The sequence below is a fragment of the Lissotriton vulgaris genome, chromosome 4_1, assembly GCF_964263255.1.
Source record: "Lissotriton vulgaris chromosome 4_1, aLisVul1.2, whole genome shotgun sequence".
NCBI lineage: Eukaryota > Metazoa > Chordata > Amphibia > Caudata > Salamandridae > Lissotriton > Lissotriton vulgaris.
The window spans coordinates 1,280,824,417-1,280,896,505 of NC_141691.1; positions in this window are offsets into that span (position 1 = coordinate 1,280,824,417).

A 72,089-nucleotide genomic window follows, 5' to 3' on the forward strand; every position below is an offset into this window, starting at 1 on the left:
AGGCTCAAAGCTAAAGCAACAGATATGTGTCGTGTGCAGAAGCAGCAGAAAGGTAAAATGGCATTTAAACTCCTAATAAGCTCAGGCTAACTTAACATAGCGTATAGGCAAAGCATATCTATATGACACCCTCCCATGATCCGAGCACGGATAAGATAAGATAAGATAAAATAAGATAAGATAAGATAAGATAAGATAAGATAAGATAAGATAAGATAAGATAAGAGACTCAATTTTGAAATGCAGAGTTCAATGAAGTAGCCAGTTCAAATTTGAGCAGTTGAGGAAAAATATTTTTGTCATCCAAAAAAACAAAATCTCACGAGCATGACAATTTAGTGTTCACTCTAATTAAAGTCAATAGGTCAGAAACTAAAAATGTCCATCATAATTTAAAAAAAAATCGAAAAAGTTTCATGATATCAAAGGCCTCGATAGGACTCAGCCTAACACTGAGTATGCAAAATAAGCAGCAACAGCTTCCAAAAGGAAGTCACTGTTATCATCCAAAAATAACTCAGCCATCCAATTCAATAGCGAGAAAGAACATACATGCTTTTCAATTACCGGAGCCTCTAGTACCATCAGAGGACAACTCGGCGGGTTCTCAATGAAGCTGTGTGCCAAAAAATCTTGCGCCGCTGCGAATATATTCCATCGACCCAGTATTCTATGCATCGCTGCAAAGGCCATAATCCCTCCGTCAGAACAAAGCAATTCATGAGCAACTAAGGGGTTCATGAGCCGATTAAAATCCACTTCAGGAGACACCATATTGCAGAGACACAAATCCAGGGCCAAGTTGAAATCGCAGCTCAGGCAATGAAAGACAGGCTGGACATATGTGAAATAGGAAAATCGAAATGATAATTCATATGCTGCACTTAAGGTGGCGAGCGGCAGCGTTCCATAGTATCCAAGCATCCTGTTGCGAAACAGTGACATTCGCAACAGCTTGTCTTGTAACACAGGACGTGCATCCATTTTTAATAAAACAAAATAGCACTAGAAAGCCTGCAGCCAGCGCCAGTAAAACGGGAAATCCACCAAATAGGCTGGAAAAGATTGAATGGAAGAAAGCAGGAATGACTCCAAATATCTTTTGGAAAGAATTCACAAGACTACTGCTTACTACTTTAGAAAAGTGCGCCAGCCCCGATGTGGAGGATGCGTTAAAGATTGTATGAATCAGTTCACCGAAATGCAATTGGAGGTCAGTATTTAATAAAGCATGCACCTCTGTGCGGGTGTTAGCTAAGTGAAGGACAAATGTTTCACGAGCAGATGTCAGGGCACCTTCTTTTTGTGACAATAGGGCTCTTATTCGGCTCATCTTATTGAACTCTTCTTTCAAGGTCGGAATCCTCGGCCAGATGGAAACATCCAAGTTCCCATGCGTGGGTGGATACAACACATTTTTACAGCAAACCACACGCTCACTGACTGTAACTACATACGCTATGCCTTTTAATAACCTACAGCAATCTTTATTATTTAAAAGTACATGTTAGACCCGGCCTCGTGGCGTGGTCCTCCCTGAACCGTAGCAACTCCCGTCCGAGCTTCCACCACAACAGACCCCTGAGTCCCCCGACCTAACCAACCCTTCCCTCCACATTAAGTCCTGACCCTTCCCGGACTTCCCAGCCCGTACCTCCATCTTCCCGGCCCGTAGGCCGTGTGTGCCCACTTTTCGGCACCTAAGATGGCCGCCCGAGCCAGCGCGGCCTAGGCCAAGAGGCGCCACCCTGGCGGGAGGACAGATCGCTCCCAGCGAGTGAGAAAGGCATGAGCAGTATCCTTCACACCTACAATCTCCCCTCGAGAAGTGGGTTTCGATCGCCCCTCCGGCCGCCCGGAGGGCTGGCTCCACGCCTGCTGTGTGTCCGGGACTCCTCCCGAAACCAACTGAATGAATCAAAGGGGCCGCGTGGCAGGAAACTCCAACAAGCGGCCCCCAGGTGCCAAGTCCCCTGCCGACCAGACTCCGGAGATAAAAGAGGAGCAGTCCTATAACTGGGGTTGCTCCAGGACTATTGGCAGATTCGACTCTGGAACATTGAGAGCCCTGCTGATGTAGTCGCGGCTCGTTTAGCAGAGAAGGACTTCTGCTGGAACCACCTGAGCCTGCTGAGTGACTCGCGGCTCTCTTGCAACTTCGAACCACCTGAGCCCTGCTGAGTGACTCGCGGCTCCCCTGAAGATCGTAAGACTCTGGCATCGCGCTTGAGCCCTGCTGAGTGACTTGCGGCTCCCCTGCAACCTTGAACTGCCTGAGCCCTGCTGAGTGACTTGCGGCTCCCCCGAAGATCATAAGACCTCCGACATCTTGCTTGAGCCCTGCTGAGTGACTCGCGGCTCCCTGACTCTCCTGGTCTGGCTGGACCCTGAAAGATCGCCCCGTATCCCCCGGCTTGAGGATTGAGAGCTGTGCGCCGGATACGCAATGACATTGATTCTGATCCTAAAGACTGTCCCGCTACCCCTACCCTGACCAAGACTCTTGAAGCTCTGCTACACTTGTAATTACCAGCTTTTCTGATCATAAAGATCCCCTTGAACCATGAGATAAAGAAACGTTCTTAAGAAGTTACGGTGTGGTGTCTCTTTGTCGTGTGGTGCTTGTGCAGTGTGTACGATCCTAGAATCGAGACTCTCCCCCTGAGGAGTCTCTCCCTCCAGTGCTTGTCTTCGTACCTAGGGAGGTGGGTCCCAGTGTGGTCAGGTACACTTCCTGCCCTCCCCTGAGGTCGCCTTCCAACAGTACATAACTACCGTCTGCCAGTAAAGTGAATGTGGGGACTATAGCGGGCACGAGTGTACCTTTTAAAACAAATGCTAAATTAGGCCGTTTCTGATTACAAGAGCCGTGCAATTGAATATGTCTATACATTAATGAGTGATCTGGTGTTTCTGTGCACTCTTCACCTTTCAGATAAACCTCTTTTCCGTCCCTAAGGCATCTGTAAGTGAAAGGTAGCGTCCAGGCTTCATGTAAATAGGAGCTACCAAGAGGCTTGTACCTACCAATGGCAAAATATTTCATACAATTCGTAAACTGGAAAAGTGCAAACGGTAAAGTTATTAACCCGTGGATAAGCCACGTTGCAGTAGTGGCCTCTGCCACTGAGAAAGGCAAAGACTCTAATCGTTCAATGTGTAACATGGAAAAAGACACATCTCTAATTGAAAGCAAACGTTGCTTATCAGTCAAATTAAATAGGGCAAAAAGAGACGAGACATTCATGTAATTCCAAAGGTCTTTCCCGACCTTCAGCGTCTGCAGGGTCCACGCAAACTGCATAATAGAACACAATTGATTTTGACCATGGTACAATACAGACACATCATCTTGTACAATATCAACAACAGATGACACAATATTATCCAATGTGTAGATGCGGGAGGAAAGCATGTTGATGCTGTTATCCACTACTGCAAGCACTTTCTCTAAATTAGCTTGATCAATAGCCCTAAGGCGGGTAGCCACCTCAATCTGTGATGTTTTCCAGAGTTCATTATAAACGGCATAAATCCATCTTCTAGATCTGCCTCTAGCCGGGCCTTTTATGAAATCATTCAAATCAACATCGTCAGTCAGTTTAGACAAATGCAGTTTGACTAACGCCAATGTAGAATGTTTGAGCCAATTCTGACATAATTTGCCTACTCAATAAGTGGTAACAGAATGGTCACTCTCAAAACGGGGATCGACTCTGACCTGTGTAAAGCCATCAGCTAGACCCGGAAAACGATGCTGGCATGAATCAGCACTTCTGTGCCACATCAACCAACCCTTGGGATCCAAACTGGATATGTTAAAGGACGAATTTTGCAATAGAGTTTGCAACTCTCTAATCGATGATTTTGGAGTATTATCCCAACCTGAATATTCTTCCAAATCAGGGAAGGAAGGAGTATTTAATGTTTTAGAAGTAGCCAGTCCAAAGCATGTTGTGTCTGTGAGATGGTAGAATTAAAAAACAACATATAATTTGGGATGAGACATGCACGGTGCAAAGCCTCAGTGCCTTGTATCTGCCAACTTTTAGAACCCCCAAACAGATTTAAGGTCAATGGTTTCCTTCCACAACTCGTAGCCTCCAACAGCTAACTGGTCTAGAAAGGACTTCGAGTACAATAACTTAGTATCGGTAAGTCTAACTTTGGACATGTATTTTTATGTCATTCTAAAATAAAATGAAGCGGGATTGGACTGATTGAAATCAGCAAAATAAGTGTACTTTTTTAGAAATGTACTTGAGCTGCCTCGCAAAGGAGCTGGGCAATGCTCCCACTGTGTATAATTTACAGTATTCCTCCTGGAGTTAGTTTTATGCAGGTAGTGATTGCCAAATTGTTGGAAACAAAATAAATCACCATAATTTGCAAATTCTAAATATAAATCTTCAGCATCAAAGGCAGCATAATATTTCAAATCAGCAAACAACGCCTCTGCGGCCTGAACATCTCAATCATCAGAACGTATGTTTTGTTTAACCACATCCCCCATGTTAACTCTAAGCACATTATGGACAATTATAACTTCAGTGGGCCCATGGATTTGAAATTTAACAGCATCCCATACTATCCCATCCAGGACAGGCCACGCGGTGATGTTAACAAAAGCCAAGTCTCTCTTCAATCTGTGGCCAGAATGTGACAAGGTATGGGGGGCCAATGTTCCATTCAGATGTCGAATGCATGTTCTCACCTCGACATAGTGTCCATTAATATATCTGAAAAAATAAAACACAAAACTAATTGACATAAAAGTTCAAGTGAAAAAAGTCCCAACCAAATGTAAGTCCAAGGGGGAATCAACATTTTTTTTTAAACAATGTTGCATAGACTCTAATCCTTGTGGGCTTCCCTGAAGTGTGTGAAACAGTGTCAAATGAAAATCTGGATTCTGTGGCCAAACGAGTTTGCAAATCAGGCATCGAAAAGTCAGTTGGGTATGTGAAGTCAGCTACATCAAATTGAGTACCAGGCAATGCACTCAATAAAGGACTTGAAACTGTAGGCATCTCGAGGGCTACCTCTGGCTCAGGATTCGAAGCTGTGGCCAATACAGAATTTCTCACCATCGAAGGACATGAGACTGCCGGTGTCATACTAATAAGAATCTTCCACTCTGTGTATCTTGACATTGTCAATGGAGATATACCTGTTTTCTTTACGACCTGGAAGTGATGGTAAAAGGACTGTTCTTGTGCCCTTCACACCAAGTACAGGAACTGGAGCACGGTATGAGGGACCAAATTCTTTCTTGTTATCGATCTTCTCCCGAACCAATTCTCCAACTTGGGGTAGCCAGACAACTACCGTGATCTGCAACGCATCCTCCGAAGTGGAGGGCAAATGTTCCTTTGCAAGACTGCCTCTTGTCTTTTTTAGAGTCTGTAAAACATTACAATGTTCATCTACGTCAAAGGAGGCAGCAGCAGCCACCGAGTCTAGACCGTCAAGGTCCGGTACATACATCTTGATACCAAATAGCATTTCGTATGGGGTCCGCCCACCCACAGACCTTCTAGGATGATTATTAAGAGTACGCTGCACGCCATTGAGATGGGCCAGCCAGTTCCTGCCGGTGCCTTATAACTCGAGCTGTCAATGATTGCTTTAAGTCACGGCCCATTCGTTCCACTACACTATTACCCTCAGGTCTGTATGGAGATGAAAACTTGACTTGGACCCCCATCGAAGCCATGGCATCCTTATACGCCTTAGAGGCGAAAGCAGGACCCTGATCCAAATGGAAGGTAAACAAGGGCAAAAATCCCTACAAAGACACGCAAATCCCTTATGACAGTCCGTGAATCAGCGCTGCGGTGAGGCCATACCCATACAAAGCGTGTGCATGAATCAACTGCGACTAAGATGTACTTATATGCAGTATCAGAAGAAAAAGGACCGCAGTGATCTAAATAAACACAACCCAGTGGTTTATTAGAAATAAACAACTGTGTTTGTGGTGGACACGCAGCAGTTGAAGGCTTAATCTGCTGGCAAATGTCACATTGAAGGACATAATCATGCGTCTGTTTGTACAGTCCCCGCCACCAAAAACGTTGTTGTAATTGAGACACAGTGGCAGAAACGCCCGCATGCGCAGAAGCAACTCCTTCATGGGCCGCTGTGATCAATGTATTTCTGCGATCCGAGTTGGGAATCAATTTCTCCCCAACACCAGGAATTTTCACATAAGGAAGCTTATCGGGACTAAAGTGGTATGAGTACTTCGAAGGGAACCCCGTCGAATATTTACCTCCCTTCTCAGTGGCAGGAACAGCCGCCAAGATATCATCATCAATCTTACTTTTGGACCGTGTGACTGCTGCAACTAAATATGTCGATTCTGATGATTTTGCCGCTTCATCAGCAAGCGAGTTGCCAACAGCGTGGACTCCCACGCGCTGATGACCAAGAGTATGAATTACAAACACGAGTGGCAACTGCTGTTTAAGCTCAGCCACTCGGACCCAGATCATTTTATGTTTTATTGTGCTACCCTTGGAATCACGAAAATCATTCTGAATCCAAAAGAACAAGTTTTCATTGTAAGACTGGACACAGTAGTAAGAATCACTTACGATTAGTGTCGTCACACCAGGATCTGCGTACTCCAATGCAAGCATCAGAGCACGGAGCTCTGCTAATTGTGTGGTGCAGTCCCCTAGAGTCTGCGTGTGCACAACTCTGGACTTGAACTCATCATTCACCATGGCACCTACCACAATGGCGCATGCGGAAACGTAGGCGTGTTTAGAACCATGCGCAACCTGCGCCGAGCCATCAGTGTATATGATGCAATGGAAATCGTCCAAAGGCCGCATAGCCAAAGGTGCAGGATGAACAAATTCATATTGCAAAAACTCCTGCGACCGTAAGGAGGCATCAAAAATAAACGTGACATCCGGAGACGTCAATGATGCTGCTCATTTTATCCACCGAGGGTGCAAAGCTTTAGAATTAGGTACACTGGCTTTCATAACTGCTTCCAAAGCAGGACACGGGGTAACAACCAACATGCGTTTTCCCGGTGACAGAGCGCGTTCCTTAAGAATCGCCATCTGTACAGCCGTCAAAACTTTCTCCACGGTGGAAAATCGCATTTCAGCCGAAGTGTACAAGTGCGACTTGTAGGCAATAGGTACTGTGTCTCCTTCGTTAAAAGTAAGGTATGTGAAACCCACCGTCCCAGGGATGATTCTTATCACCGGGTTGATGTAGTTGTCACGAGTCACTAAGTAATTAGAAGCGAGCAGATCAGCCTGCAAAGATTGCAGTACAGCTGAGTGCTCAGGCAGCCAGTTTGATTTGGTAAAAGTTGGTTGTATCCAAGCATACAAAGGCTTGATACGCTGGGCATATTCAGGAATGTATGTCCTTCCGAAATTCAAAAATCCCAGCAAAGACTGTAATTTTTTCAGAGTTGTCGGAACGCACAATTGTGCGCATTTCTCCAAGAAGTGAGGAGCTAATCCTCGACCTTCGTTGTTGAGCTCCTAGCCCAGAAACAACACTGTGAAATCCGCATTGTGCGATTTTGCAAAGTTGAATTTGTAACCGAAGTCTGCAAAGCTACAAATCAAGCGGTCAACTCGACATAGATGCTCCCAAAGTTCGACATCCGTGAGATAAATGTCATCCACATACGAACAAGCATCTGGGTCAACTCTCTCCAAGAGAGAGACTATGCGGGCAGCAAACACCCCAGGACTATTCTTATAGCCCATCGGTAAACGTTTGAAATGCTTTTTGCCACCGCCGCAAGTAAAGGAGGTCTATTGGGAACTCAGACCATCCAGGTGATGGGCATAAAAACCGTTGGAAATGTCAAGCTTGGTTTTAAACCGCTTACGCACAAGACTATCCACTAATGCAGAGCCGTGAATATTCTGTACTGCACAGGTAAGGCAATGCGAGTTTAAATGCCGGTAATCCAATACCAAACTATATGAACCGTCAGGCTTGGTCACAGTAAAAAGAGGGTTATTCATTGGTGACACAAAAGTTTCAATTACTCCCTGATATTCCAATTGTTCAAGAATTTCCGCAACGGAAGCCTTAGCTTCGCATCTTATGGGATATTGGGGTTGAAGCTTTGGCATAGACCGCAAAGGAATCTCGTGGTGTGGGGAAAATTTATCCCAACCACAGTGTGTACGGTACAGAGCCAGCGCAAGGGCTTTAGCCCACTCTTCTGCAAAATTCAGCGCATGCTCCTTCGAGACAGTGTGCGCGAAACTAGGGAGGATCACCTCCTCCCTTCTTGGAGCTGCGAGAACAAAAGGTTGGGGCCAGTCAGCCTCCGCTAACAAAATGTCATAGGTAGTTGTAAGATTCTCCCAAAACACCCCTTTTATGGTACGTTGAATGTCACCTTCAATGAACAGGACTATTTCATAAAGTCTGTCAGGGGGAGCTACTCTAGTGTCAGCTGTTTCCACAACAACATAGCAGTCAGTCGCTGTCACCTTCAGTAGTGGACGCAGGGCCTTTGGCACTATGGTAATCTCCGCCGCGCTGTACAGCAAGGTCAGAGCCCATGTCTGATTCCGAAGCTGCGTTCTCACTATCTGTGGCATATCTCGCTGTTAAAGCGGCGACTTTCTTTTTTTGAAACTGGGGTCTCTTCGATGTGGATTCGTCCTGCTTGCCTTTGACGTCCTTTGGGCGGGGCTGGTCGCGTCCTTGCTGGCCACCCCGACCCCTGCCGCCTCCTCCACCACCGGTCGAAAAGGCCGATGACTCCTGAAAAGAACGAGGAGAGAGTTGATCAGAAACCTTAAAACGATCAGGTGATTTTATCATTGCGCGATCGCGCAAGTCATTAACACGTTCTGGGGGCGCAGGCAATGGAGACGCAGGACGAGACTCCTGTTTCTGTTGTTGTTGCTTTCCCTTTTTTGTTTTTTTGGCCAATTTAGTTTTTTGGTCTTGGGCTGATCGTCAGTTTCTGACTTCTGCCCTTGGGGTTGTTTTTTCTCTTTAGTAGAAAAGGGCTTGAGACACCTACTATTGCGGCCCACGGTTTTATAAGCCGCCACAATAATCCTAACCAACTGTCAGGGTTTTTCGGCATCGGGAACTGCCTGCAAAGCATTGGCAACCTGAAAGTTCACCCCATCCCCCTTGACATTAGCAAGTATGAGATCGGAAACCACATCAAAGGAGCCACAGAGGTGCATACCCAATTCAACCGCAGCCTCAGGTCCGTGTTCATCCTAAACACATTTAAGGACTGTCGGCAAGACAGTCATAGGCAGAGTGCCGTAACACCTCGTATAGACCGCTGCTAATGTTTTACCCCAGGTCTCACAGTCACCGATTTCTGGGGTCAAGTCATTCGGTAAGCTAATTGTCAGAATCCTGTGTTTTTCACCAGGAGTCATGTTAGGAAATGCTGCTTCCAGCTGGTCAAACTTCTCGGCAAGCCAGAAAGGAAAATCATCCTTTTCTTGGGGGCGCTTGCCCATCAAAGCGTTGACCATAACGGGACTGAGTTTCATACCACCCTGTCCGGCAGAAAGCGCTGCACCACCCGGGCCCCCGCCCGGGAGATTACGGGTTATGTATTGCACTAACGACCTAATCACGCTAATTGCGACTACATGTAGTCGTCTTAACTCAACCACGGTACATGCCCCGTGTTGAGGATGAGGAGTAAATCCAGCCAAAACAGGCCAATTTGCGCCAGGAATGGACAAAGGACCTAACCTCGGAGCTGCCAAAGAATGGGGTAGGGCGCCATCAAACCAAACGCGGTGCTGCCAAGTATCTATAAGAATTTCCTGTGCCCTATATGGAGCGTATTCCTGTGGCACAGCTGTGGGAGTGTACGTGTAGAACACATTAGTATTTGCGTTCACAGCCGGGAAGGTCACTCACGAGTAAAACATTTCGTACGGGTAAGCCACCTCTGCACTCACCACCATTATCACTGCCATGCCATCCATGGGAACATTATAATTTTGCAGATGATTGCGTACCGCAATGCGACTATGCTGCGGAATGTCCACCACAGCCATAGCGACACAAAAAAGAAAAGGAACAAAGAAAACTTTGTAGCACAACTGGGTAGTAATTCAAGGAAACCGTTTTGAAAGATTCAAGCTTGAAAAGACCTATATAATTATAGGTAGGTTTGTCCTACACCTCCACTAACCGGAAACAATAGTGAAGGTGTTAAGGACTGAATATTGTACTACTCAAGTGCCATGTAATAAGGCCAGCAACGTTGGGTGCCATGTCGCAGGGATTCCGTTCTCATAAAGAACTGTGCATAGAGACTTGGAACCTCAGTGAATTAGGGTGTACCAAAACTCACCTTAGTACCCAAAATCCCCTACCAGACTAGCTACAGTGTCTCATTGGTTATCACAGACTCCCAATGCTTAGACAAACCAGAACATGGACTTAGTACACCTCAGATTACGTGGAACACATGAACAGTCTTTCGTTATACAATCATTTCAATCCAGAACAAGGAGTAAATGAGGACGCGTGCATATTTGAAATGTTTATTCACTAATGCAGGGTTCTCAAACGCAGTATCTTAGCTAATACAAGCTAACATATTATAAGAAACAAAGTAATCAGCATAGTCACTAGTCCATAGAACACAAAAGGTGAAAGCATGGTAAAATGCTAAAACAAATAGGGTTCAGTAACACCTAGTTCTCACCCTCCCTAGCTAGTATATTAGATTATATCTAAGAAGGTCTCTTTGGGTTTTTAGCAGGGCGGCCCCATACCTCAGGATTCTAGTGGTAAGGGATCACATCATCTTCCACCAGCTCTCTGCATGCGAAGCACCATGAAGTGTGTTTTTATGCTCTTGTGCAAAGCAATATAAAATGTGCCTAAAGCCAAAATTTGGCCGCAGTTGCATGTATGTTATGTCTAGGAACGTGCAAAGATCAGACCTCACAACAACCACTGTGTTCAGATATCCTTGAAGGTTTCAGCACTCACTGTACAGACAGAGCTCACCAAGCAAGGCTGATATCAGAGTAACAACATATTATTCTCGTGTGAAGCAAAACATACTACTAGGTTCAAAGCTAAAGCAACACATATGTGTCGTGTGCAGAAGCAGCAGAAAGGTAAAATGGCATTTAAACTCCTAATAAGCTCATGCTAACTTAACACAGCATATAGGCAAAGCATATCTATTTGACACTTTAATGGATTGGAAATATTTGAAACAGCCACAAAGAAGTGACCTTCACAATTTCATCCGAGACTAGGCAGATTGGAAAGAGAAGTAATGCCCCTGAACTGGACTTGTTGTTCTACCAAAATGTCATGTCCCCTGTAGGCTGCAGGCCCTGAGACTTGTTTCAGTGCACACTAAATTGCCACGACTCAACCATACCTCAGGCCACAATTGCAGTTGTGGCCTTCTGCACTGCTGGCTTGGTTTGAGCGTTTTTGCAGCCCCCAGTTTTGTTGAAAATCATGAGAGTCACAACTGATGTAGAACCTTCAGTATACGTGAGATCGTCGAAAATATATAACATGACAATATAACTCCTTGCCTGCTACCCTTTATCTTATGATTCTAGGTCTCCTTTTATTGCCTTTAATATGAATATGCAGGATATGGTTCAACAATTGGAATCTACAGCAAGAAAACGTTTATACTGCACTTAGTTTGTAGTCAATTTCTATCAAAAGGAACAATTAATACAAATAAGCCTGTTCTTGTGAAAACTCACCAGGGGCCCGAGGGCAGCACATTCTTCCTGATAGGGCGCATTTTCCATGTTTTCACCTGTCACACCTGATTTAAGGTGCATTGTGGAGCAAACATGGAAAGTGCACCCTATCCGTAATACGGGCCTTGGTCTACTATTCTCATTGTTTCCAGGAGGCGAATCATGAACAGAAGGAAATTGCTGTTATTGTTAAGAAATTAACATACCCCATGACTGCAAAAGCAACTCTTATGCAGACTTACCCTTTCTGTGACTGTTTTTTATGTTAAAATTACCAATGTCAAGAAGTCTTTCGAGAATACTAACTTTAGCTTAGTAATTCTGATATGGCTTCTTCTGGCAACTCACTAGTTTAACTTTGAGACTATGGAAAGCAGTAGTCTACTATACAGCTTGACGGCTCTAAAATCACATTTCCATTAACCTCTTGCCTTGCTAAAGTGTTGGATGAGCTCAGTGAAATAATTGTCACACTTTTGCTATCCATTATTAAATCTTATTTAGGTTTGGCATATATACTGATTGCTTTTAAGCAATCAAACGTTTGGTACAAAAAAATGTAGGATACACTTACATTTTATAAATGTTCAGGTGGAAAGAATATGTCCTTGGGGCAGTTATATGTGACCTCTTCTTGGTCTTAAATGGAGGTGATGTCAGTGCCAAGATTACATTCTTGCTTTCAGTGGAATTTGAGATGTAACCATGCAGGTAATGAACTGTCCAGGTGCAGTTAGTTTTCCCTGGCTGGATGCAATAAATATGTGTGCCCCTTTATAAATCTGGAGCAAGCGGTCTGCCATGAACTATTCCAGTACTGTATAACGATAAAGGGTGTGGCTCTAAGCAGTAAGGCTGAGCCCCAATACATGAACAACCAAAAACAATTGCCAAAACTGCTATTTGTTTGTGAGTTAGTCCTGTAAGAAAAATGTGCGGGTTTACCGTCAAACCATTTCAAGCTTATTAATTGCTTTTATTTAAATTGATTTCAAAAAAGGTTTTTTGACACATTAGAACAAATGACTAATACTAATTTGTATCTCTATACACCATCAATATATACACTTTTCATGAAACACACTGAATTTACACGCCACACAACATTCGAATCAACAACTTTACAAAGACAGAAAAAAACTTTAGCACCTTTCATTCACACACATACTCATCATACCAAACCAAATTGCATTGAATGACACACTTAATTACATTCTATATACATTTCTTTTTTTGTTTACCTATTTTACTCATTTGCTTTTTGTCAATAACATCAATTTAGTTCTATCAGACCCAGTTGTTGTGAACAATTTGTTTGGTATTCCACGGTCTACGTGTTTCGAACCCTTTGACTCCAGGTTCTCATCAGGACCAACCTCACTGAAAAAATAAATAAAAGGATATCGTCACAACCTCATTTCTTGGTGCCTAATTATCACTCTCAAAGCATCCACCTTTTGCTCTACCTCCTTACCTTTCTGACAAGTAAGCCTTGCATCAAATATTTTCTGTCCTATTGGTAACAAGACCGATCTGTTCGTCATCCACATGAAAAATCAATAAAAATGACTGAATCAAAAAATTATATATAAAAAATTATATATAAAAATTAGCCCAAATTGTCATCTCTCTTGCTAGTTTGAGTTGTTTTTGTTGGCGCTTGAAAACTTACATTCAAAAAGCTTGTCACAGCTTTAGGCTAGTGGCATCCTTCATTTGTATCCTGCTGATACGTTATATCGATTGGTGTCCTAAAAAACGAGGTTGCATTTTAATAAGCCATCTATCTCTATTTGTAATTGTTTGTACGGCAACGTTTGCATGATGGCACTCTTACCTCCCACTTTATTTGTTCGGTCCGCGTGGGGGCCAGACTTCGCGTTACAAATCCGCCAGACACTGAAACAGAAAGGGTGTTCATGAGCCACCTGCTTTGAAGCACGACTTTCGAGGGCGGTTTCACAAGAAGTACAAGACCTTGAACTACGGTTGAACAAAGACTAGCTTGGACTACAGTTGCACAAAAACTAACACGGTTCTGAGTTAGTGTTTTTTATTGTCAAGCCGTCTGTCTATGTGTGTCATAATTACTGGTAAAACGTTTTAATGGAGACTCTCTTACCTCCCACTTTAGTTGCTCAGTCCGCGTGGGGGTCAGGCTTCGCGTATTACATCGGCCGACAGCTACAACATAAAGGGTTCTCGTGAGATTCATAATTGAGAGGTTTTTCAGAAAAGTACTTCAACAGCTCAACCTACGATTAAACAAGGACTAACACGGTCCTGGACCCGGCCTCGCTTACCCTGTTGCGGGGATTCTGGAGTGTAGAACGACCGTCTCTGTGCTCCGGAACGCCTCGTAGCGTTTCCGGGGCACTTCCTGATTTGTAGATGCGTGATTCATGATTCCGTCTAGGGAGTCTGGGAAATGTAGTTTAGGTATGCTTTCTGGCTAAGGGAGGGCATAATGCTGACCTTACTCAAATTTTTAAAGGGAAGCGGGCTGGCTGCATAACATGGCAATAGCTTATTACGATACTGGGTGGACAAGAGCCAAGCTACTACAAGAATGTTAAAACATTACTATGCTATAGTGCGCTTACCCTTCTGGTTGCGCAGTTGACACGTAGACCCTGTACCACAACTGTGGGTCCCGTATTGCTTCCTCAATGCTTCAGCTGGTATGGGCATTGCCTGGTTGTAAGCTGTTGTTCTAGCCAAATGCCAAAGGTGGGAAGCACCACCATGCCTGGATGCTGCATTCGTAGAAGTTGACTCTTTCTATATTTGACATCGTGGATTCAGTCTAGATTTGACTTTGTTGGATGTAGATGGCTAATTGATGGCACAACTTTTTAACTATTGTACAGTACATGAATTGGTAAACGTGAATTTTTAGTTTATATAGTTCATAAATCTCGTTTAGTCCTGACACTGCGATATTGGATTTCACAATTAGCAAAGCTTCACATTTTGATAATTTTATCTCATGATCACCACCACGGGGGTCTCTCTCAATTTTTGAGATTATTGTCCAACGGAGGTCTTGCTCTGTATGCGCATGTTTTGACCAATGATTGACTAAAGACGCATTTTTCACCTTTTTTCTAATTCGTGATTTGTGCTGGCAAATTCTTTGTCTAATTTCCTGGCAGGTTTTACCGATGTATAGTAAGCCACATGGGCAAGGTATTCCATATACAATCGATTTGGTTTTACAGTTTGAGAAGGAATCGTGTTTCCATTGTATGCCTCCCTGTGAGAAGAGCGATCCTTCTATCGTGGAGTCGCAGCATATACACAGACCACATTTGTGGTGCCCTGTGACTGGTGGCATGCCCATTAGTTGTCTTAATGTGGGTTTAGGATCTTGTTTTATTGCTGCCCTGACGATATGGTTGGAAATGCTGCTTTCCTTTTTGAATGCAAACAGGGGATTGTTGGAAAATTCCTCATTTGGATTTTTTAATAGGTGCCAGTTCTGGTTTATCACCTTCGTAAGTTGGTTCATATTTTGGCAGAACGTTGTGATGCATATTTGGCGTAACAGTGGTATATTTTTCTTTCTCTCCAGTAAACTGTCCCTAGGGGTCCACCAAGCCCCTTTCATGGCGTTTTTTACTATTTTCCTTGGATAACCATGGTCCCGTAATTTCCAGGCCAAATTATTTGCATGTCGTGTGAATTTATCTCTATGCAGGCAGGTATGCCGAATTCGTAAAAATTGGCCATTCGGTAGATTTTCCCGTAGGCTTCGTGGATGGTTACTTGAGAACAATAATGCTTTTTTCCTGTCTGTTGGTTTTTGGAACAAAGTGGTTGCCAGGCCATCTGTTTCTGAGTATACTTCCATATCCAGGAAAGGAAAATCTATGTGCTGAATGTGATATGCCGAATTGTATGTCTATTGTTCTGGTATTCAACCAATTAAAGAATACTAGAAGTTGTTCTTGTCCTCCAGTCCACACTAAAAAAATATCGTCAATAAATTGCATCCAGGTGGAGATGTATTGTGAAAATGGATTGTTGTTGTATACATAAGTCTCCTCGTACATCGACATAAAGAGTACAGCCAGCTCTGGGGCAAAGGGACAGCCCATGGCCACCCCTTTAATTTGAAATTCGTTGTTAAATGAAAAATAATTATTTTTTAGAGCAAAAGATGCCAAATCAATGATGAATTTTGTTGGTAGTCTGTGTGGTCTCTCTCTCTTATCCAAAAAGTAGGTCAGCACTGCCACTGCTTCTCCCTGAGGAATTTGTGTGTATAATGAAGTGGCGTCTAGCATCACTAGCAGGTCATTATCCTTTTTGAATTGAACAGTCTCTAATTTGTTGATGAAATCAGTGGTATCTTGTAGATATGACTTGACTAGAGGCAAAAATTCTTTATGGAAGAAATCCACATACTTTGAAATTTGTTTGAGTAGGGAATCGCACCCAGAGACAATTGGTCTTCTGGGCGGTTGCTTTTCATTTTTATGTATTTTAGGGAGTACGTCAAAAACAGGAATACGTGGGTGTTTATTCTGTAGAAAGTCATACTCCTTCGGGCCTACGAAACCTTCCTCATATCCTTCATTTACAATGGCAAACAATTGTCCTTGCAGTTCTTTAGTTGGGTCCTTTCCAATTTTTCTATAGCATTGGGGATCATTCAGTTGTTTCAAGACTTCGTTTGTATATTCTGCCGTGTCCAAGACCACAATTGATCTGCCTATGTTGGCTTGATTTATGACCACTCTGTTGTCATTTTTAAGGCTATTCAATGCGTTTCTTTGATCTTTTGTGATATTATGTTTGATATACCTAGATCTTTTTTCCATTTCAGATATAGCCGAAAGGACTGTTTTTTCGAAAACGTTAACTTCTTTGGGTATCTGAATGCCAGGAGGGCAGAAATTTGATTTTTTCCAAAGTCCTGTTTGCTCCTCCACTAGTTGTTTTTCCTTGTCCGGAAAGAACACTCTTAATTGAATCTTTCGGCAGAATTCAATTGATTCAGATTGTAATTTGACAAAGTCTGTTCTTTTGGTTGGTACGAACGAGAGACCTTTTGTCATCACACTCTCTTCGGCTTCTGTCAAAATCTTCTCTGATAAGTTGAAGATAGATGATGTTTTTAATTTTTGTAGTGCTGTCTTCTCGTCGTCATTTCCCACGGTTGATTGTACCTGACCCATCCTTTTGGTTTCGCTTGGCCACTTCCTAAAAAAGGAACCTGTTGTTGTGGTTGATTCCATTTTTTATTTCTTTTAGGGCAATTACCACCTTCCTCTTCTCCTTCAGGGGAGGATGATGTATCAAAAAAAGTTATGAACTTATTTCTTGACCTGCCCTGATTATGAGTTAGATATCTCCTTGATTCTGCCTTGGTGTAAAGGTCAGCCTGTAGGTAAGGATACACACTGTCAAGTGAGAAATTATTTTTATCTTTATCAAATTGGCTGCTTTTTTGGTTAATGGTGTAGTCTTTGAATTCCAATATTTCCTTTTCCACCTTATCCAAAAGCGCCTTTGAATCCGTTATTGATTGATTGTTTTTTATTTCTGTTTCCAATAATTCAATCTCCTCGAGTTCTTTTTCAGATATCCTTAAAGCTGATCACAACAACTGGGTCTGAAAGAACTAAATTGATGTTATTGAAAAAAGCAAATGTGTAAAATAGGATAAACAGAAAAAGAAATGTATATAGAATGTAATTAAGTGTTTCATTCAATGCAATTTTGTTTGGTATGATGATTATGTGTGTGAATGAAAGGTGCTAAAGTTTTTTTCTGTCTTTGTAAAGTTGTCGATTCGAATGTTGTGTGGCGTGTAAATTCAGTGTGTTTCATGAAAAGTGTATATATTGATGGTGTATAGAGATACAAATTTGTATTAGTCATTTGTTCTAATAAATAACAACCTTTTTTCAAATCAATTTAAATAAAAGCATGTAATAAGCTTAAAATGGTTTGACGGTATACCCGCACATTTTTCTTACAGGACTAAGTCACAAACAAATAGCAGTATTGGCAATTTTTTTTGGTTGTTCATGAACTATTTCAGAGCAACTCTTGTTCACATTGTTCACTGTAGATGTACAACCACTTGTATGCCTCATTTAGTCTTATATTTGTCAATTTTGCAAGAGTGCATTCAATGCCCTTTTTATTTTCTATATGGGAAATGATCTGAATGTAACACCTGCCTGATTCCCGAAGTGCATGCTGGAGTTCAGAGCCTGGATGAGAAGCACACTGGCTCATGTGGAAGTTGAAAAACTTGGTTGCAGGCATATACTCCGGAACTTAGCTTTGCGGCCTGGCAGAGCTGAGACTTTTCCTAAACCAGTTATAGTAGTTAGGGATTTCAGGTTCAAATTTGCCTCCAGCCTTTCTTATTCTATGCAGATTCACCCTCCTATTGGTACTTGTTTTTTCCAGCTTTGGCAGCATTGAAAAATACTTCCCTGCCTTACTCTGCGCAAGCAGACAATGCAGTTCGCAGCATTTGTGGGTTAGTGTTTTGAATATGATAATTCTCTACTGCTAGGCTCTGTCTAAAAAAGATGGCCATTGTGAAATTGAAATTGATCCAAAATTCATTGTATTAAAGTACCAAGTGTGTTTATATTTCTGTGCCATACTGTTTTTTAGAAGGGGCCTTGTTGCATGGCAATATGATACTTAAAAAGAATACTGAGTAAATTAAGAAAACACAGCTATTTTAATTCTTCTATTTATCAATCATACGAGTCGGAAATTGAGGTATGAATGCGCTAACCTTCAGAAAAATTATTCTTAATTTACAATTTGTTCAGAGTTGCAAATTGAGAATAGCTATTCTATATGTATTATATTGATATTGAAATATTTACCAATTTGGTAGGATTTTCATTCACAATTTGCAGAATTGCATTTTGTGATTCATTATATTGCAAATGGAGTTGCATTTAGCTAATGTCGCTCTCAGCAGTGTCCTCGCAAACCGGAAGAACTGCCCCACATGCTCTGTAGAGGCCTGAAGAGCACTCAGCTTGTAAAGGCACTGCACAATCAAAACAAATTTCACAATTTTGTTGACCATCCACCCTTCCAACCTGGGAAATTTTGTGACAGGATCCTAAAAAGTATGGAATTCCATTGGCTCCCGTTTCCAGGCCGCAACGTTTTCAAAACTAGCTGCATCATATACAAGTCATCACCACTAGCATGCTCGGTTATCTTGCAGTCAATCTCATCATCTCTGGTGACAGTTTCTTGATTCCAAAGTTGCCAATTTCAAGAAGTCTTCTGAGAATATTCACTTTACCTTAGTAATCATTATATGCCTTATCTTGGCAACTCACTGGTTTACCTTTGTGACTTTGGATAGTGAAAGTCTTCTGTACAGTTTAAAGGCTCTAAAATCAATTCTCCATTAACCACTTGTCTTGCTAAAGTGTTAGAAGAGCTCAGTGGAATATTTGTCACACTGTTGCTATCCATTATTAAATCTACTTAGATTTGGCATGAGCACAGATTGCTTTTATGCAGTCAAATGTTTGGTACAGAATTTTTCTAGGATACACAAAAAATCTTAAAATCTTTCAGATGGGATTCGCTCCTGTCCATCCCTTGCTGGTAAGAATGTGTCCTTTTCTGTACACTCTTGCCAAGACACCATCAAGCGGCAGATTAAGAAGTGAAAAAAGGAAAATACAAGACAACAGACCCTTGTCACATACACACCCAGTGTCACATGGCCCATGGTGACCTTGTTGTCTTCTTTAGGTTAGCATGAGCACGCTGCAGCTTGCCCACTGCTTTGCACATGTTACTACACAACTTTATTTTTGCAATAATTTCTATGGCTGTTTTTACATAAAACTCATTGCTGTGTTCACTCTCTGTAGGTTCCTGGAATTTCGACTTAAGATTGTGAGCAAGGTCGAACAACAATTCCCCTTGTTATTTTGTTCTCGCCAAAACATACAGATGCAGCTGTTGTTTGGGGAACATGCTTTGGTTTTATTGGAATACACTAACAGTTAGCACACACTTGGAGAGGGACCTTTCTAGAGAGAAGAGTAAGAAAGCACCTATGATGTAGATCTACCATCTATAGGCTACGGTGCGGGGTCTGCTGGCAAAGCCCAGAGTTCTTCTAAAATATAATAATACTGCTTCTTAGCAAGGGGAGGGAGGTTGAACTCTATTTTATTTAATACATTTATTTAATAATAATGTCATCTCCCTTCATGATTTATGGACTAGCTGCTATGCTGATCGTATTTGTACTATGCAGTTTCCTGCTTGTTGTGGCACTTATACTGCACGTTAGAGGATGTTATTTAAAAAAATATATGTTTATTAAATTTTTCAACTAAACATCATTTAAGACTGATATTAATGAGTCACAGTGGCTTCATAAACATCAATTACCACTAAGCAGTGCTCCGTCTACTTTCTACACTTCCAATAAAAGGAACATTAATATACATTTTATATATAATACATCAATACATGGGCTATACGACTGATACAATTGGCTTCTTAGAAATAAAGCAGTCTGTTAGGCTGTTTTTGCAGTCTTTTGGAACACTATTGAGAAGCGCTTCTAGTAAATATGACTTACAACTAGTATTTACAAATGGTTTGATTTAAGTACAGTCTGTGGGCTGTCCTTTGTTTCTGTCTTAAGTGTTGATCTGTGGGTTAAATGTGTGTTTAAATGTCTATGTGGTTTGTGGTTTTACATTGCAACTTCTGGGAGTAAATAGCGATTGCGTTCTTTGTGTAAGGATTGCTAGCCTTGAGCGCGCTGTATTATGTGAGTCTGAGTGTAAGACCCCTTCTGTATTTGTCTGGAATGAGCTCAACCTGTGTGTTTGTTTTTTTTTAGCTGTCATCAGTCTGGTATGCAAAATGTCATTTAATTAATATTAAATACAAATTAAATAAAAATCCAGAAACGAACCATATGATATGGTAAATAACTGTATGTTATTATTAAATTGATAAGAGTAAGCAAATTATGCACTTGTACAAACTGCCAATGCTTAAAAGATAAAAATAGAATTCACATTCAATAGAAATAAAATAGGCCTCAAAAACGAAATTGTGTGTTTTGCAATAAATAAACTTACAGCATTTTTCTTAGATACATTGTATTAGATATTAACAGGCAAACACTTCATCTGAGTAAATGTTTGCTGAACTAAACACATATTATAGAACATGCATTAAAATGCCTCAGTTTTAAATAGACAGTCACCGTGCTTACATTTCAACACTGAAAAAAGCTTTCCACCAGCTGTGTTTTAACTGCCACTTAGCAGCACCTGTTGTTTTGATTGTAGGCCACGGAGAGACAGGAATGTTGCTTCAGTCAGGATTTTGTCAGTTAAACACTGGGTTAAATCCTGCATTTCAGACTGCTGTTTTAAAAAGTTACAAAAATCAGATTCATTATTTTGGATAACAGGAAAATGTTTAACGTAAGGATTTTCTTTCTTAAAGCCTTTTTTTATAAGCATATTTGTGGTTCTGATGTTAAATAATGACTGTCCTTTTAAAAAAGTGGCGGAAAACATTTCATGTTTCATGTTAGGCTTCTGTGCTTAGGCTTGTGAATGAATGCGTCTAAATATGATAGGCAAGAGATGCAGCTTGCTTTTCATGTGGAATTATCAAAAATGATTGGTTTCATTAAAGTGTTTTTTATTAATTATGAAACATTATTAAAAAAATAAGTGCTTTTAAATTCGTTTTTTAATATTTATAAAGCTTAATACTCATACTGTGATCTCCTAGCATTAAAAATAAATTCAAGTTGTGTTGTACCGCATAATGAGTATATTTGCATATGGAATTTCACTCTGCGCAGGCGTAATAAACTCATTTTTATAACGGTATATATGATTATTTTTGATTTCTCACTCCTGGGCAATCTAGAGAACATTTTGAGGGTGAATATTTTACAAAAAAACTATAGGATATTCATTTTTAAGTGCCCCAAATATCAAAGTCGAAATTGGGCAAATTAACTATTTAAACAGCATTTTTTCTATTTAAAACAGTTTTTTAAAGTGATTTAGGCTTCAGTAAATGCATACATTTAGGTATAATACAAATTGCTGACTACTATATTGTTAGACAAGTATATTACACACTGCTAACAATTGAAAATATGTATAAAAAAACAGCAGAAGTTATTAAACTGACAAACAGGGTAATGGGTCAGCTTTTTTTTCAGGGTGACTTTGAATAGGGAAAGCTGCATGGAAAATTTGCACACAGAATAGGACAGCTGGGAAGAGTTAAATGTCAGTTCTATATTTAGAAGCATATCATGGCTACCAGAGTAAAGTTTGCTTTGACATTTTGACACCTGAAACTTTTTGAAAGACAAGATGGCAGCGCAGGGAAAGAAGGAGGAGTTGTGCTTATTTTTTTTGTTGGCAAAAGCAGGTTTTATGCACTCATATGAATATACCACAATACAATTGTATATGTGAGTTTGGCCATATATACAGCACTAATGCTTTTAATTTGGTGCTTACTAGGGCTGAGCTAATGGGATTTAGTTTGAATTCATTCGCCCTCATGTTACACTTGTACATTTGCTAAAAGGATTGGGGTTTGGGTATTCATATTCTTTACCTCCTCAAAAGTGCTATGTACCTCTTATAACTTTGTTTATGGCCAGTTGCTACAAATAGGGGTTGATAATGTTGACTGAAGTGAAACCTGTTTCAGGTTTCTTGCTGTCAAAATGGGGGAAGGAGGCTAGCTCCTCTACAAATTAGGGCTAGGTAATATGTATGTTGCTCTCTCCTTTTCTCAATTTTATTTTAGCCTGTCTAAATTGTCTGTGAAATAGCAATGGGACACCTATTTGGCTATTCAGTAATACTGTTTTAAACATTGTTAGCATTAATAAAATAAATAAAATATATATGTTATGTTACTACCCATCTTGTTTGATGAAATTATGACAGGATAAGTAGTCTAGATTGTTGTTCCCTTATTTTACCTTTAAGGGGAGCTAGATGTGGGTAGTTTTTGTTCTAAAATTCTTAGGTGATAACACAATTATTGTATGTTATTCCATACTACATAGTTTTGCAAAGGCATTGCTAGTTTTTTTATTAGCTAGTCTGTGTAAAAAAACTGACAGTCCTTATTAGAGCTGATGTTGCATAGTTTGGATCATGAAAAGTAGAACGTATGGAAGATGCCCAAGTGATCCTTAGCAAAAAATGTTTTGAAGAACATGTTGTTCTATAGATAGAAACCCTGTTATATTAGCAGTTTTAGATTTTCCTGATGCTCCTATAACATGAGAGCATGGTTCTAAAACGTGCAATGTAGTTGCCTTTTATTAAGAAGAATCATTTTAGAAGTGTCTGCAGTTCTGTACAAGTAATGTAAAGTTTATGAGCAAAAGTGTAGAACATTTCCTTTTTAAGAGGGTTTTCAGATTAGCACACATGAATCCACCAATGTAAGGATTTAGAGTATGTCTGTGTTGTTTTTCTCTTTTCCTCACAATTTAGAAAATGAATACAGACTTCCTTGGCTGCTTGGGATTGGGTGATGTATTAATCTTGTTAGTTCACCAAAGAGTTCCTTTTATACTTGCTAATAGGTCCCGGCTGTTGTTTTTTTTACTCTCTCATAGATAAGATGAAAGTGGTTCTTGGGTGCCTTGCTGATATATATGGGGCGTCCCAAGACCAGGAAGTATTCTAAAACTATCCTCTCTATTGATAGACTGTTTCTGTGCCTTGTCTAAAGACCTTTTGTTCTCAGCACTATGTCAATGGGCTGTGTATTATTGGGATTGAATTTTTCTACCCTTTCTTGCTAGCTGCTATTACGATTTATAAATGTTTATTTATTAATTCATGGTATGTTCCCCATAGTGTTTTTTCCCTATTTTGATGCAAATTTCCAAATAACATTTTATTGTACATAGCAATTATGCGATATTTTGCACAGTACTTTGTCTATATCTATGGCCCTCTTTGTCATTGTATTTGAAATATCAATTTCCATTTGTGCACTGTCACTTTAAAAGCCTGTCTGCAACGTATGTAGTATGTCATGTGATCAAGCTTTGTGAAGATGCGAAACGCGTCATGGCGGACGCGCTGGGCACAATAAATCCACTTTAACTTTGCACCAGCAAATTAGGGTCTACTCCTCATCATTCCAGCCTGTCAAAGGCCTGTGTGTGTTGGTGACACTTTTTTCCTGTATCCTGGTACCATACGCTTCAAACGGTACAAGTAGGACCCCTCCCCGCATTGGGCAATGGGGCAGGAAGCAGTTGGCTCGGATTTTCCGGAGCCCACAGTGACGTTACTCCAGTGTGGAGCAAGCCACAAGAAGCCCTTGAAAGCCGCCAACTGATCGCCTGGGTGTGCAAAGTCAGCACGTCATTTACCGGTTGTCCGAAGCGGTGTTCTGGAATTCTGTCCCAGGTAGGATTCCTGCTGAACTTTCAGTGGGGAGTTTGCACGGCGCTGGGAAGGACTTTGTGCTGAGTCCCAGCGGCTGTTGTTTTAGAGTGCAACTTGATATTGCCCTATAATACAGCGCCTCAAAATATGTCCGCCGACGTACTACGTAGCCGAGCGGAGGCTGCAGATACCTTGTTTACCGATTCCCCGGCCGGGGGATCAACCACCTCGACACAAGCCAGCCTCAATACCGGTAGCCTCACCACGAGAGACTTGTTCAGAAAACTAGAGCGACTCATGCGCTCTGAACAGTCTAAGTGGTGGGAGCACCGGTCTCTGTCAAGATATCTGCAAGTTGGACGAGTGCCAAGAGGGTTTACTTTTCACCCTAGCCCCGAGTTATGATAACCCGGACCCTGCTATGTTGGCGCAGTGGGCGGAGTCCAACTTAGAGTATTCGACCAAACTCATGACTATATTGGTAAAATATGCTGAAAGCGATCGTGCCAAACTGCAAGTAGATATTGATGCATTGGAATATGAAATTTCAAAATTGGAAATAACTGACCAAATAAAGAAAATGAGGGACAAATGAGGGACAAAATGATGTTCAGATTGAACAAGGATGAAGAAGCTATCAAGAAAAGGAAGGCATTTAAATGTGAAAGAGATCGAGCTGATTATCAGAATGGGCAAGTGTTCACGTTGATGTATGATGTATGATGCAGTCAAAGCGAGAGCAAGAGTGAACAGACCAGCTCTGCAGCCATCTAGTGAAACTACGGTTACTTTGATATCAGCTTCTGACTTGAGTTCAGGATCCGAGAGTGATCGCGAGGGGGACGCGATTAGAGATCCAAGTTTGGGGTTTATCAAGCTCTCACTGGCCCAAGAAGTCAACTGTTTGTTCCAGGACCGCGGAGAGACACTGAGGCCACGAAAACCTATTGGCACAAAAGGCAAAGAGCAAGCTTCAAGCGGACCAGCGACGTAAATGCCACACCCGCAAACAAGAACGGAGGCAGGCAGGGAAAGCGGGGCCGCTGGAACCGATTCCAGAAACAGAATGGGGAACAACAGACACCTCAAAATCAGTGATCAACCTAACTGATCTAAAACGAACGGCGGGGGAAATATCGGTCTTAGGCTTAGGACTGTCTTATTGTCCACCCTGCAATTTAAACTATGCAGATACTAGAATGGACATTTACAGATTTACCCGCAAATTGAAGCTCAGCAAGTTTTTTCGGCTGCAACCAAGAAAGAGAATTCAAACAGAGACCATCCAAAGTCCCTCAATATTATCAGTTGAAGACTGTGCATCATTTGAGGAAATTTGGGAACTTCAAAATGAGCAGGGGGAGCCCAACACAGCAGTTGTATCTACTGCAGCTGAGTCTCTTGGCCAATGCAACACTCCTTTTAAACCAAAATCCATTTTCCAACCGATAGTGAGGCATGATAATTTGGATATATATCAGGAGAATGTTGAACCGCTACTAACAAGAAAACGTTTGGCATTGGTAAACAAAATTGGTGCTATAACCAACTTATCAGCAAACTGGAGTCCAACCACGATATTATAGTCAGGCAAGCTGATAAGGGCGGAAATATTGTCCTGTGGCCTCGTCAAATGTATCTAAATGAGGCTGATTGAATTTTTCTACCCTTTCTCGCTAGCTGCTATTATGATTTATAAATTTTTATTTATTAATACATGGTATGTGCCCCATAGTGTTTTTCCCTATTTTGCTGCAAATTCCCAAAGAACATTTTATTGTAAATAGCAATTATGCGATATTTTCCACAGTACTTTGTCTATATCTATGGCCCTCTTTGTCATTGTATTTGAAACATCAATTTCCATGTGTGCACTGTCACTTTAAAAGCCTGTCTGCAACGTACGTAGTATGTCATGTGATCAAGCTTTGTAAAGAAGCGAAACGCTTCATGGCGGACGCGCTGGGCACAATAAATCAACTTTAACTTTGCACCAGCAAATTTGGGTCTACTTCTTGTCATTTCAGCCTGTCAAAGGTCTGTGTGTGTTGGGGACAATTATTTCCTGAGACCTTTTGTTTTGTCCTCCAATAGATATTTGCTGCCTTACAACCATTGCCAGAGGGGCCCGGACATCAAATTCAGCCTGGGGAGTCAGCGTCAGCATCAGTCCAGCTTGAAGCCAAAGTGAAGATAACCAGCACAGGCATTGCTGGCAACTAGGACCTCAGTGAAGGCGGAAGCCCTGTGATCAAATGTTTACCTCTGCCACTGTCTTGGGCGAAAGACGGGGTCACAAATCAGAAAGGAGAAATCGTGGATCATGCCCAGCTGAGAGTCACAGACCGACCAGAATGGCGAGGAAGCTTTGCTTGAGGTGATCCCTTTTGAAACAAGGGTTGCTTCAGAGATCCTAGCATCAGGCCTCTGAATCCTGGTCCTAAAGTGAATAAAAGTTTTCATCTTTGTTTGTTGGTCAAGAGGTGCCTGAGCACACCGAATGCAATGTTTTGCCCCAACGAATGAGCATGCGCCATCAGAGTAATACAGGAGTTAGGGAAGGACTTGAGATTAGGGTATAGGTGCTGTGTCTCTGATGCCTGTTAGATTGAAGTGAAGAACACTCGTGCACTGCCTGAGACACTGGACGGGATTGCTAAGAGCATTTGCCTGGTGGGTGACTGCCCTATCCTGAAAGAAGAGACTTTTTCCTTGAAACTGGGTTGTGATTCTTGAGTTGCAAGTTGTGCAGCTCCACCGAGGAAACAGCAAGAGCCTGCCTGTGAGGCTCAAACGGACACAGGGAGAAGACTCCCCTCTGGTTAGTTGAACAGCAGCTTCAACTTCCCCAAGGACTCCTTCTTTTTGTCAATAATGTACCCCTTCAGTCGTCCCATTTTTGAGGAGGAGCAGCCCTTAGCAGCTCTTCGTTCTAATTCCTATGGCCCTGTATGGTCCTCCTGGTCCCAGATATGATTGATGTTCTAGCCCTCATAAAAGAAAAATGTAACAGTCAATTGGAAAAAGTTTTTATTAGAGATGTCCTATTAGTTATTTTAAAATGGATGGTCACTGCAATGCATAGGAGCCCTGAAAATGTTTACTAGATGATTTTAGGATTTGCTTTTGTTTAGGACTAGAAAGATGACAATTCAGTTTGTAATAGTGGTCATTACTCTCTCCTGCAATCTGTATGTTAATTATGACCTGATGCTCTGTTCCCTTTGTATTTCTGCTTATACCCGCTTAATGAAATGTTTAGAATGGAAAATACCCACCTAGCAATAAATTAGGATATTGATATATTTATGAAAATTAATATGCAAATATTTTCTATTTCCCTACTGGATCATAGGAATGTCTTTAGCTCATGCTAAAAGGATCATCTGTTAAATATTGGACTGATTTGTTAGCATGAGCTGAAAGCCATTTTGTATTTCTGGCAGCCATTTTAGTTTGCCATGTGCTGCCATGTGCTCACCACGTGCTCTGTCCTCCCTCAGTGACTGCTCTTGTAATCTGCCTAGAAACGAACTATATTCAGCATCTTCCACCTTCGCACATGCTCAGTTGAGCTTGTAGCTGTCCTTGCAGTAGTCCTTGTAGTAGTCTAGATTGTTGTTCCCTTATTTTACCTTTAAGGGGAGCTAGATGTGGGTAGTTTTTGTTCTAAAATTCTTAGGTGATAACACCATTATTGTATGTTATTCCATACTACATAGTTTTGCAAAGGCATTGCTAGTTTTTTTATTAGCTAGTCCGTGTAAATAAACTGACAGTCCTTATTAGAGCTGATGTTGCATAGTTTGGATCATGAAAAGTAGAACGTATGGAAGATGCCCAAGTGATCCTTAGCAAAAAATGTTTTGAAGAATATGTTGTTCTATAGATAAGAAACCCTGTTATATTAGCAGTTTTAGATTTTCCTGATGCTCCTATAACATGAGAGCATGGTCCTAAAACGTACAATGTAGTTGCCTTTTATTAAGAAGAATCATTTTAGAAGTGTCTGCAGTTCTGTACATGTAATGTAAAGTTTATGAGCAAAAGGGTAGAACATTTCCTTTTTATGAGGGTTTTCAGATTAGCACACATGAATCCACCAATGTAAGGATTTAGAGTATGTCTGTGTTGTTTTTCTCTTTTCCTCACAATTTAGAAAATGAATACAGACTTCCTTGGCTGCTTGGGATTGGGTGATGTATTAATCTTGTTAGTTCACCAAAGAGTTCCTTTTATACTTGCTAATAGGTCCCAGCTGTTGTTTTTTTTACTCTCTCTTAGATAAGATGAAAGTGGTTCTTGGGTGCCTTGCTGATATATATGGGGCGTCCCAAAACCAGGAAGTATTCTAACACTATCCTCTCTATTGATAGACTGTTTCTGTGCCTTGTCTAAAGACCTTTTGTTCTCAGCACTATGTCAATGGGCTGTGTATTATTGGGATTGAATTTTTCTACCCTTTCTCGCTAGCTGCTATTACGATTTATAAATGTTTATTTATTAATTCATGGTATGTTCCCCATAGTGTTTTTTCCCTATTTTGATGCAAATTTCCAAATAACATTTTATTGTACATAGCAATTATGCGATATTTTGCACAGTACTTTGTCTATATCTATGGCCCTCTTTGTCATTGTATTTGAAATATCAATTTCCATTTGTGCACTGTCACTTTAAAAGCCTGTCTGCAACGTATGTAGTATGTCATGTGATCAAGCTTTGTGAAGATGCGAAACGCGTCATGGCGGACGCGCTGGGCACAATAAATCCACTTTAACTTTGCACCAGCAAATTAGGGTCTACTCCTCATCATTCCAGCCTGTCAAAGGCCTGTGTGTGTTGGTGACACTTTTTTCTTGTATCCTGGTACCATACGCTTCAAACGGTACAAGTAGGACGCCTCCCCGCATTGGGCAATGGGGCAGGAAGCAGTTGGCTCGGATTTTCCAGAGCCCACAGTGACGTTACTCCAGTGTGGAGCAAGCCGCAAGAAGCCCTTGAAAGCCGCCGACTGATCGCCTGGGTGTGCAAAGTCAGCACGTCCTTTACCGGTTGTCCGAAGCGGTGTTCTGGCATTCTGTCCCAGGTAGGATTCCTGCTGAACTTTCAGTGGGGAGTTTGCATGGCGCTGGGAAGGACTTTGTGCTGAGTCCCAGCGGCCGTTGTTTTAGAGTGCAACTTGATATTGCCCTATAATACAGCGCCTCAAAATATGTCCGCCGACGTACTACGTAGCCGAGCGGAGGCTGCAGATACCTTGTTTACCGATTCTCCGGCCGGGGGATCAACCACCTCGACACAAGCCAGCCTCAATACCGGTAGCCTCACCACGAGAGACTTGTTCAGAAAACTAGAGCGACTCATGCGCTCTGAACAGTCTAAGTGGTGGGAGCACCGGTCTCTGTCAAGATATCTGCAAGTTGGACGAGTGCCAAGAGGGTTTACTTTTCACCCTAGCCCCGAGTTATGATAACCCGGACCCTGCTATGTTGGCGGAGTGGGCGGAGTCCAACTTAGAGTATTCGACCAATCTTATGACTATATTGGTAAAATATGCTGAAAGCGATCGTGCCAAACTGCAAGTAGATATTGATGCATTGGAATATGAAATTTCAAAATTGGAAATAACTGACCAAATAAAGAAAATGAGGGACAAATGAGGGACAAAATGATGTTCAGATTGAACAAGGATGAAGAAGCTATCAAAAAAAGGAAGGCATTTAAATGTGAAAGAGATCGAGCTGATTATCAGAATGGGCAAGTGTTCACGTTGATGTATGATGTATGATGCAGTCAAAGCGAGAGCAAGAGTGAACAGACCAGCTCTGCGGCCATCTAGTGAAACTACGGTTACTTTGATATCAGCTTCTGACTTGAGTTCAGGATCCGAGAGTGATCCCGAGGGGGACGCGATTAGAGATCCAAGTTTGGGGTTTATCAAGCTCTCACTGGCCCAAGAAGTCAACTGTTTGTTCCAGGACCGCCGAGAGACACTGAGGCCACGAAAACCTATTGGCACAAAAGGCAAAGAGCAAGCTTCAAGCGGGCCAGCGACGTAAATGCCACACCTGCAAACAAGAACGGAGGCAGGCAGGGAAAGCGGGTCCGCTGGAACCGATTCCAGAAACAGAATGGGGAACAACAGAAACCTCAAAATCAGTGATCAACCTAACTGATCTGAAACTAACGGCGGGGGAAATATCGGTCTTAGGCTTAGGACTGTCTTATTGTCCACCCTGCAATTTAAACTATGCAGATACTAGAATGGACATTTACAGATTTACCCGCAAATTGAAGCTCAGCAAGTTTTTTCGCTGCAACCAAGAAAGAGAATTCAAACAGAGACCATCCAAAGTCCCTCAATATTATCAGTTGAAGACTGTGCATCATTTGAGGAAATTTGGGAACTTCAAAATGAGCAGGGGGAGCCCAACACAGCAGTTGTATCTACTGCAGCTGAGTCTCTTGGCCAATGCAACACTCCTTTTAAACCAAAATCTATTTTCCAACCGATAGTGAGGCATGATAATTTGGATATATATCAGGAGAATGTTGAACCGCTACTAACAAGAAAAAGTTTGGCATTGGTAAACAAAATTGGTGCTATAACCAACTTATCAGCAAACTGGAGTCCAACCACGATATTATAGTCAGGCAAGCTGATAAGGGCGGAAATATTGTCCTGTGGCCTCGTCAAATGTATCTAAATGAGGCTGATTGAATTTCTCTACCCTTTCTCGCTAGCTGCTATTATGATTTATAAAATTTTATTTATTAATACATGGTATGTGCCCCATAGTGTTTTCCCTATTTTGCTGCAAATTCCCAAAGAACATTTTATTGTAAATAGCAATTATGCGATATTTTCCACAGTACTTTGTCTATATCTATGGCCCTTTTTGTCATTGTATTTGAAACATCAATTTCCATTTGTGCACTGTCACTTTAAAAGCCTGTCTGCAACGCACGTAGTATGTCATGTGATCAAGCTTTGTGAAGAAGCGAAACGCTTCATGGCGGACGCGCTGGGCACAATAAATCAACTTTAACTTTGCACCAGAAATTTTGGGTCTACTTCTCGTCATTCCAGCCTGTCAAAGGTCTGTGTGTGTTGGTGACAATTATTTCCTGAGACCTTTTGTTTTGTCCTCCAATAGATATTTGCTGCCTTACAACCATTGCCAGAGGGGCCCGGACATCAAATTCAGCCTGGGGAGTCAGCGTCAGCATCAGTCCAGCTTGAAGCCAAAGTGAAGGTAACCAGCACAGGCATTGCTGGCAACTAGGACCTCAGTGAAGGCGGAAGCCCTGTGATCAAATGTGTACCTCTGCCACTGTCTTGGGCGAAAGACGGGGTCACAAATCAGAAAGGAGAAATCGTGGATCATGCCCAGCTGAGAGTCACAGACCGACCAGAATGGCGAGGAAGCTTTGCTTGAGGGGATCCCTTTTGAAACAAGGGTTGCTTCAGAGATCCTAGCATCAGGCCTCTGAATCCTGGTCCTAAAGTGAATACAAGTTTTCTCCTTTGTTTGTTGGTCAAGAGGTGCCTGAGCACACTGAATGCAATGTTTTGCCCCAACGAATGAGCATGCGCCATCAGAGCAATACAGGAGTTAGGGAAGGACTTGAGATTAGGGTATAGGTGCTGTGTCTCTGATGCCTGTTAGATTGAAGTGAAGAACACTCGTGCACTGCCTGAGACACTGGACGGGATTGCTAAGAGCATTTGCCTGGTGGGTGACTGCCCTATCCTGAAAGAAGAGACTTTTTCCTTGAAACTGGGTTGTGATTCTAGAGTTGCAAGTTGTGCAGCTCCACCGTGGAAACAGCAAGAGCCTGCCTGTGAGGCTCAAACGGACACAGGGAGAAGACTCCCCTCCTCCCCTCTGGTTAGTTGAACAGCAGCTTCAACTTCCCCAAGGACTCCTTCTTTTTGTCAATAATGTACCCCTTCAGTCGTCCCATTTTTGAGGAGGAGCAGCCCTTAGCAGCTCTTCGTTCTAATTCCTATGGCCCTGTGTGGTCCTCCTGGTCCCAGATATGATTGATGTTCTAGCCCTCATAAAAGAAAAATGTAACAGTCAATTGGAAAATGTTTTTATTAGAGCTGTCCTATTAGTTATTTTAAAATGGATGGTCACTGCAATTCATAGGAGCCCTGAAAATGTTTACTAGATGATTTTAGGATTTGCTTTTGCTTAGGACTAGAAAGATGATAATTCAGTTTGTAATAGTGGTCATTACTCTCTCCTGCAATCTGTATGTTAATTATGACCTGATGCTCTGTTCCCTTTGTATTTCTGCTTATACCCGCTTAATGAAATGTTTAGAATGGAAAATACCCACCTAGCAATAAATTAGGATATTGATATATTTATGAAAATTAATATGCAAATATTTTCTATTTTCCTACTGGATCATAGGAATGTCTTTAGCTCATGCTAAAAGGATCATCTGTTAAATATTGGACGGATTTGTTAGCATGAGCTGAAAGCCATTTTGTATTTCTGGCAGCCATTTTAGTTTGCCATGTGCTGCCATGTGCTCACCATGTGCTCTGTCCTCCCTCAGTGACTGCTCTTGTAATCTGCCTAGAAATGAACTATATTCAGCATCTTCCACCTTCGCACATGCTCAGTTGAGCTTGTAGCTGTCCTTGCAACTGTTCTTAGTATGTAAATGTCAGGATGTGTTTGCCAAAAACAGCCACTGTTAGCTCCTCCCACTTTGTTGAGCAAGCAGATCTTGCATGTCCATATTAGTCATTTTGCATGCTTACATGAGCCAGGACTGCCCCTTGGTCTTATGCTGACTATGTAACCCTAAGCATATATAAGGCCCCAGTTTTCTGTACTCCTTAGACTGCCTCATTCAGTTGCTAAGGCTTCTGTGTGACGTAGTCTGACTCATTTGAGGTAATAAAGATGTAAGTTTTATATTTTAGCTTCTGTGCCAATTTCTTCTTTGTTGGTTTTAAAGGACCAAGTATCAGTGGGACTCCTAGGAAGGTTTCTTGATTTCTTTAGTATCTCCAGTATGCACCAGGGAGCTGCTGCAGAGAGATGTTGAGAGTCCATGCACCTTTTTACACCTCTCTGCAACGCAGCTCTGTGGCGCTTACTGGAGGTAGCTGGTGAGCTAGTTGGCCCCCAGGGACCCTCACGACTCAAGGGGACTTAATCCTCCAATTTACAATGCACCAGGGGGTGCGTTTGCACAGTGGTGCAGGGAGGAAGCGTGGCCTGATGTGACAAGTGTGCAAACGCGCCCTGTGGCACATTTCAAGTTGGGGTTTAAGGCCCCTTCAATACTGAGGGTCCCTGGGGGCCAACTAGACCACCAGGTACCTCCAGTAAGTGCCAGGGAGCTGCGTTGCAGAGGTGGTCCAAGGCCACGCCCCCTTTTTATACCACTCTGTTACACAGCTCTGTGGCGCTTACTGGAGGTAGCTGGTGGGCTAATTGGCCCCCAGGGACCCTCAGGAGTCAAGGGGACTTAATGCCCCAATTTGCAACGCACCAGGGGCTGCATTTGCACAGTGGTGTAGGGAGGGGGAGTGGCCTGATGTGACAAGTGTGCAAACGTGCTCTGTGACACATTTTAAGTTGGGGGATTAAGTCCCCTTGTATCCTGAGGGTCCCTGGGGGCTAACTAGCACAGCAGGTACCTCCAGTATGCACCAGGGAGCAGCGTTTAAGAGAGGTGTTCAGAGGACATGCCCCTTTTTACACCTCTCTGTAACACAGCTCTGTGGCGCTTACTGGAGGTACCTGGTGGGCTAGTTGGCCCCCAGGGACCATCAGGACTCAAGGGGAATTCATCCTTCAACTTAAAATGCACCAGGGGCGCGTTTGCACAGTGGTGAATGGATGGGGCGGGGCCTGACATAGCAAGTGTGCAAACACACCCCCTGGTGCATTGTAAATTGGGGGATTAAGACCCCTTCAATCCTGAGGGTCCCTGGGGGCAAACTTGCCCACCAGGTAATTACTTTGTACGCCAGGGAGCTGCGTTGCAGAGAGGTGTTGAGAGGCCATGCCCCTTTTTACACCTCTGTGCATCGCAGCTCTATGGCACTTACTGGAGGTGGCTGGTTGGTTATTTGGCCCCCAGGGACCCTCAGGACTCAGAGGGATTTAACCCCCCAATGTACAATGCTTTATGGGGCACATTTGCACAGTGGTGCAGGGAGGGGTAGTGGCCTGACGTGACAAGTGCGCAAACTCGCCCTGTGGCCCATTTTAAGTTGGGGTATAAGGTCCCCTTGAATCCTGAGGGTCCCTGGCAGCCAACTAGCCCACCAGGTACCTCCAGTATGCGCCAGGGAGGCCATGCCCCTTTTTACACCCCTTTGCTTTGAGCTGCTTTGTGTATATATATACACAAAGCAGCTCAAAGCACTGTTTGCCATGAGAAAAGGGTACCTTTCTGGGGCAAAATAGCCTTGCAAGACTTTGCCTTGCTTTGCTTGACTTTGCTCCAGCATGTGGAGAAGTGTGGCTCACTGGTTAGAAGCGGCAGACCCTAAAGCAGAGGTCGGCCCGGGACCAGGGTTCAATTCCTGACGCGGCAGGGTCTTGAGTCAATGTCCGCTGACTCAATAATTCTCGCCTAGGTGCCTACGCTAACCATGGGTCCCACTCTGCAACTCTGGGCAATAGCTTGCTTAATCTCCACAACGGCCCTATCAGCGCCGTGGATGCCTGGCTTCACCTTGGGGGTGCCCATGAGGGACCATCTCACAGGGAAATCCAGGACAGGTTCCCCAGCGGTATACAGCGCCAGGATGCCCCGAGTGATGGGGTAACAGTGCGCTTTACAAGTATACATACATTTACATAAGTTAAATGTAGTCCTAAGCATTCTCCATTCATCTTCTGACATTGTGGCATGTAGAAAACCTGAACTGTATGGGGATGGTTCGATAGACTGCTCACCCAAGGAAGATAGGAATCCAGTATAGGGTCACAAAGGTAAATGTCTGAAATACTATGGAATAATATTGGAGGAAGTGGGTGCCCATGCAAGATGAGGGTGAAAATAACAACTTTCAAGGTAAATCCCTCATTTGTTATTTACACTTGTTTGAAGATACATGTTGGTGGTGGGACAGTTTGAAACCCATGGTAAAAGTGGTTAATCTGAATCAGTGAAGCAGCCTACAACATCACTTTACAGCATCTATCATGTGATGCGAATGGACATAGTTTGGATACTGATATGCATGTCAGTATACTATGTAAGCCCAACATTGCCAGTGCTCCCGTGGGAGCCTACCATGGATAGTGCCATGATGTGGGACCTAATTCTGGACTAACACAACCATTCCTTGTCTCCTGCAGCGCCATGGTGTTATGATGTGGCAGATTCTGACAGATTTGCATGCAGTTGGAAGATGATGCGTCACTAAATATAAGACGGGGCCCCATGGGATAGATGTAGGGCAGACTGGCAGGGGATAAATAGATTCAAATACAAGAAAGAAGATGCGTCACAAAAAGATAAAGAGAACATTTACCTCAGGCATCAGTTACACCACGCAGCACAGTCAATGAATGATATGCATCTGACCTCTTATGGACACGCCATGGAGCAAACAAGGTGTCTGTCCCAAGACACCTTGATTGAGACTGTACTGCCCTCGTTTATTCCTGGGGATTCCAACTTGCTACATACATTACACAAAAGTGTCAAAGTCTCACCGATAAATGTCTAGTACATGGTGACAGTTTCACAAACATGGCATTTGTCCATCTGCAATGGAACCTGATGTGTGTGTAACGCCACCAAGATTTTATCAGTGGCCTGTGCATGGAATGGAAGCATTAGTCCAACAAACTCCCTCAACAGCTTGTATGGGTATGGCAGGAGGTGTCCTGTATTGGCTCAGTCTGATACAGTTTGTGAATGGTGGTCCTGTGGTGGTGTGGAATGGCTGTAGATGTATTTCACAAATGTGTGTCATGCACTATTTGCTGTTTTTGACTTGAGTATATGCAAACTTATAATTGCTTGAACTGGATTAATCATAATATTCAATTCATATTATCTCCTCAGTGTACAATGATTCTGTTGTTTCTTTTGAGTTGCTATTGCCTCCTGTATAAAGGTGGAGCAAACAAGTTTTTTTAACGGTGTCAGGTTACTCTTTGTTGTCATTGGCACCATCCTTTAACGTTTGTCCTGACTATGGTGATATTGCCTGCTGTGATCGTAGTATTGGAGTGTTCTTAATTGTATCTGTTTACAGAAATGATGCCAGGCATCCAAGTTCCTTTCTTGTCATGGGTACGTGGGTGCCCAGATTGTACAGTTTCTGGTTCATTCTTTCCATGTTTCCTCTGTATGCATGCTTTTATCTTGGTGAAATGAGCTAATGTATGAAGTGTACCTCTGTTCCTGCACTTCAGGGTTCAGGAGCTAAAGTGGTTTTTTTCACATGATTTCATAAAAATGTGTTGCTATTTCTTAAATAATTTATATGTGATGGAAAATTATGGTTATTTTGGCTTACACTTCTCTACTATGTGTGGGATGTAATTCACACCTGCTATTTTACAGGGATGAGTGTTTGGTCCAAGGGTTGTGCTTTATTCCTAGATGAATGTTCGGCTTATGCTAGTGTCACAGAGCTTGAATGTATTATTGTGCTGTAAATTGTTTCAGTGCATGTTGTTCATGGATGTGTGTGAGTCTGCACATGGTGTTTTGCTCTCTTTGCCTCATTATTTGTTGCAGTTCCTTTTTCACCGGATAAGATCCCGTTGGTGAGCCCCCCTCTATATCAAGTGGTGTTTGGAAGGACATGCTGTTCAGTACTGCATTCTTTGGCCACAGGTTTGTCATTGGTCATGGAAATCGCCATTTAGATTTTGGCAAAGGTCATCTTTCAAATGCATATTCTCAGATGCTAATTGAAGGTTTGCCTAATATGGCCCATATTGCCTTCCAGAGAATCCAAAGGGGCAAGGCCCTCAAACAAATATGCAGTAGTAGAGGCTTCAAACCTTAAGGAAAACAATATTCCAGTGCACTAATATTCTGTGTGATTCCATCTTCTCTTTCCTTTAGTGTACCCAACAGATCGTGTTCCTCAAACAGCCCATTTTTGGTTGATAAGAGAATCTCTTAAACATTTTTGCAAAGATGTAGAGGCAGCACCATGTGTCAAATAATTCGCAGACGCAAAGTTTTCTGAAAATATATTCTTCTTTTTATTGATCTTTTTTTAGGGGTGCACAAGACAGCCAACGCGTTTCGCTCCCCACCTTGGGAGCTTCATCAGGGCAAGGTCAAAAGAAAATGCACAGACAGTAATATACTGGTCCAGGTCAGGCAGGCAATATGAAGCTCAGTCAGAGTCCAGGTAAACAGAAGATAAGCTTCCAGCAATGTTCTAGAAAACTACACAGTAATTTGTGCACAACTGAGCGCCGTGGGTACCAAATTGGTGTAGGGTAATCTTTCTTAGGAGGTTGGCAGGCCTTAATAAGCTGCCGAACCGGCTCGTTCTCAAGGAAGTATATCATACACACAGAGTCCCCCGTGCAGAACACTTCAAATTGTTTAGTGGCAGGACCACACCTTTTCAATTCTGTTGGTAAAACACACTCACACCCGATTCCTGGCAGAAGTGAAATACACCTAGTAATATTTTCTATTGTATTATGTCTATCAAGGATTTGGTCCTGTCCTTTACCTGTCCCAGGGCCATTGTGGTTGGTGCCAGCTTCATATGTGTTTTGACCACATTGCGAAGAGGAAATGGTTCAGGGCCTGATTTAGAGCTTGGCAGGACTACTGCAGTCCCACCACAGCAGCAGTACCAAGTACTCCATCAAACTGATGGCACAAAGTAATCGGGATGGTGGGAATGTGAGCTGGAGTCCTTCTGACAGCTGCTTCTTCATTGACGCAGTTGAGAATTCCTTGCAGAGTCGGCAGGACTCTGGCAATCTTTTGTCAATGGAACAGCAAAAATCTAAATACAGCAGGGGGGACACCAAGTCGGCAGGTGGAAAGATCCTCAAAAAAGCGGTGGCTGGACCTGATCCACTAAGATCTAAATCAGGCCCTCAGTGTTTATAATTGTACTTCTGCTGGTTTCCCCAGAGGACCTTTCAGGTTGTTTGTCAAGGTTTTCCTTGTGCCGAGAGGTGAAGGCTCACCACATTTACCCTGTCCTCAGTTGGAGGGCTAATAGGCAAACAGACCCTTAATCTCCAGGGGCTGGTCAGATCCCAGAAACAGCTATTTTGAACAGCTTGACCGGTCCTTAGGACAAATTCAAGGAACAGCAGGCATGTTATGGAAGCAATTTACATCCCTGGTTGAATAAATTCTCTAAGCTAGCCAGTAGGCTAGCTGTTCACTGCATTGGTCAAAGGTTTGACAGCAAATAAAATAAATCCAATGATCTAATAGTGTTGATTTTAACCCAGTCCAGATTATCCTAGATTTGGATAATTTACACTTTCTTGACAGCAGGAGCAAAGGAAAATTGACCAGGGCTTGCTTAACTCCTCTGCAAAGACCTATATACCATATTCTGTCTATAAAACATGCCTGCCACATTTAGTTCTGAGAAACCTGGTTGTTGACACCAGAATGCTACTCTTTTGAACCATTCTCCTGCCTTTGTTGGTTTAAAAATATCCTAACCTAAACCATCCTCTTTATGGATTCTTTTATTAAGCAGTACATTCATTCTAACTAAATGTGTGATTTTATATTGCATGTTGTGTGACTCATGACCAAACTACTTAAACTATTACTTAATTGCATTTATTTTGGCTCTTAAATACAATAACCAAATACTTCAAAATGTGTCAATGTTCTTTTCATCGAAACAGTGCTTTTTAAGGTTTGTTTTCAAAAGCATTACAGAGATAATCTTAGATTGTTTTCAAAGCATCAGATTCTAGTACTTCTGTTCTGCATAGCTGTCACAGAACTACTGGTCTGTATTGTTCTTGGTAGGGTGAAATTTTTCATAAGGTGTGCTCTCCCTGTCGCAATCCTTTAGAGTTTATAGTATGGTCCTGAGGGTGAGTTATTTGAATTTGATCGCTAATTTGTGAGTTGGCTATGCTTTAATTGGTCCTCCTTGGGTGGCCAACAGTTTGATACCCTACTTCTTACCTCTCACTACGAGCAACAAGGTCCATCGGAAACCAATGGCACTGAGGGTGAATACAAAATCGGATTTGTTTGACCAAACTTGAGTATTGTAAATAGATAGTTGGGTCCAAAACAAACTTCCCCTGCAACAAAACCCATAGATCTCCATGAATTTCCATGTGTAAGGCATAACAAGGCCAACATTTTGTTGCTTTTTTATTTACTGTTGCAAGATGGCAGACGCCTCTTAGAGCAGTAAGTAAAAATTGTGAATTTACAGTGAAAGCACTTTACAAAATAGGACCGGTCCAGCATCAAAAATCTGCTCCCCAGTAGTCCAAAAATTTAAACGGAAAGTTAAATAAATTATGTTTTAAGGACAGTTATGGAGGGGTTAGGAGAAATGGGGAAGTAGGTGGGAATATTGACTGGGGATAAGTCAATGAGGTGAAGGGGGAATGGGCAAAGGAGCAATGGAACAGCTCCTGAAGGGCAAGGAACAACAAATAAAAAGAAAAAAGACAGGATTGGGTGGCAATGGACAAGCTGGCAAACTGAGGAAGATGAAGGAACACAGTATGCGGGAAAGCACAAAGGCATGAGAGAGCATAAAACGACATTAATTTGCATGGAATTCTGAAAGAAAAATATAAAAGGAGTTCCCTGAATGTGACTATTAGAAGGATACAAGTCATTCAATTAAAAGTCTGGTAAAGAAACTATACTCTAGGGGAGGGGCAAACACGAGAAGATAGGAAAGCCATTGAATAGAATGCATGCAAATGAGATTGTCAAGAAAGCCATGCCATAGTAAGTGATGGTCTGACTCTATGCCTACTTTAAGCTCTTGTATGGTCCAAAAGGGGTCTTTCAGAAACAAGGTGAGACATTAAAAGGAGCACTTTGTCGCAGGAGCCTGTCCTTGTTGATTTTCAAAAGCCTGCCTCTCCTTTGGGGCTTACATATTTTCACTTTCAGCTCCTAAAAACCACTACGGTACCTGTCAAATGTTTAGAGGAGGACATACATGTATGTATGTATGTGATTCAGAATTTGGGTGCACTATTTCACGCAGGCCTAGAAAGTTGCTCAGTTAAGTAACTTCGCATTCCATTTTTCAACAAGAACTGAGAACATAGTTTTATTTATTTTTATTTAAACCTGTGATGACTTTTCCGAATCTAAAAAAAGAAAACGATTTTGAAATGCCTTTATAACGTGAAACAAAGCATTGCAATTTTATAATCCTATCCCAATTTCCGTATTATAAAAGAAATTATGCTCATGCGATTAAAATACACAGTAAGAACATTTTGGATAAATAATTCACACTCTATGGAACTGTGACACGAAGACTTTCACTGAGACGCTACTGAAAGCTCTCCATGTCTGTGTCAGCGGGAATCCTCCAGCAGCATGTGAAAAGTGTACACAAAAATCAGATGGAATAAATGTAAACTAATATGTAGGTTTAAAAAAAAATATAAGAACAGATGTTTAAACGTGATGGTGCATTCAATATTATTGTCTTAATTTTAAGATTCTAAATGCTTTTTTATGTTAGGAAAAATATATTATGCTGATTTGCATGAAAACACGCACACTCGCTCATTGTTTCTTCTTTGTTCACCACCAAAGAATTGGCTAAATTAGATGCTTTGTTTGTCATTTCAATGTCTTCTAAATACCAGTAATTTGGTAAATGTTTATTTTCCGAAAATTTCTAAAGTGTTCACGTGCTCTACACACATTTCTGAAGTACAAAGCACTTTGTAAGATATTCTTTGAATTTGAAGTCCCACTCCTTGTTTTTTGTACTGCGAAAATGTTGTGGTATTTTACCTGTACTGTGTATCAATTTCAGTAACACAGATATTTCTTTTTGAAACCAGTACCATACCCTGTGTACCTAGCATAGAAAATAAGGGCCTCATTTACAATGAATTGGAGCAGGGCAGAGACGCAAGTATTTTTTCTGTGCTGCCCTATGTGAATTCGAAAGGGCAGGAATGCACCGTATTTACAAGATATGCTGCTTTCCTGACCTTTCAGCCAGAACAGGCGCATAATTTGGTGCCTAGTGCCAAGGCATGCACCCTTGAACCATAGTGGAAGGGTGTCTGCGTTGTTGGCAGAATTGTTTTGGTGCCGGAAGGGACACCTACCTGCTCCAAAACAATCCATGTAGGTCTTTTCCTTTTTCTATGTGTGCTGCAGAATGTATGTTGCTGTTGTGTATCACATTTATCCTTTTTCTTCTTGACATAAGCTGGCACGCTCTCTATTGATTAAAACTTTGAACAATTTGAACAAAAACAAAACATTACTATACAAAGCTGACAATACTTAAATATCATTAGCTGACAGCTGCACTGAAAGTGAAGACTTAAGGATTTCATATTCAGTCCCTAAAATCTCAATTTGGGAAGGTAATCATAGGGTCATAGGGATAGAGAAAATGTTGATCAGTTTAGGGATTCCTACAGGAAATTATTTTATGATGGGTGGCATTTACCTGTTGGCCAAGATATATGTCTAGATTATTTTAAGATCACGAGACACAGGAGCCAAGATTTGACAGCGCTGATTTTGCAGAATGAGGTGCTGAGGCAATACAGACTCTTAAAGCAGAAAACATAACTGGTCCTGATATCTTTTGCAGCACAGTTTGGCAAACCTTTGAAATAGTTTGATCTCCTGTGATGACTGCCATTTTCAATTAATTTAAACAGATGGACAGAGTCATTCCTAGATTTAAAGTGGATATTGTGGTGATATACAAATATTTCAAGAACAATTCACAGTGTTCTTTGTTTAGGTCCAGTAACACTACTAAATGTTGGTGGAAATGTTTACTTGAATATACTGGCTAACAGACTTAAGAAGAAAATCCATGATTTTGTTCATCCTAATCAAGTGGTATTTGTAAAAGGTAGGCAGATCTTTGTTTATGTTAGGAGGTGACCTGACACTGTCAATAAATCAATAAGAGGAAACTTCAAGCAGCATTGATTTCACTTAATGCAAAAAATGCCTTTGGAAGGGTAGGCTGGACTTATATGTCTAGAATTCTACTGAGATTAGGTCTAGGGAGAGGGTTTGTAGACATGGTGAAGAAGACCTCCTTTTATCCAATTCAGTGATTTGAGGCTATCAAGGGTATTGCTTTCAGGAGCTGTCAACCCAAATTGTTCTTGATCAGGGATCCTATTTCTTTGTGAATTATCACTGCCTAACTGATGGAGACTGTTCAGGAGTAAGAATTAGTAGTATTAGTAGTTAATGTAATTGCATTGCTATGCTAATGAAAAAATATTGCTATCTAACTATGAAATAAAATAGAAATACTCAAGGTGGCAGTGATTAAAGTAGCATTCATATACTACAAATGGTTAGTCACAGTCAATCCCAAATCTATTGTACATTGTTGTGTGAGACAATCATAATATATCCAAAATGGCCAAACAATAACTTTGGAGTAAAAAACAAGATGCAACAGATGCTGATTAGAAACAAAAAGGTAAACACTTTTCTAATCCATTGATTGACATTTCCACTAAAAGAGAGCAAAACAGCCTCCTTAATAGTCCCCACCCCTTCCATTCTCTGTAGATTTGCTTAATATATTAAATCTCTAACTCAAATGCAGCAGGATGAAAACATAGGGCATCATTAGGATGGCGGATGGTACAAGGGACCACCCGCCATATGTGCAGGGGTCCCGTGGGTGACATTAGGATGCACCCGCCACACTGGCAGGAGCATCCTGCATTTTTAACATTGCCGTAATGCCAAAGATGCATGTCGTGCATGTGCATGCACAACGTGGCAGGCACCGCGCTGTGCTTGCCATTTTGTGGGTGCACATGTAGGGGGGTACCATAGGTACCTCCTTGTGCCTCCCCCAACCCCCAAAACCCTGGGGGCCTGCAACGGGCCCCCAACCTAGAAGACTGCAGGCCTTTCCATGGCAGCAGCGCCGCCACGGAAAGGCCGTGTCCCCCACCATACTAATATGGCGGGGGGAAATGGGTGGCGGGCGGTCTAGGATGTAGGGCAGATCACCACCGGCCGCATGGCGGTGGCGATCCACCCTACATCCTAATGGGCCCCATAGTGTGTGATCAATGGACTTCCTATCCAACTGACATAAGTGGCACACCAATTCATTTGTCACAGTTGACTTTGAGGGCCCATTAATTTGTAAGATTGATAAGTATAGCATTCTAAAATGATAAATAATTTTAACATTAGAGGTTACACTGGAATCACTATAAGTTTGTGTCTTTTTGATTAAGACATAATCTGAATTATTTTTCAATGTGATTCCATGACCTCTTGAAATTAGTTAGTAGTTGTCACCTTACCCAATTATTATTTCATTGGCGGTTTATACTGAGTACACAAAGTATCCACTGTATCAAAGATGAATAAGGTTAATAATTCTATGAAGTAATCCTTCAAGGCTGTACTTATTGGAGGCTCATTAGGAGGTATCAGTAAATCTGGAGCCAACACACATTTAAAGTGTTAAATTGGTGTTATTACAAGCCATCAATTAACTAAAAAAAAATATGTATTGATTAAAGAGGAAATACATAAACGTCTGAAGACTAAATACGTCCTTTATTGTGAAATCTGTAGCTGGATAATGAATAATTTCTTGATGCAATACATAGATATGGTTTTGAGAGATCAGATGAGGTTTTTCATATTGCCTGGGAGCCATACAGCATTATAGGTAGCAGATTTGGCTTTAAAAAGCATGGCAGCTGAATTCATAGAATCACTGCCAAAATGGGTGTTGAAGAATTTGTTAAGTCAAATGCCACGCTTAACCATAGCTGTTCAGGTTATATATGTGTGCCTTCCAGTTCATGTTAAAAGACAAAAACAATGCCTAAATATTGTTTAGAATATACTTAGCGTATGTTAGCTTATGTTAGAATTATCAATGAACATTATCACAAATCCTGTCATTTTGAATCCTTTTTCATATGTAAATTGCAAGATGGACCTTTTCCACACTGGTAGGATGATGTAGTATTCCATGATGTTGTTAAATAATGGAGTTTGTTTTGGAATCTTGCCAGTTTGTGTTCTAATATATCCAGAGTGAGGCCATTAGTCCAGGAGACTATCTCACAAGCAATATCTTCCACAGCTAACTTCTCCCAAGAGTTTTATAAATTGGTGACCCTGTAAGATTTAACATTGTTATTCTTTCACAGAAGTGTAATATAAACACACCAATCAGAATTTTTCCTATCATTTTAGATCCTTTAGCACACCAACCTTCAAAATTTCAACAGTTTTTCCCGCTTGGAGAACAAAAACAGGTGACATGACATCTCTTGTCTATTTATTTTATTAATCAAGATGCACTTACCATATTCCTATTTTTGTTACTTAATTTTAACAACCAAGGAAGGCTAGAGCGGCACATGATAACAATGCAACAATATTATCTAACAATTATATATATATATATATTCACTGAAAAAACCATAGGTTATAGACCATATATAGTTAGGAATTCGCATTTACAAAACCTTATTTTACTCACACAAAACCATTGAAATTCCATATATAGTTAGTTGCACTAACTATATATCGCGCACCCGCAATCCACTGCTGATGATGTCACATATTACATCATTCATGACATGGTCAGTGACATCACTGATGACATCACTGATGACATCTCAAATGACATCACTGATGACATCTCAAATGACCTCACTGATGACATCACTGATGACATCTCATTTGACATTACTGATCACATCACTGATGATATCATTCATGTGATAGTACGATGAACCTCTTCAGACTCTAATATAACCTTAGATTCAATCAGTGTAAACAGACACTCACAGACTGTCACTCATCCATGGAGTTACTCACACACCTAGTCAGTCATGCAAAGAATCAATCACACCTCCATTTCCTCAACTATACAGTTATACAAACTTTACTTATTCAAACATATACTAACACATATTTACTCTCTTATACAATCCCTGATACAAGTTCACAATGATCCATACAGCCACTCACACATTCACTGGCTCTTATGCACAGTTATTTATATATGTCAACTCTCACATGTACTGTGTTTTACATATGTACTTACTTTGAAATGTAGCACTGAGATATCCATTCACTCACCAATACACTCATGCACACAGTCAACCGCCCATACAGCTGTTTCCACATGCACTTTTGAAACCATACATCTAGTGAATCAACTGCTCACACATCTATGCACAGAGTCATACACCTCCCAGCCACCCACACACACACTCAGTCTCCCATACAAATACTTGGGCAACCAATCAACAACCCATATAGTTACTCATATAGCTACTTATCAACACATGCAACAGTTTACAGAACAACAGACATAATGATGCACAAATTAAGACAGTTTAGTCACTAACCCATGCACTCAGTGAGACACATTTAATCACTCACTCATACAGTCAGTCATGCACCTACTAAATCCTTCATCCAGACACTTATACATCCACTCATTCTTCAATATGTAAGACATATTTTAACTTTACAGAAACATACAGTCACTGGATGTTGTCATCAGTGATGTCATCAGTGATGTCATTTGAGATGTCATCAGTGATGTCATCAGTGATGTCACTGACCATGTCATGAATGATGTAATATGTGACATCATCAGCAGTGGATTGCGGGTGCGCGATATATAGTTAGTGCAACTAACTATATATGGAATTTCAATGGTTTTGTGTGAGTAAAATAAGGTTTTGTAAATGCGAATTCCTAACTATATATGGTCTATAACCTATGGTTTTTTCAGTGAATTTTCAAGGTTTTGTAAATGCTAATTCCTAACTATATATGGTCTATAACCTATGGTTTTTTCAGTGAATTTTCAAGGTTTTGTAAATGCTAATTCCTAACTATATATGGTCTATAACCTATGGTTTTTTCAGTGAATATATATATATACATACATATATAAACATATATCATCTGTATATCTATATAAATACAAACATAAATGCATGCATACATATACTTATATGCATACAGATGCATGTTATTTACATGAAAGTTGAAAAAACACTAATAAAAGCAAAGCTAAAAAGCCACCTCATTACAAACAGAATGGCTTTAACTTAAACGAGGGCGAGATCTATTGCATTTTCAATGCTTGTTTACTTTGGTTCCATCAAGAAGGCATTCAGATGTGTCACACATTTGCCATAAATTCTGAATGTTAGCACTCTAGTTGCACATTAGATCACTGTAGTAAAGCTACTGCTCACCAGGGGCGTCTGCTGCTGGTATTCAAAGTGCATGTTTCAGTCTGCATGTCAGAATTTTTTTAATGAAATAGAAGAGGATTTGAGAAGTCACTCAAAATGATCCCTAATTTTTCTTTCTGAAGCACTAATCATACTTTCTATGGCAAAATTAACCCCCTCATGTTGTTCCTTTTTAAATTGAGTGTTTTCAGACTTACCACTTCATTCCAATCAAGATGGCTTCTGGTGTGCCATACTTTTGTCATAAGTAAGACTGTTAGCGCTCTAGTTGTTCTTTAGAACACTCTGGGACATTCTGTCATTGGGCTATACTTGGGGTACATCTGGGTGATATTTGGGCTACATTTAGGCTCTTTTGTCTCTGGTGGCCATCTTGGGAGACTGTATGTCAGAATTTTTTAATGAAATTGAAGAGGGTTTGAGAAGTCACTCAAAATGTGCCCTAATTTTTCTTTCTGCAGCACTAATCATAATTCATATGGCAAAATATACCCCCTCATTTTGTTCCTTTTTAAATTAAATGTTTTAAGAGTTACCACTTTATTCCAATCAAGATTGCTTCAGGTGTGCCATACCTTTGTAATAAGTAGGACTGTTAGCGCTCTAGTTGTTCTTTAGAACACTCTGGGACATTCTGTCATTGGGCTATACTTGGGCTACATCTGGGTGATATTTGGGCTACATTTGGGCTCTTTTGTCTCTGGTGGCCATTTTGGGAGACTGCATGTCAGAATTTTTTAATGAAATAGAAGAGGATTTGAAAAGTCACTCAAAATGTGCCCTAATTTTTCTTTCTGCAGCACTAATAATACCTTCTATTGCATAATATACCCCCTCATTTTGTTCCTTTTTAAATTAAATGTTTTAAGAGTTACCACTTTATTCCCATCACGATGGCTCCAGGTGTGCTATACCTTTGTAATACGTAGGACTGTTAGCGCTCTAGTTGTTCTTTAGAACACTTTAGGAGGCTGCAGTAGAGCACAAAGGAATCAACTGACAGTCTCTGTCCTTGTTGGATGTACATGTTTTACTGAAAATGTCAGACTTCATTTTCACATGACTGAGAAAGATAATGTGAATTTACAGAAAATATGCTTTCAGTTTAGCTTATAGATCCCCTTCCAAACCACTGTGGGAAAAACATGAGATATTAGTTTTCTTTCAAACAATATTCATGATATCACAGCCGAAGGTTTTTTCACATGGTAAAATCACCTTAGAACCCACCACAATTCCTAAAACTAGTATGGTACCATCAACAAATGATTTATAATGTAACTAAAGTCCTAAAACCCTCTATTAACTACAATGCTTTTTAATGAGGTGCTATCATGTATATTGGTCCCAAGATGGCTGCCAACACTAGTGGATGAAGTGCTGACAGCCAATCAGATCAGATGTGTGGTTAGGCTCCGCCCAGATATATATATTTTTTTGAACCTAAATTATTCAAAATCCACTGGAGCACATATATTGAGACCTAGCAAAGGCACATCGGGCTAACAGTCCCTACAATTTTGCAAAGTTTCGTGCAAATCCATTTAGCCGTTCGAGCTAAAAGTGAGGCCAACCGCCCTATGGAAATTAACATGGGAAAAACGCGTTTTGGGACCCCCCTTTTTTCTCGGCCCCCCCTTGATGAAACCCCCCCAAATTGTCAGGGGCTGCTCAGAAACAAAATGTTCCATTTTCCTGAAAATTTCAGCCAATTCCGTCCACAAACGCCAAAGTTATTAGACATAGAATTTTCAAAAATCCCATAGAGAAAAAATCCTAACTATATATACCTACTGGCGACCGCCAGTAGGTAATATATATATATATATATATATATATATATATATATATATATATATATATATATATATATATATATGTATTACCTACTGGTAGTCGCCAGTAGGTATATATAGTTAGGACCTAGTTTCCATAGGAAATCCGCAACATTCTATTGGGAATAACTGTTGCGCCGGTTGGGGAAATTGCGTGTAATTTTCAAATATTTAGGCCAGCTCCCCTCCGCTCCCTCCCTGGAAGTCTCGGGGTGATTTGTCATGCGGGGGCCTAGAAAAAAGTGGGGTCCCAAAACGTGTTTTCCCCATGTTAATTTCCATAGGACGTTCAGACACAGCTACAGCCCGAACCGCTGAATGGAATTACACCAAACTTTGCAAAATTGTAGGGACTGGTACGCAGAAGTGCCTTTTCTATATTTGGTGAAAATTGCTCCAGTGGTTTTTACGAAAATTAACTCCATAAAAATGTATATATGTTAGACGGGGACCTGGAGGGTCGGCCGAGGACAAGGGGAGAGGCCTCCGGTGAGGGCCGTCTCCAGCGATCGTACAGACAAGTAACTTCCCCCCCACAGATGGACGCCACACGAAGATAAGGTTAACGCTCTTTATATGCAGTTCTTGGATTAAGGTAGTACGGTACAATGAGATCAGGACACGAGGATCCTCTCCATTCTAGTCTCTGAAAGGGAAAGGGGGTAGCGGGACAGTCTTGTTACCAATCTGGTATTGAGATGAGACGATGAGTAGCTCACAATCCTCGAGCTCGGCGTTCGGTAGGTCGGGCCGTGGCAGCGCCAGCAGGTACCGAGGAGGTCGTAGGTAGCAACGGGCCGCGGCAGCGCCAGCAGGTCCCGACGAAGATGGTGGTTGCAAGAGGCCGCGGCAGCGCCAGCAGGTCCCCACGAGGATGAAGGTTACAACGGGCCGCGGCAGCGCCAGCAGGTCCCACGAGGATGAAGGTTGCAGAAGGCCGCGGCAGCGCCAGCAGGCAGGACGACAGTTCACAAGGCATGGCTACGGCAGCGCCAGTAGTCCGTCAAGCATGAGTTCTTCACGGTGTCTCTCGACTCCAGGATACAACTGCCTTCCTGCTCTGGAGCTGCCTCAGTTATAGGTCTGGCGCCCTTTGATGTCCGGACCCTCGCACTTGGAGGTCGGGAGGTCCGGGATGAGGGAGTCCAGACACCCAGCAGGGGGGTGGAGCCAGCGCCCGGGGAGGCTGGGGGCGATCGTCACCTGGCGGGGGAGAGCCATCGACACTTCTTTCTCCCATTGACCTGCCAAGTGGTTCGTTCACCTCCTGGGTGGATGGTGGTGCCGGGATGTCGGGGCCTGGCCAGGCCCAGGGTTAGGGTCGAGCTGAGGCCACACGGCCTCGTGGTGCAGTGTCCAAGATGGCGGCTGGTCCGGGCAATGGTGCTGACGGTGGCCCGGGCCAGGGATACAGAGATGTCCGGGAGCAGGCGTCCCGTAGGGGACGGGTTACGGGGTGCTTCTGTGGGTAGCCCTGGGAGAGCCGGTGTCTGGACCCTGTCATGCGGGGAGGGAGCGAGCCCTTCCTGGGGCCTGTCCAACAATATATCTATATGGGCGCTTCGAGCGCTCAGGGTACGCGTACCGATAAGCGCATCCGGCGCGCCACGGAAGTGCGCGAGCGGAAAGCTGATTGGCTCTTTGGTGTCTGTCAACATTCCGAACAGTCCGGAGAGTCCGCCATCTTGTGTCTCGGTAGAATCGAGACAAAAGAGGTGAAAAAAATGGGGAAATGATTAAAAGGGGACAGGGTAGACACCCCCTGACCCCCTAGGTTTTCTGAGGGGGGCCTAGAAGGACCCTGAAGGGCAATAAAACAATCTTTTTTTTGTTAAACTTTTCGCGGGGTAAGCGCTCGGTGAGTTCCCATGTACGCTTCCAGGTACGCATACCCTGAGTGTACCACAGGGAAAAACAGTGAAAGAAAATAGTGTAAAATAAGAATTTGGAGTGCTTAGAGGTAGGGTAGCTTTAAAAAGAGCTGTTATGTTATGTGGGTGATTTAAGTACCTACAAGTAGGTACCGATGCAGAGTCTAAAATTCAATAGAAAGACTCTGTTCCCCTCATCCGAGAAATGTACACCGTCTCCTCTGTAGATATTTTGCATGTTGTAACGTGTTATTGTGGTATATGGAACCCAAACCATAGTCTCTCAGGAAAGCAGAAACAGATCCTTCAGGGACCCCCTGAGAAGGCCTAGGGGGTCAGGGGCACTCTACCCTGCCCCCTTTCCACATTCTCAACTATTACATTTCACTCTCTTCTGAAACTACACAAAATGGAGGCGATAGGGTGCATCAGAGACAGACAGTGAGAGAAAGGAGGCAGGAGATGAAGAAGAGATGTCAAATACACATTGGAGAAAATATAGTGGGAGAAGGGAAGTAACTATGAGTAAACTTACTATGTAGCACAAAAATGTTGCACTCTATACTATAAGTCTCCCTTTACACCACAATCACTTTGCTACTACCTCATAAATTACAAATAAAAATGAATAATGTCTCAAACAATTTTTAATTTCTAAATATAAATTTATTCTTCTGAATTTTCATAATTTAAAATAACTAGTAACATGTCATCATCAGGAAGTTCCTCATCAATCAAATCATCAGGAATCTCCTCATCAAAAGTCTGCAAAGATGATTCCTGGAACTCTATGGTCTCCAAACAGTTGAGAAATTTGCCGTCCAGAGACTGATCAAAAAAATCCCTCATGTCATCTCCTCCAACAGAAACTTCTTCATTACTGGTGCTGTCAATAACCGGGACATTCAAAAGCTCAATTAGAACACTCTACAGGGCGCGTTTGCACAGTTTAAGCTGGGGAATTAATTCCTGTTCAATCCAGAGGTCTGCTAGAGGGAACTAGTCCAACAGGTATCTCCAGTAAGCCCATGGAGGTGCGCTGCAGAGTGTTGTAAAAAGGGGGTGTGCCCTCTGAACACCTGCCTGCAAAAATTTAGTAAATCAGTATAAAAAAAAACAATTAATAGATTTAAAAATTGTCATTTAAAAAAACCTTCGAAATTCAATGAAAAAACCATAGGTTTCAGGCCTGATATAGTTAGGAATTAGCATTTAAAAAACCATTGAAATTCTCAGAAACAACCATAGGTTTCAAGCCTTATATAGTTAGGAATTAGCATTTGAAAAATCTTTGAAAATTAACTGAAAAAACCATAGGTTTCAGGCCTTATATAATTAGGAATTAGCATTTAAAAAACCTTGAAAAATTAACTGAAAAAACCATAGGTTTCAGGCCTTATATAGTTAGGAATTAGCATTTAAAAAACCTTTGAAATTCACTCAAAAAACTATAAGTTTTAGGGGTGTTATAGTTAGCTGGACATTTCACTCATACAAAACCATTGAAATCTTTACATGTCTCAGGAACTAATGAACAGATTTACACCAATTAACAAAAGGAGTGCTTTCTCAACCAAAAGCAAGCTTTTTGCCAAATTTGATGTAATTCTGTTCTGCAGTTCGGGCTGTTAGCTGCATCAAAAGTTTTCTATGGAGAAAAAGCATTTTAGAACCCCCAATTTTTCTTGGACCCCGCTTGACAGATCACTCCGAAATTTTCAAGATAGCAGCTGACGTAACCACCTCATTCGTTTTGAAAATTTCACAAAGATTCATTCATCGGTGCAAAGTTATTGTCAAATCAAAAAGCTCTTAACCAATGAAAACTAGGTCCTAACTATGACTACCTCCCCTCCAGGAGCCGTAAATGGCCCTGGGGACCGCCAACCCGCAGGGCCGGCCCCACCCCAGGGACTTTGCAGTTTGCTATGGGATGGCGGACACACTGCTCCTGCCATCCCAAAGCAAACAAGTGCTCCGGTTTGAACAAGCAAGAGGATTGTGGTCCCGCTTGTTCAAAGTGGAGCACTTTGCTTATTACACCCAGGGAGCTGCATTTCATCAGATCCCTGGGGATAAAAAGCAATGCCGGCTCCTGCAGGAGGCAGGAACTGGCAGGGCCACGGGGGATTCAGGCACCACCGTGGTCTCCAAGGAGATGGCAATGCCCCAGGTCATGGGATCCCAGGGCTGAAAATGGCCTGGGAGGGTGGCCGCTTGGTCCCCCTCCCTTTACAAGAAAAAAAAGAAATGGCCGGACCCGGGGATGGGGTCTCTGGGGACAAAATGGGCCTATGGAGGTGGTCCTTGTGGCCTTCCTCCCTTATAAGAAAATAAAAATAAAGAAAAGGCCTGGTACTGGGGCTGAAAATGGCCCGGGTGTGGGGCTGCTCAGCTCCCCTGCCCTTGAAAAAACTAATTGGCCAAACTTCACGTGTCATGATAAAATCACGCAAGTGGGCAACATGCTCATAATTGTAGCAAATAGTCTATGGGGCTAAAAACAATATAAGCTAAATTTCTAAATAATCAGCTGACATGCATTACATAATGACAAAACAATATAATAATGCACAAATAGGCAATGGGACAATGTAAGCAAAAAATGTACTATCAAGCCATCAACTGGCATGCATTTCATAATGACACAACAGTTTGAACACTATAAGAAATTTCAGGGTGAATGATGAAAATACATCCTGCATGCACCAGGCAACTCATGCACTAGATAATTCTCATCCATAGCGTACGTGATCAGGTGCATATCCACAGTCATCACCTAGTGTCACGTTTCACCTGTGATAAAAAATTATACAAAAGATAAAAAACAGATACTATCCAGTACAACATGTAGTCAAAAAGCAAACAGAAACACTATAAAATGTGTTCAGCGGAAATGAACAGATAACTCAAGCATGCCGGATGCAAGGTATTGAATCGGATAATATACTGTGATGCTAACCTGCAGAATGCTAGTACTCTGTCACCTCAACGAATGTTGGGGGGAATCTGATCAAACTCAAAATACTGGAGAAGACAACTGTTCCTGGCATGATGCTCCTTAGAATACCAGCATATTGTTTGTCCTGATGTGTGATGGTTTTCAAATGCTCCAGAAATAGTTGTTCAGCCATATGTATGGTACTTCCAATGTAAAACAAATTCCACGAGCATCTTAGAGCATAGATACAAAAGTCTGAGTTGCAAGAAAGTTTAGTGAATTAGAACTCATCCCTGAGGTCAGATACGGTAAAAGATAGTATTTTCTTGCTAGATCTACAAGCTTTGCAATTAAAACATGGCACAAAGCCCAGGGTGTCTTGGTGATCATGTTTTTACATAGCATGCCCTTCATGTTCAGATTCCTCCTATAGGTAATGCTGGGCCTCGCTGGCACATGCTTGGTAATGCTATCCTCAATGTGAAGCACAAGCCAATGTTTGCTCTGCTTCTTTCTTATGTTGCCTGCCTAATTACTGTAAGTGGTAATGAACCTGATTTGGTCATCACCATTGGATGCCCTCTGTTTGGTAACAAGTATGTCACGTTTGTTGACCCCCTCTACTTTCCTCATAGCTGTGGTCAGGGTTTAATGGTCATATCCCCTTTCACAGAATCTTTCTAACATCACCTTTTTCTCCTCCTCAAAGGCACTCTCACTACTTCAGGTCCTTCTCGCTCTGACCAGCTGCAGCGGTTCTCGTTATGGTGGAGGATCATCGCCCGCCTGCTGCGATCACAACTGGTACACACATTAATAAAATGGTAATAAATACCATTTTATTATAATGTGTCCCAGGCAGGGGGCGGGCTTATTCCTCAATTGCACTATTTCTTCAGCCCCTGCCAGTCAGATTGGCCGACTGTCTAGAGCCGGCCAATCTGACATATGCACTTCAGAGCTAGCAGTTCCAGGGCTGATAAAACAGTCAGGGGATTACAGCCACAGGCCCCCAGCCGCAAAAGGAGTGCTCGGTTAGCCTACTCTAACCAATCCTGTGGCTGTGCTGCAGCTGCAGGATTAATCGGATGTGCACTGCACAAGAGAGAAAGTTACTCTATTTTTTTGCTGGAGTCACCACCGAGGAGTGTGCCAGGACAAAGTGAGACCACAACCAGAGCCTCCGTGCAAGCAATCACAAAATATATTTGGGCATCGAAGCCCTACCATGTTTTAATGTTGCCAGCTGCTACTGCTGACCAGCTCACCATATGGAATACTGTGCACCAAGCATTTAGGATGACTGCCGGCAGCATGATTTCACAGAACAAGGGGGTGTGGCTTGGACGCCAGAGGGAATGGCGGCGTGAGCTCAGAGCTCCGCGCCCGATCCCCACAGAAATCCTGAAAATCGGAGCGGAAAAACCCACGACAGCCCTGGAAAAACGGGGACGCTGCCAGGTGAATTCAAGGGGCACACGGGGAACCGCCAACGGAGCCGATTGCCAGAGAATTGACGCCGGAGGAATGATCTAACTCAAAACGGATTAGAACAAAGAAGAACTCAAAATGGTGGCCGAGGTGTGATAAAAGTCGACCAGCAGCGGGACCAGCTCACCCTTTGAGGGAGCCAGAGCCCCGACTCTGAATAACATCGCCAACCATGGTTCGGTGACCCAGGAGTGGACTCGGATGGCAAATACCGAGGGTTGCCTGCCCACTGAGCCGTCTAGCCCGAGTACGGCGACTAGACAAGATGGCAGAGTGACCCGGGCTGCTGAGTCATGTAGAGGAACGGAGTCCAACGGCACACAGACCGGCGGCCCGTGAAGAACCGAGGAGTGGAGCAGATCAGCAAGGCCGAGACGCCCTGGAGGGGGGCTGACTTAAGACCCCCCCCCTGTAAGAGGCAAAAGGGTGGAAGACCGAACCTCGAGCTATCGGCGGTGGAGAAGGCGACCACCATCAGTCCTAGGGAAAAGCCTAAGCGCCCCTACAATAGTGAAGACGGTTGACTGGCGCATTGAGCCAAGTGGGGGCCGGGGCAGCCGTGGCATGAGGACGAGGGTCGTGATCCCACCCTACCAGTAGACCGCAAGACAGGGCCGGCGGAGAGCACTCCTAGACCGCTACAGAGCCCTGTATCGGTCCTGACCCGAGTGACCTACGGAGGTCTTCAGAAGACCGCAAACACTGAGCGGACAGACGGGCTGGGTGATTCTCCAACGACGATCCTGAGAAGTGAGTGGCTGAGAACGCGACGGTCCCATAACTGGGATCCAACGCCCGAACAAAGGTCCAGAGGTCAGGGGTAGATCTGATCGGTGACCGGACGCTGAGCACGCACTTGGAGTAGGTGGCTGGGCAACATGGTGAAGCCGAAGGGGAAACCTGAGGGAGCAGCGGCCTCCGATATGGCGGAAGATGATCCTACAGGACCCTCTGAGCTGCAGCAGTTACAGGATCGTATCCTGGAAGCCATACCGGCCACACGGGACACTTTGCAGCAGGATATTGCACAAGTGGTTTCGGGACTGGGCCTCCTACGAGCGGACCATGACAAACTCAAAGATAGGGTCAAAGAGGTTGAAGATACCCTACAGGACCTGGCTCCTGCTCATAAGACTCTGGAGGGTAGACTAACAGATGCCCTCGACCGGATCCAGATCCTTGAAAGACAAGCTGAGGACGCTGAAAATAGGAGTCGACGTAGCAATGTCCGTATCGTAGGAGTGCCGGAAAAGGAGGAAGGGGAGGACATGGTGGAGTTCCTCGATAACTGGCTCAAGGTGGTTAGCGTCTGGATGACCGCTAACCACCTCAGACTGAATGCAGACAAAACGGAGGTACTGTTTTTCAATCAGAAAGCTCCCATCCCCTCCTCTTGGTGGTGGCCCACGGCACTTGATCCCGCTCCCTCCCCCGTTCACTCTGCTCGTAACCTGAGTTTCCAGTTTGACGACTCCCTCTCATGCAAAACTCAGGTCAATAAAGTGACCTCTGCCTGCTTCCTGAAGTTGCGCATGATCAAAAAAATTCTCCCCTATCTCCCTCTGGATTCCCGCCGTACAGTCACCCAAGCCCTCATCACGTCCCACCTGGACTATGCTAACAGCCTCTATGCTGGTGCCCCCCAGTATCTGTTAGACCGGCTGCAGATTGTCCAGAATGCGGCGGCCAGATTGATCGGTAATATTCCCTACCGCCAATCTGTATCCGCGTATCGTAAGGAACTCCACTGGCGACCAGTGGCTAGCCGTATCCAGTTCAAGATCCTTACCCTCACCTATCGAGCCGTCAACGACCTCGGACCCAACTACCTGAAAAAACGTGTCTCGATATCCCGTTCCATCAGATCTTTGAGATCCAATGACCTCCGCTTCCTGATCTCCCCCCGTTTTAGATTATCTAGAATGGGTGGCAGAGGGTTCAGTGTCATTGCGGCAAAACTGTGGAACACTCTGCCAATCGAGCTGAGATTCTGTCCTCCGAATCCATCTTCCGAGCCAAACTCAAAACCTGGCTCTTCTCCGGACTCTGATTCACCCTTCTTGCTATATGCTCCTTCTTCTCCCCTGGAGGCTCAGGTTTTAGCGCCGGGACACCCCTTCGGGGGTAGCTGTGCGCTCTATAAACCACATAAATAAATAAATAAATAAATAAGACTGTGGTGGCGCCAGAGGGCCTGTCACCCTTCTTCACCCTAGAGCGTGCACACTGGGTCCCATCCAGACCGCCTAAACCAGGTCTGCCCCCGAGACCGATCATAGCTAAACTGTTGCATTATAAGGACAGGGACCTACTACTTCAAAGGGTCCTAGACACTGGTCAGTTTCAAATAGCGAACAGCAGAGTAATATTGTACCCTGACTTCACCTTCGAGACACAGCGATTGCGGGCCTCCTTTTTATCGCTTAAAAAGGAGCTCCGGACTGAGGGCATCCCATACTCCTTGCTTTTCCCGGCCAAGCTCAGGGTGGTGGTCGGTGAGAAAACACACTTCTTCAGCACGGCAGCGGACGCATGGGAGTGGTGGGGCACATATAAGGCGGGCACTGACGGAGCCAAGGCCCGAGAGGAAAGAGAACGGGAACGTGAACGGGCACCAACGGGCCTACGGAAATCGCAGGGCCTGCGCAAGAGGCGACATGGGACACGGAAACCATCGGCATCACAAACCGAAGCAGGGCGAAAGGCCGCGCTTTACGCTGTGGAAACGCTGGCGAGATCCAGAGACTCCCAATCCAAGCAGGGCACGGACACAGAGACACAGGCCTCAGCCTCGGGCTCGGAATCGGACTTATCAGGGATACACACTACCAAGGGCCCGCTGGTGACGCCACAGACATCGGAGATGATCCTGAATATTTGACTCGGAGCTGGCAGGTAGTGGGCAGGATTGCCAACGAGAACTCCCTGAACTAAAGAGTATGATGACCGGGGACTGCAGACTGGGTTTCAAGCCTGCTGCTAATCATGGGGAACCTAAGGGGGGGTGTGGGGGAAGAGCCTGCGTGGCTCCCTTCTGGTCTTGGCCACACTCCACTAGCCCTTAAGGCATCCACGGTTGCGACCGTGTTGTAGCAACACTGCTTGGAAAGTTGCATTAGTTTGGATGGGATCTGATAGTCTAATATTGGGGCCTGTTCTGGGGGGGAGGAGGGGGCACACTGTTGGGGTCCTTTTCCACATTTGGCGATTGTTGTTCCCGGGAAGTCTGGGAGATGAAAACTTTGGAATACCTAGTGGAGTTTGGGGGGGGGGACACCATCCGTGAGGGGCTGAGATTTGATGTGAGACAGCGACTTGATTTAAGGGACAATGGCTAATGCTAATGCATTGAAGTGCATAACCTGGAATGTGCGGGGGCTTCACACAATGCAACGAAGACATAAGGTACACGCCTACTTAATACGAAGGGGGGTCCATATCGCGCTGATACAAGAAACTCATCTCTGGAAACAGGAGAGGACGGCACTTCAGAGGAGATGGAGGGGTCAGGTCTTTCACACTTATTACTCAGCGTACGCTAGGGGCGCACTGATATGGATTAGGGCGGGCACACCTTTTCAACCAACACGACATTTAATAGACCCGGAGGGGAGATATGTGGTGGTGGAAGGCAAGCTGAGAGGTAGGGACATAGCCCTGTGTAGCGTATACGCCCCGAACACGGAGCAGCTGGCCTTCCTAACGGGATTATCGGGGACACTGGCACACTTCCTGGCGGGCCCGATCCTGATGGGAGGGGACTTTAACTCCATAGCGGATACAACACTGGATAGGTCCCATCCACCGCTGAGGGACTCCCCTGTTCACCGTCTCACAAAGGGCAGAATGGAATGGCAAGAGGGATGGGGGCTGACCGATATATGGAGGGCGCACCACCCAACTGACTGCGATTACTCTCACTTCTCCAGCCTACATGACCTTCACGTCCGGCTTGACGCGATATTGTGCTCACAGGGCGTGTTACCAGCCGTAACCTGGTCAGAGTACCTAACGAGGACGATCTCGGACCACAACCCGTTGATAATTAACCTGGCCTGGGCGACCGAGGTCCCTCGAGTGCCGACCTGGAAATTAAGACCAGAGACCCTGGAAGACCCGTTGTTCCATGCAGCACTGGATGAGGGTATGACCCAATACTTTACCGATAATGAGGGGACGACGGCCACTAGGGCGATGGAATGGGGTGCTTTTAAAGTGGTGGTGAGGGGCCAGTGTATAACGAACTACGTGGGCACGTGGAAGGTGTTGCTGGAAGATATTAGTAAGGCAGACTCCAAGTTGCGGGAAGTGGAGAAAATACGGCCTGGCCGCCCGACCTCCAAGAGGAGGTTAGCTCAGCTAGAGAAGCGGTGGCGGTGGAGGTGGAGTGGCTTCGCGCCTTCGACCATCGAGCGTATATGCTTAGGACCCAAGTAGGGGGGGACAAAGCCGGAACACTACTAGCGTGGCTGGCGAACCCCATGAAGCGATGCTCCCCTACACTAGCTATAGAAGATGAAGCGGGTCGCATCCACTGCTCCCGAACGGAGATCTTAGATGGCTTCCAAATGTATTACGAGGACCTCTACAAAAGCGAACCGCGGGACCAAGAGAATGAGACCGAGGTTTTCCTAGATGGTCTTCAATTGCCCCAGCTAGACGAAGAACAGGCGAAGGATCTGGGAAGAGACATTGACCTAGGAGAAATCAGGGGAGCGGTTAAAAAAATGGCCCGCAACAAAACGCCAGAGTTGGATGGGCCACCCATTGAATTCCATAGCAAGTATCTAGACATTTTAGAGCCACGACTCCAAATAATCTATAAGGATGCCAGGGCAACAGGCCGCCTGCCCCATTCAATGCGGGAGGCGTTAGTGATACCACTCCTGAAGCCGGGTAGGGAGAGTAGTAGCCCTGCATCCTACAGGCCACTCTCCATGCTAACCGCTGACTATAAGATATTGAGCTCCATTCTGGCAGCTAGATTGCTACAGCATATGCCCGGCTGGGTACACGAAGACCAAAATGGATTCATTCCCGCCCGGAACACGACGATTAACATCAGGAGACTCACACGCCTATTGGAGAGCTCGCAAGCTGCAGACCGAGCGCCCCTAGTCCTTTCAGTAGACATCGAAAAGGCCTTCGATAGTCTAGAATGGGACTATTTGTATAAGGTCATGGAGCGGTTCGGACTAGGAGAAGGGTATATTAAGTGGACGCGAGTCCTGTACACGCGGCAGTGGCAAGAGTGAGGATAGGGCCCCTGGTCTCACACCAATACCCAGTGGAGAGGGGCACCCGGCAGGGTTGCTCCTTGTCCCCCCTATTGTTCGCACTAGCGATTGAACCACTAGCGGCTGATGCCCGGACGGGAAGACATTTCGAAGGCATAGGTAGTAGAGACGGGCAGCAATTTATATCGCTGTATGCCGACGACTTGCTGTTATTCCTCGAAAATGACACAACAGCGCTGGAAGGGGCAGAGAGATTGCTAGGGCGATTCGGAGTAATATCAGGCCTAAAGGTCAACTGGGCGAAGACATGTTTGTTTCCGTTATGGAGGGACACCGGTCGTCCTGACCACCGGCCCACACTTAACTGGGAACCGACTTGTCTTAAGTACTTAGGGGTATATATATATCATACGACCGCAGACTTGTTGGAGGGTAACGTTGGTCGCTGCGTGTGAGCGCTGAAAGGCAGCATGGCCTTTTGGGGCACGCTCCCGCTCTCCGTAGCTGGCCGCATATCCTTGTTAAAAATGGTTCTCTGCCGCGATTGCTATATTACTTTCGGACACTCCCGGTCTGGATCCCTAGTTCTTTCTTCCGCCAACTCAAATCCCAGCAGACTGCGTTACTGTGGGGAGCGGGCAGATGTAGAGTGGCGCTGGCGACGCTCACCCGTCCAAAAGACGAGGGTGGGCTAGCGGTACCGGACTTTGAGCTTTATTATCTTACCGCCCAACTGCAGATATACACGCAAGAGGTGGCGCAAGTGTACCGGGGCCCGGAAGGCGGAGAGCCTAGAGGCACGCCAAGGCATGTCTTGGCCTATATAGCCTTACAGCAGAAGATCGCTACCCGAGACCTAACACTTGAGCAGCAGACGTTCTGGCTTTGCTGGAACCGATCTCAACGGCGGGCGGGGATATGGCATCCTTATGCCCCGGAAATACCCCTAGGCATGCTGACGGCGCTGCCCCACGGGGGCGACTGGTCGCAGCTGCAGCAATGGGAAGAAGCGGGTGTACAGGTTGGCGGAGACCTCTATGAAAACGGAGCGCTCCTCCCGTATCAGGACCTTCTAGAACGCTTTGACCTGCCACGAAGGGGATACCTCCTGCACTTGGCTGTGGTTGGAGCGATGCAGGCGCATTGGGGAGGAGGTCTAACAGAGCCCGAGACATCCATGGCTTGCCAGTATGCTATGATGGCGGCTGGGACGGTCAAGGCTGTATTCCAGAATGCTTCGAGAAAACCTGTTGCCCCTTACGGCGCTGAAGTCCAAATGGGAAGCTGACCTGGGTAAGGATATTCCTGAAGCGACTTGGGCCCGACTTGTGCGCCGAGCCCGAAATAGCACGAGAAATGCGAGATTTCAGCTTATCCATTACTACGTGCTGCACAGGGCCTACATGACCCCTGGCAGAATTAGGAAATATTTTGGGGTAGCTGAGTCGGCGTGCCCCCATTGTGCAACGGACGGGGCGGAGCTGGAACATATGCTGTGGTCTTGCCCGGCCCTCCGGGAATACTGCAGGCCATAGGGGAGACCTTAAATGAAGTAACGGAAAGAGCCATTGACTTCGATTCAGCGGTATGCATTCTGCATTGGTTCCCTCACACGCCCAAAAATAAAACTTCCAGCAAGTTCGTGGATATGGGACTGATGATAGCCAAAAGAGAAATAACAAGACAGTGGAAGGCGAGAACAGGCCCAACTCACAAGAGATGGTATAATGAATTCCTCAAATGGGCGGCTTGCGATAGCACACACAGTTATCAGCTAGCGCGTAGAAACCCTGACCCTAGAGCATTGGAGATGGCGACAGCCTGGGAGACGTTAGTACAGGCCCTTAGAGATAGCCTGTTAACGGAGGATGAGGAGACCCGCAGCGCAGACAGGAATAGCACCCAAGATTTACCGAGTGCAACGCACACTTAGACATTGACAGACTTAAGATAAAACCCTGGATTGTTCTAACACGAGACCCTATGAGCGGATGGTGGGGGGGAGGGGAGGGTGGGAGAAGGGCACTATTTAGGGACAGTTTGAGGGGGGGTCACATAGTTTAGTTAGGTTAGGAAAGAAAAGTAGACATGCACACTTTAATGCGGAATAAAAAGATCCTAAAAATCGCACGCAGACAAAGAAAAGTCGATCGATTGCTGCTGCCCGACCTCCGGGTTGTGGGCCTGCAGGCTGTGTATAAAATGACAAAGAAAGATTATTGGTGAGTGACTAGAGCAGTACTGTAACTGTATGAATCCTGTTCTGTGAACTGTATGTCTACAATAAAAATTACTTTAAAAAAAAAAATGATTTCACAGAACAATTTCTTATTTACACAGGAGTTGTACAGCTCCAGTTTAAAGTCCAAAAATTCAAAGACCTGCTGTTAATCTGGCTTGTGACTGTAAGAATACATTTGTTGTTATTAAGACTTTCCACAAATTCACTGGCCGGTAAATCCGACCCTCGCCAGATGTTAAATATGTTATCTATATAGTGCGCCAAGAGCACCACGTGGTCGTCATAGAGATGGCGCATAGACCTATGTATGTAAGATAGTGATCGGATACCCTGACACACTCGCACTCACTCCAGTTTGTGCCCTACATCTTTCACTGCATTTGAAACAGTTCACCCTTCCAGTATCAAGTCTTCAACCACCTTTTGCCCTCTGGAAAACATTGCTACTCGGTTATGCAGGATCTAAGCTGATTTCATGGACAATAAGAAAAATAATTATACCCTTCACATCATAAAAGACTCACCTCACTTTTGCTTTTCTTTTTTGGTGTCCGGAAGTTATTCCACAAATTCACAGTTGAAAAACTATTGGCTAACTATTTCTGCTGCTAATCGTTTATTAGTAACCCGTTTATTTGTAGTTAAACAAACCATGTTAGGGCTTAGTTGTGGATCTCGTCTTGGATATAAAAGCACATTGTACCTGTATATTTTTAATCTGATTTCTTTTTGGATATGTACTTTGCTGTTTGTAATGATTTTAAGTAATCAACAAATACATTTCATTTACTTACTTACTTACTATTGGCTAACTATTGTGTATTGGTAACAATTACTTATGGCATTGTCTGTAGGTGCTGGCGCTTATTTTCTGATATGTTTGGATGAATTGTCCCAATGAAGCTCGTTCAGGTTTCTTTTTTTCCTCTTCTAGGGCCAGATGTAGGAGCCCTAATACCGGTCGGAAACGGACGATTTTGGCCGTTTCCAACCGGTATTAGGGTTTTCAGATGTAGGGCATGCATTTACAGAATCGGTATTTTACCGATTCTGTATTTACCGATTCTGTAAAATTACCGAATCGGTAAATACAGACTCGGTAAAATACTGATTCTGTAAATGCAGATGTAGCTGGCACATGTCAGAGCGCCACAGGGCTTTAAGAATCGGTATTTTACCACCCAATCCAATTGCGTGGTAAAATACTGATTCCAGGTGTGCATGCACATCTGTGCATGCACACCTGTGCCATGTGACACACAGACATGCTCATAGGGCATGTATGTGTGCCACATGGCACACAAGCCTGTAATTGGGGTGCCAGAGGGTGTCAAAGTGACACCCCCTGCACCCTTGCAAGAATAGGTAATTACCGAATCGGTAAATACCGATTCGGTATTCCACATTGATTCCTATGGGCTTCAAGGTCCATAGGAATCAATGGGAGATACCGATTCGGTATTTACAGAATCGGTAAATACCGAATCTTACAGATTCAGTATTTACCGAATCAGATTTACCTACATTTCCCCCCCTCTAATTTACCACTTCTTAAATACCGAATCGGTATGATTCGGTATTTTAGAATTGGTAAATTAGATTTACCTACATCGGGCCCTTAATACTGAACGATTATTCCAGAACCCACATGCCTGAGCTAGCAAAAAAAGTTATAGTGTATTGCCATGTTTCAAATGGAATTCCACACATGAAATGGAAACCTAACCTGACCTTCTCCTTTTTTTGCATGATTTAATTTTTTTAACATTTTATGTAACCTGGCCTTGCATTTTGTGTTTATTTATCGAGTATTGTATAGCACAAACTTGACACACAATTGATGGACCGAATGCAGAACAAATCCAAACATTCATCCTCAGTCAAGAGATCTGGGTTAAATTCATCATTCTTTTGCTCACAATGCCACCCCAGTTTAGACCTGGTCATATGCAAATCAGTCTTGACCCTGTGCCTCAACAAACTTGGCCCAAAGGTATCAGAGTGCTTTACAGAGTTAGCAACGCAGTAGCAACATGAGTGGAGTAAATACAAATACAAGTGTCGATGTTCCTGCCTGCTTTTTGCAAAACATAATCAGGTGTCATTCTTTCGGTCTACAATTCTTCTCACTTTGGAGCCTTTGCCGTACTTTTATAGGTAAATGTTGGGTATTCTTCTGGGATGACACTATGCTGTGTCATTTTTAATTCTGCCCATGTTTCTGCTATTCAGTGCAATGCTGATGTTCTTTTCTGTAAGTAAATGCTCTGCATTCTCAGTAGAACGCCAGTAGAACATAACTTAGACTCACATGACAGTCGTGCCCTAACGGATACGTTAAACTGGCATATAGAAGTTCTAAATAAACATATGGATTGCACTGTCTCGAAGATGTATATGTACTTGGAGTTGTATAACGTGAACAGTCATTTAATTGGTTATTACACCAAGGTATGTAAATTATGAATTATAGATGCTTACGTTTCCATCTTCTTTTAAAAGCGTTTCAGATTGTAAGTGCAGACTTCGGAATGGAAAACTGACTTGTTAATTTGAAAATAGCTTTGTACACTACTCCGTGCCTGCCTCAACTATTTATGAGTCATTTGTGCCTAGACTTTCTGAGAGGTAAGGAATGAGGAAGACAGAGTACAACTTCTGAAGGAAAGGCCACAATCCGAGATTCCTCATTCAGTATCCACATAACATGGAGTTTAGTTAAACTTGAGCCTGAGCTTTCGGTTTTTAGGGGTGTCCTGAAACAAAAGCTTCAACATTTTTTTCTTGAGGCGTGGGTTCAGTGAGTTTTACTCCCTGGGTATATGGGCTTTCAAAGATCTGTTGTCATGATTGTTCTGAATGCCTGCCTCAACTATTTATGAGTCATTTGTGCCTAGACTTTCTGAGAGGTAAGGAATGAGGAAGACAGAGTACAACTTCTGAAGGAAAGGCCACAATCCGAGATTCCTCATTCAGTATCCACATAACATGGAGTTTAGTTAAACTTGAGCCTGAGCTTTCGGTTTTTAGGGGTGTCCTGAAACAAAAGCTTCAACATTTTTTTCTTGAGGCGTGGGTTCAGTGAGTTTTACTCCCTGGGTATATGGGCTTTCAAAGATCTGTTGTCATGATTGTTCTGAATGAAGGATCTTTAAGGGAATATTTTTGACAGTACGCAGGTTGCTGTGTCGGAGAGCAAGTCCCACAAGTAGCCTCGTTTAGGGGCTGATTACGATGGCAGACGTACTTAAGTCTTTCTTCCATCGTATCATATTTTGGACTGCCCGCCTACAAGGCAGCAGTACCACAGTACAAATTACAATGCGACTGCCACTGGGGTGGTTACATTACCCATGGTTTGCAATGTGGCTGGGGCTGATGGCTGCAGCAACCGCCACATTGCAAAAAAGGGACAATTTATCCCGGCACTACATGGCAGGCACCATGCAGTGCCTGCCACATGGTGCAGGGATATGTAGGAGGCTCAGGCGCATCGTCTTGGGGCAGGTGCTTAGCTACTGGCCCTCAAATCCATTTTAGCCTGCCTGTTTATGGCAGGTTAAGAGCCATGAACAGGCAGGCAGAAAGAAAGATCGTAATTCAAACGGCGGTGCCTGTTAGGCACCACCACCATTGTAGGGAATACAAGACCCACTGCAGCACTGGCGGCTCAAGAAGCCCGTCGGATGCATGGCGGTGGTTACGACCGCCACATGTCTGCCCACCATCATAATATGGCAGGTGATAAAGTTGGTTACGATGGAGGGTAGACCGCCATCAAGGTATAAAAGAAGAGGCCCCTTACTTATGAAGTGTGGTTCCGTAAGGTAGGGAAAAATCATTCAATGTAAAGAATTAAGGCAACCCTTCATGTTATGATAATAAACAATGATATATGAACAAAAAAGAAGAATAATGGAAATAACTAAGGCAACTACAATTATTTATCAAAAGTACAAAGGATTATTTATTAAATTCTTAACTATTGGACAGTCCATCAATCATACTATCTTGCATTCTCAAAACAATTAAAAAACATTATTTGAAATAGTTACATTTTCCACAGAATTAATAAATAGATGCAATATAACAAAATTCAATTATAAGGCAGTGGCACAAACACAAATGACTGGTGGTGTTTAATAAATAATCCTTTGTACTTTTGAAAAATAATTGTAGTTGCCTTGCTTCTTTCCATTCTTCTTTTGTGTTCATATATAATTGTTTATTATCATAACATGGGGTGGGAGACCGCATTGACAGCCTGTCGGTGGCATTCTCTCCGCCATCGTAATTGGGCCCGAAGTCTTGTGTATGGTAACATAATTTAAAAGGATGATGAGGCTACAACAGACACCCACAGTGGAGAGCTGTAGCTATTTCAGGAAGTAAATCAGGCATGGGTGAAAATAGTACTCACAACAAGGAGAAATTGTGATGCAGAATATCTTACCTACTCTTGCTGCTCATGGGCTGCTGGAGCTATCCCATTTTTCTTAACAGCAGTATTGCAAAGTTCTAAAGAAGAGGAAAGTAGCCATGGCTCATTCCAGGGTGTAAATGTATCTGTGAACATAGCTTACTCACTGGTATCACAATAATCTCCAATGAAATATGCATTTCCAAATTCATTAGGGCTGGCTTTTGTATAGTGCATGCATATAGTGAGACACCACAAACAGTTATTCATGCACATACAACTCACACACATATGCACATTTAACCCCCCCTTCACTGTACAGAGACATGGGAGCCCATTAGGATGTTGGGCGAATTTCCCCCGCCAGGCTGGCGGTGGCTAACGCCAGGCTGGCGGGGGCAATCCGCCCGACATCCGCATTTGAATTCCCCCCGCCATATTAATATGGCGGGGGGGACCTCGGTGGACGAAAAGACCGTCCACCGCTTTTCCCCCACGGTCGCCTTGCGGCCGGGGCGGAAAAGGATTAATATGGTGGCTGTGTCTATTAGACACCGCCAGTCTTATTACAATGGACTTAGGGAGATGCCCCTGGGTCCCCAGAGTGAAACAGAGGTGGTGGGTGCACACGGGGGTACCTGTGGTACCCCCTGCATTTGAATAGACAAAGCAGCAGGCACCGCGCAGTGCCTGCCGCTTTGTTCATGCAAATGTAAAAGTGCATTTTTAGCATTGTGGTGGGCGGTGCTGAGAGCACCGCCTGCCACAATGCTAAAAATACAGTATGCACGGACGCATCCTAATACCCCCTACGGGACCCCCACCCTTATGGTGGGCGGTCCCGATTACCGATGGGATGGCGGGCGGACTAAGTCCGCCCGCCATCCTAATGGACCACATAGCGTGTAACTTTATTCTGAAAAAATATATAATAAAAAGTATCGTGGGTCTCAAATATTGTATTAAAAATATTGTTGTGTCAAATGTATAATGGTACAGAAAATTCAGTGCAAGAATATTGTTTTTTTTAGGTAATTAAGATTGGTGTTTTAATATAGTTGTATATGGTATTGTTTAATGTAATATAATTGTACAAAATATTATTTTTAATTAGTTTGATAACTATGAATTTTTCAGCATTATAAATTATTCGGGTTATAATAATATTTAAGTTTAATTTGTTTTAGCATAGTTTGTCAGTTTTGTATATGACATTACATTTTTTAATTGAATTAGAAATTGTTTCTTTTGTATTATCCACCGTCTGCCGTCCCGGAACAAAACCAGCCTGATCCGGGTCGACAAGGCCGGGTAGATGGAGCGCCAGGCAGCTTGCCAAAATCCCAGTATAGAGTTTCAGGTCGACATTCAGGAGAGATATAGGCCTATAAGATCCACAGTGTTTAGGATCTTTCCCCGGTTTGGGGATGACCGTAATGGAAGCCTTCAGGAGGTCAGGCGGGATGGCCCCAGGTTCCCCGAAGGAGTTGAAAAGGCGGGTGAGGATTGGCGCTAACGACCTGCAGAACGTCTTATAGAAGAGGGCCGAGTAGCCATCTGGGCCTGGTGCTTTTCCGTGCTTGAGTCTGGCAATGGCTGTCACTACTTCCTCTATGCTAATGTCCCTGTCTAGGTGGTCCGCCTGTAGTGGGTCCAAGGAGGGCAGAGTGACCGAGTCCAGGTAGGAGGTCATAGCCGGCACATCCGGCGGGTCACCCGCGTAGAGGCTTCCATAGAACCCTCGGAACGCGGCCGAGATGCAGGCATCGTCTGTCACTGCCCCGCCCGTGGGATCAGTGAGTTCTTTCACCAACTGGCTCTGCCTAGTGGCCCGGAGTCTATTGGCCAAAAGTTTGCCACAGCGATCCCCCCCAGTATAAAAAGCATGGCGTAGTCGAAAGGGCCGCATATTCCGCCCGATTCACATCTAAGGCGGCAAGAAGTTTCCTTGCTTCTTTAAGCTGCCGCCAAATCCTCGGAGCCCCAGTTCTGCGGTGGATCAACTCCATTTCCCGGACTCTGTCAGTAAGCTCACCCCTCTTTATCCTGCACTCCCTATTTTCGGCCGCGGAGATTGACAAGAACTCTCCCCGGAAGACCGCCTTCAAAGCTGCCCACTGGGTGGCTCTGGTGGTATCTGTGTTGTCATTGTGCGCTAAATATTCCAGAAGTACCTGCTCAATACGGTCCGTTACTGTTTTCCTGTGGAGCAGAGTATCCCGGAGGCGCCAGACCCTCGCCGGGGCGGCAGACGGTGGCAAGCAGAAGGATGCCTCAACAGGGGCATGATCCGACAAGGAAATAACCCCCATGTCTACGGCAGACGCTAGGGCCTGCACCGGTGAGGTGACCAGGAGGTGATCAAGCCTCGCGTAGGTCTTGTGCGCGTGGGAGTAGTACGAGTAATCCCTGTCCACGGGGTGCTTATGACGCCAGAGGTCCTGGAGGTCCACCTCCGCAAGTCTCGCCTTGCAACCAGCTGAGAATTCTCCGACTTGCGGGGAGCGCTGCGCCGATCTGTCGACTACCGAATCAAAGACCATGTTAAGGATAACATGCCTATCTGGCGAGGCTGAAATCTCTTCCACCGCAGACTGCAAGAACCGCTCCTGTTTGTCATTGGGACTATAAAGGGAGCCTATCGTGAATGTAATGCCCCCAACCCGAAACCTATGTGCCAACATCCTCCCTTTAATTTCTGCAAATTTATGGATGTGCTCCCCCCTGAAGTGTCAAGCCACTAGAATCGCTACCCCGGCTGTCTTGGTAGTACCGGAAGAAAAGAACTGCGTCGGAAATTTACAAGAGCGTAGCCTATGTGTGTCCTGTGGTAACAGGTGGGTTTCCTGAAGTAGGCAAATGTCCGCTTCGGTGTTTTCTAACAGGGAAAGCACCGCTCGCTGCTTAACGGGATTGTTCAGACCCCTGACATTCAAGGTCACAATTTTAAAGGCATGAGGAGGCATAGGAGGAAATGTATGTCAAGGCACAAGTGTCCTGCGTGATGAACACAGTGGGCAAGCCTACTCCCCCAACTCAAACAGCAATTCAGTCTCCCACCAACAGTATGTAACGCCTCTCCCCCCTGCGCAGCACGGCCTAGTACCAACCACCAGCCCCAATGTGACCAGGTCACCCACCACACACGCGCCAACCCCACAAACCACCTCCCCATGCTCCTCCCCATCGTCACAAATCAAAACAAGGTGGAGAAACTCAGGCAAAGCAACAATTCTTAGCACAGCGCACTGGACAACTTCTTCCCCCACACCCAACTCCCACGACCCCTCCCGGTACCCCAACACCCCAAAACAACCCCTTCCAAACCCAAAACACTGTCCCCGTCCCCCCAAAAAAGGAGTCAAGGAAACCATTGTCCAAGGCCGGCCCAAAAAGGCAAGTCTATGGGAAAGTCTCAAAAGTGGACGTCCAGCCACAACACCACCCCCGCTCCCCCCCACCCCCCCAGGCCCCTAAACCTGCAGCTCAAAAAAAAAGAAGCGATGTCGAGCTCCCCCTGGAGAATTCCTAGGCGGTCAAAGCAACCTCTCCTGTCGCCGTTTCTCTAGCGACCTCTCGCACAGCATTATCCATCTCAGCCCGGATAGTAGGCGAGTCCGGTCTCACCGAAGAAGTCGAAGACCTGCGGCCAGGGACCGATTGCCAGCCATCCCTAGTGATCCGGCGACGACGTGGAGTGGGAGCATCTTCGTCAGTCGCCGTGATGCCCAATACAGTACAGGTGTCCTGAAGGGAGCGCAGCTGATGCAATATTCCGTTCCAGCGGAAGATAATACGAAAAGGGTGGCCCCAAGAATATTGAGTGTCATGCTCCCGCAAGAAGTCAGTCACAATTTTAAAAGACTTGCGTTTCTGTAGGGTGACCACTGAGAGATCTTGAAAGAGGGCCACCCTATGGCCTCTGTACTCCAAGGAGGGCTTAGTGCGAGCTACCCTTAGAATCCTTTCCTTCAGGGGATAGTCCGGCAGGAAGGCCAGAAGATCGGGGGAAGGCGCCGGGGCTCTACGTCGTGGGCCTACTCTATGTGCCCTATCAATCCTGAGAATAAAGTCTGCCGGCTCACCCAGGACTTCCTGGAACAGATCCTGCAGATAGGCGGCCGCATCTTCCCCCTCTTCTCCGAGCGGAACTCCCCGGACCCTGATGTTGTTCCTCCGGGAACGGTTCTCAAGGTCCTCCATATGGGATTGTAGATCAATCTGCTGGTCCCGGAGCCTGATCACTTCCTGCTGAAGCTGTGTGAGTTCCTCGTCCCGGGCATGTCCCGCTTCTTCCACAGATGAGACCCTTTTTCCCAGGCCATCAACCTCTCTCCGGACCTCTCGCACCTCCCCAGCCACTTCCTGCTTAAGAGTCTGGAAGTCCTCTCATAGGGAGCTAAAAAGCGACTCAAGGAATGACCTGGTAACTGGTGGCTCCCCTCCGCTCGCCCCCTGTGAACTGCTAGACTGACTTGGGGAGGGCTGTCCGCGGTCTTGCCGAACATTGCTCCTATTCAGCATCTCCGGTAGGGTGCGGTCACCCTTCCTGTTCCCCCTGTTGCCGGCCATCTTGGGCGCCGAAAAAAAGTGTTCAATCCTCACCAGCGACAGTAGCGTTCACTACACCGCCTAGCTACCCGCTGGGTGACCGCCCTGACCGGATAGGTCGTACGTCGCTCCTGTAGTGCAGTCCAACACCCGTTCTCCACCTCCTCGTGTTCTTCGGGCGTCAACTCCTGCCCACTCCACCTGAGTGCTAGGCCGGTGGGACTTAGCTTCCAGTCCAAAATGGCATCCACGCTCCGTAGCACGCTGCCTCGCAAGTAGCTCCCGAGCGGACCCCAATCCGTTCACAATAAGGGAGCCGACAAGTCCCCGCGGCCAGCCGCTCAAAGGCTTCTGAGACCCCACTGGGCCCGAGTTGCACCGCCAGGCACCCACCACCTCCTGTTTAGCTTCAGCAGGTGGGACGGTCTCGTGCCCCGAGCCAGGCCAGTCAGGGCCTCCGGTCCCACCCACGGCTGTAAATAGGCCGTTCTTCTTGGCGGGGCACTAACTTCTCGTCGCCTCGGTCGCTTTCGCTCAGTGCCACAATCAGTGACTCCGCACTGCAGTAGGGGGCGGACCTGAGCTGGTCACCGCTCCCCTCTAGGCCGCGCCGGTGGCCTCCGCACAGCGCCTCAGGCTCGAGTTTGCTCACAGGGCGGACCCAACGGCACTTCTGGTCGGGCCGCAGCTTTCGAGGGTCGCGGCTCCGCTTCCATAGTCCGCTAACAGTGCCTTCTAGCGCGCAGATTTCTTTCCCAGCAAGGTCCGCTAGTTCCCCACTGCACCCGCCGTCGCCGGCTAGCGACGATGGGGGGAGATCAACAGCGAATAAGGTGTTCAGGGGCCTGGGCCGGAGGAGCTCGCCGAGGCCGCGTCCTTCTACTCCGCCATCTTGGCCACGC